At 43.4% G+C, this 64186-nt stretch overlaps 1 protein-coding gene across 2 annotated transcripts; it reads left to right on the forward strand.

Moving 5' to 3' along the window:
- The first annotated feature begins 32510 nt into the window (after positions 1–32510).
- LOC106599992 (one cut domain family member 2) lies at positions 32511–60583 on the forward strand. Of its 2 annotated transcripts, XM_014191325.1 has the most exons (3): positions 32511–33860; positions 42761–42885; positions 59902–59993. In XM_014191325.1, the coding sequence occupies exons 1-2, from the start codon at positions 32801–32803 to the stop codon at positions 42871–42873; spliced, it is 1173 nt and encodes a 390-aa protein (XP_014046800.1). In that variant the 5' UTR covers positions 32511–32800; the 3' UTR covers positions 42874–42885; positions 59902–59993. The 2 variants fall into 2 exon arrangements, with proteins under 2 accessions (XP_014046800.1, XP_014046799.1); XM_014191324.2 differs by lacking the exon at positions 42761–42885 and having other exon boundaries at positions 59902–60583.
- The last annotated feature ends 3603 nt before the right edge of the window (positions 60584–64186 follow it).

The raw sequence follows: 64186 nt of genomic DNA on the forward strand, positions 1-64186 counted from the left end.
GAGGCTTGCAAGCCGAAGAACACCATCCCAACCGTGAAGCACGGGGGTGGCAGCATCATGTTGTGGGGGTTCTTTGCTGCAGGAGGGCCTGGTGCACTTCACAAAATAGATGGCATCATGAGGTAGGAAAATTATGTGGATATATTGAAGCAACATCTCAAGACATCAGTCAGGACGTTAAAGCTTGGTCGCAAATGGGTCTTCCAAATGGACAATGACCCCAAGCATACTTCCAAAGTTGTGGCAAAATGGCTTAAGGACAATAAAGTCAAGGTATTGGAGTGGCCATCACAAAGCCCTGACCTCAATCCCATAGAATATTTGTGGGCAGAACTGAAAAAGCATGTGCGAGCAAGGAGGCCTAGAAACCTGACTCAGTTACACCAGCTCTGTCAGGAGGAATGGGCCAAAATTCACCCAACTTATTGTGGGAAGCTTGTGGAAGGCTACCCAAAAAGTTTGACCCAAGTTAACCTCTCTAGGGTAGGTGGCACCAAATCGTCCCACCTACGTAACAGCCAGTGTAATCCCGTGGGGCGTTATTCAAAAACCTCAAAAATGCAAAAACTTCAATTTTTCAAACATATGACTATTTTACACAATTTTAAAGACAAGACTCTCGTTAATCTAACCACACTGTCCGATTTCAAAAAGGCTTTACAACGAAAGCAAAACATTAGATTATGTCAGCAGAGTACCCAGCCAGAAATAATCAGACACCCATTTTTCAAGCTAGCATATAATGTCACATAAACCCAAACCACAGCTAAATGCAGCACTAACCTTTGATGATCTTCATCAGATGACAACCCTAGGACATTATGTTATACAATACATGCATGTTTTGTTCAATCAAGTTCATATTTATATCAAAAACCAGCTTTTTACATTAGCATGTGACTAGCATGTGACTAGCATTCCCACCGAACACTGCCGGTGAATTTACTAAATTACTCACGATAAACGTTCACAAAAAGTATAACAATTATTTTAAGAATTATAGATACAGAACTCCTCTATGCACTCGATATGTCCGATTTTAAAATAGCTTTTCGGTGAAAGCACATTTTGCAATATTCTCAGTAGATAGCCCGGCATCACAGGGCTAGCTATTTAGACACCCAGCAAGTTTAGCACTCACCAAAGTCAGATTTACTATAAGAAAAATGTTATTACCTTTGCTGTCTTCGTCAGAATGCACTCCCAGGACTTCTACTTCAATAACAAATGTTGGTTTGGTTCAAAATAATCCATAGTTATATCCAAACAGCGGCGTTTTGTTTGTGCGTTCAAGACACTATCCGAAAGGGTAAATAAGGGTGACGAGCATGGCGCAATTCGTGACAAACAATTTCTAAATATTCCATTACCGTACTTCGAAGCATGTCAACCGCTGTTTAAAATCAATTTTTATGCCATTTTTCTCATAAAAAAGCGATAATATCCGGGAATCTGCGTTTAGGTAAACAGACGAAAGAAAATAAAGCATGGGGTCGACTCGGGCACGCGCCTAAGCCCATAGTACTCTGATTGGCCACTTGCCAAAAGCGATAATGTGTTTCAGCCAGAGGCTGCCTCGATATCGTTCAGCTTTTTCCCGGGCTCTGAGAGCCTATGGGAGCCGTAGGAAGTGTCACGTTAGAGCAAAGATCCTCAGTCTTCAATAAAAAGAGCCAAGATGAAACACAACTTGTCAGACAGGCCACTTCCTGCATGGAATCTTCTCAGGTTTTGGCCTGCCATTTGAGTTCTGTTATACTCACAGACACCATTCAAACAGTTTTAGAAACTTTAGGGTGTTTTCTATCCAAAGCCAATAATTATATGCATATTCTATTTACTGGGCAGGAGTAGTAACCAGATTAAATTGGGTACGTTTTTTATCCGGCCGTGTCAATACTGCCCCCTAGCCCTAACAGGTTAAACAGAACAGCAATGCTACCGAATACTATTGAGTGTATGTAAACTATGTATGTAACGTAACAAAATGTGGAAAAAGAAAAGGGGTCTGAATACTTTCCGAATGCAGCTCTGGTGGCTGTTGGAAATCTGTTCCCAACTTTCTGAAGTTAGACCAATGTTCATGGCTATAGAGTAGTGCCTTTGCTGCCTTCACTTTGCCAATGCCATGCAGAGCACTCACTGTGTTAAAGCCGGAGAAGCAGTGGAGGCCAATCAGAGCATCACAGACTTCTTCACCCAAGTGCTTGTGTATCCTTTGGACATGTATAGTGCGTGTGTTTGCCCATTTCCCTGGGTGGAAGTACAGGTTTGCTCCAACCTCCTTGCTGAAAGAGACTGCCAGAACAAACACATCAGTGTCAGGACTCTTGATCACTACAAGTGTGCTTTACTGTAAGGCAGTGATAGCCGAGTGTCAGCCTCCTCTTGCGAATAGCGCCGGCAGTGGTAAGACCTCAAGATCCATGCCACTGCTGTTCATCCATGTCTAACTATTTTGGTGATGTCTTCAATCTGATCTTTCCTGGACTTGGACCATGTCTAAAAGAGAAAATGTTGCAGATGTTCTTTGTTATCTCCACACAACAAGAACTTTGACCATTGTTTGGGGGTTCTCTGGTAGTCCGAATATATTTCAAACACCTGACACGCTTTTGTTGCTTGACGACCTCGTTCAGCGTTCTTGATGCTCATTGTTCTGTTTGTATCTGGGACAAAATGCACCACCTTAGATCTGCTGGATTTGGCTGCAGTGATCATGACCTTTAGTGCACTGTTTGCAAACTTCCCAAATGTATCTTGGGGTTTCATGACTTGAACAAGTGTCATTGCATCCCACACTCAGGTTGAGCCATCAGGGATGTTTTCAACTGTGGCTGTTGGGTTCACTGATCCCTCTAGAAAATGCATCAGCTTCACATTATCAGTTTTCACAAGGGAGCCATTCATGTTTGCAATTGCTGCAGGCAAGGGCCCCAGACTATATACAAGTCTTTCACCTATGTCAATCTTTCTCACTTCGCCTACTACAATGAGCCTTGCAAAAAGACCTCGATCTGCTGTAAGGGCTATCTCTCTGCCTCTCACTTTGGTCACAGTTGTTGTTGTCTTTGAACGTCTTTAACTTACTTATTTTCGTTGGCTCATAAAATCCAACTTCATCTGTTTGTAGATGTCGTTCACAGATTTCAATTCAATTCTTTCTTTTACCTTTGACAGGTCAGCAATGACAGGCTCTGATGCTACCTGACCTGACATGATGGAGTATCCTTTTCAAATGTTGGACAAAGGGGTTTATCAAGTTTTGTATCAAGGTTTAGCAAGTTTTCGACAAAATGCTTTAAACATTTTCCATCCAGTTCGTTGCCTTGATATTGTGTTCTGTCCAGCCATGTCCTTGCACTCCATTGTGATGGCTGCTTGCTCATGCTGTGTCAGTGTCCACCTGTGTGCTGCACCTTTGTTCATTGACCACTGCGCCACCCGGGAGGCACTGTCAGGTATCTTGAGTAGTTGATCCTGTCATAAGAGAGGAACCATGGCAGCATGACCTGGATGCTGGAGAGATGGAGTCTCCAGTTGGCCTCCCGTGTTGGCCTAATGAAGAGTGGGAGGTCCTCTACCATGCCAATGTAGGAACTTTAAAACTGAACTCTAAAACTTACTTTGTGTCACTCTGTTGACGTTTTCATAGCCCTCCATGATTGTATAGAAGTCCTGTGACTGCATTAGGACATTAAAGTCATTATCAGGGAAGGCTCTCTATAGGTCAGTGGCAACTTTTAAGGCAGCTTCACGGCCCTCTGTAGGTAGGGTCTCGAGGTATACTAGCCGGCGTAACCTTTGTAGCTCCTCACACATCAACTTGTGTCCACGGATGCTCCGATTATACTGATGGCCTTTTAATACTCCCTCAACAGATCCATCAACAATTACTTCTGCCTCAATCAGGATATCCTGAAAGCCAGCATCCCCAAAGCGCTTTCCAACACATGAAAGAAAAGCAATGCATGTATGAAACTCCCCCATTCTTATGGTGTCGCTCATATGTCTCACTCCTCCAGAGTATCTCCTGTGCTTTAGCATAGATGGCTTGATCCATGACTAGAAGTATCTCCTGAAGTTCCAAATTGTCTGCTATTTCTGTTGACCGCTTTAGGATTGTTGTACTGTACCCTATTCTGTAGGGCTGGCATCGATGACTGGAAGGTACCCAATGTTGGACGGAGGTGGAATCAAACTTCTCGAAAGCAGTGTGTTGGTACCAGTACATCCAGGAAGGACAATGCAATGGACTTTTGAAGTCTTCATTAGGATGTAGGCGCCTTCCAACGCCCATACTACATTCTGGGTAAGAATATAGTTCTCTAGGCCTAGTTCCACCTCTGTTTCAAATGGTTCTGGGCCCGTCCTCTTTCCTCTCGTGTATGTCTCAAGGTTTGCAGTGGCTGGGTCAAGAGACCTTTTTCTTGTTCTCTGTAGAGACAGATTCTCAGGTGTACAGTAGATGTATCACAGGAAATCATCTTCTTAATTATTATGACATTCGTGTTGTGTGTAGTCCCCCTCCCAGACAGTGTTTCCTCCCCAAAATCATTATTGCCCCAAACAACAGTTGCTTGCACCTTCACTTGAATGTTTAGGGGGGATGTAATTATCACCTCATTGTATTTGCAGCCGTGTTAGAGCAAGGCTTGGGCTGTATCATTTTCTGCCATTCTGGGATTTACGGTATTACCGACATAGCACACAAGTGGGTGCTAAAAATACACAAAAAAAGGTCCATTAGGCCTCTATTACCAAAATGCTAACAAAATTAGCACAAGTAATAGCGAAATCACACAGACAATGTTAGCTAAATGCTAACGATCTGCTTTATCTCCTTGCACAAGTTGACTGCAGGTATTAAAACGTCTTAGGGCTAGGCCCCTTTTTTCTCCACTTCCTGCCTGAATGACATGCCCAAAGTAAACTGCCTGTAGCTCAGGCCCTGAACCCAGGATATGCATATAATTGGAACCATTGGAAAGAAAACAAGTTGAAGTTTGTAGAAATGTTAAAATAATGTTGGAGAATATAACACAATAGATATGGTGGGAGAAAATCCAAAGAAAAACCAACCAGAATTATTTTGGGGGAGAGACCATCCTCTTAGAAATTCAAGAGAAAGGTCATATTAAAAATTACTCCCTGGATGCAATTCCTATGGCTTCCACAGGGTGTCAGTAGTCTATGTTCAAGGTTTCAGGCTTGTAATTTCAAAAACGAATAAGAAATAACAGTTTTAGTTGAGGGACACAGTCTTGGAAATTTGTGTTTGCGCGCGCCATGAAGACATTACGCACCTGCTAAAATCGGTTTCCTATTGAACATACTTCTTTCCGAAAAATATTATAGTTTGATTACATTTTAGGGTATCTGAGGAGTAAATAGAAATGTATTTTGACCTGGTGAAACAAAGTTTAGGGGTAGATTTTCGGATTCCTTTCTCTGCAAGTTGAACGAGTGGATTACTCAAATCGATGGTGCCAACTAAACTGACATTTTGGGATATAAAAAAGTATTTTGTCTAACAAAACGACACTACATGTTATAGCTGGGACCCTTTGGATGACAAATCAGAGGAAGATTTTCAAAAAGTTAGTGAATATTTTATCATTATATGTGAATGTATGAAACCTGTGCCAGTGGAAAAATATTTTAATGTGGGCGCGCGCCATCCTCAAACAATCGCATAGCATGTTTTCACTGTAATTGCTACTGTAAATCGGACAGTGCAGTTAGATTAACAAGAATTTAAGCTTTCAGCCGATATAAGACACTTATATGTACATAAATGTTTAAAATCCATAATATTTATGATTATTTATTTGAATTGCACGCCCTCCAGTTTCACCGGAAGTTGTCCGGGACCCCTAGCCCTAATTAACTTAAAGGGGAATTTCATCCTGGCTCTGCCACGGCAGATGGTCAATTGTACAGTTGAAGTTGGAAGTTTACATACACTTAGATTGAAGTCATTAAAACTCATTTTTCAACCACTCCACAAATTTCTTGTTAACAAACTATAGTTTTGGCAAATCAGTTAGGACATCTACTTTGTGCATGACACAAGTCATTTTTCCAACAATTGTTTACAAACAGATTATTCACTGTATCCTGTGTATTCGTTTGCTCATAGTGAACCACAAAGTCCGGAATTCATAGCGAATGCAGATAGCGCCCGCTAAGGTAGATGGGGCGTGTCTACAAACTTGGATAATGGCATTGTGCACTTCGAACGAACAACACACATCAATCTGAGAACTTCTCATGGCAAGATTGTTTTTCACAATGTCAAAATGTTAATATCAGCTGTTAATATCAGCTTTAATATTGCAGATAGATTGTAGCTTCCATCAATGTAATTGTCTGCATTATTTCCAATCCCCCATATATTTTTGGGGAAATATATATATTTATATACAGTACCAGTCAAAAGTTTGGACACACCTACTCATTCAAGGATTTTCCTTTATTTTTACTATTTTGTACATTGTAGAATAGTAGTGAAGACATCAAAACTATGAAATAACACATGGAATTATGTAGTATCCAAAAAAAGTGTTAAACAAATGAAAATATATTTTACATTTGAGATTCTTAGCCACCCTTTGCCTTGATGACAGCTTTGCACCCTCTTGGCATTCTCTCAACCAGCTTCACCTGGAATGCTTCTCTAACAGTCTTGAAGGAGTTCCCACATATGCTGAGTACTTGTTGGCTGTTTTTCCTTCACTCTGCAGCCCAACTCATCCCAAACCATTTCAATTGGGTTGAGGTCGGGTGATTGGGGAGGCCAGGTCATCTGATGCAGCACTCCATCACTCTCCTTCTTGGTAAAATAGCCCTTGCGCAGGCTGGAGGTGTGTTGGGTCATTGTCCTGTTGAAAAACAAATGATTGTCCCACTACGCGCAAACCAGATGGGATGGTATATCGCTGCAGAATGCTGTGGTAGCCATGCTGGTTAAGTGTGCCATGAATTCTAAATGAATCACAGACAGTGTCACCAGCAAAGCACCCCCACACCATCACACCTCCTCCTCCATGCTTCACGGTGGGAACCGCACATGCAGAGATCATCCATTCACCTACTCTGCGTCTCACAAAGACACGGCGGTTGGAACCAAAAATCTCACATTTCAACTCATCAGACCAAAGTACAGATTTCCACCGGTCTAATGTCCATTGCTCGTGTTTCTTGGCCCAAACAAGTCTCTTCTTCTTATTGGTGTACTTTAGAAGTGGTTTCTTTGTAGCAATTCGACCATGAAGGCCTGATTTACGCAGTCTCCTCTGAACAGTTGATGTTGAGATGTGTCTGTTACTTGAACTCTGTGAAGCATTTATTTGGGCTTCAATTTATGAGGCTGGTAACTCTAATGAACTTATCCTCTGCAGCAGAGGTAACTCTGTCTCTTCCTTTCCTGTGGTGGTCCTCATGAGAGCCAGTTTCATCATAGTGCTTGATGTTTTTTTTTGATTGCACTCAACTTTTCCGGATTGACTGACCTTCATGTCTTAAAGTAATGATGGACTCTCGTTTCTCTTTGCTTATTTGAGCTGTTCTTGCCATAATTTGGACTTGGTCTTTTACCAAACTGGGCTATCTTCTGTATACCAACCCTACCTTTTCACAACACAACTGATTGGCTCAAATGCATTAAGAAGGAAAGAAATTCCACAAATTAACTTTTAACAAGGCACACCTGTTAGTTGAAATGCATTCCATGTGACTACCTCATGAAGCTGGTTGAGAGAATGCCAAGAGTGTGCAACGCACTCATCTACTTTGGCTACTTTGAAGAATCTGAAATATAAAATATACTTTCATTTGTTTAACACTTTTTTTGTTACTACATGATTCCATATGTTATTTTATGGTTTTGACGTCTTCACTATTATTCTACAATGTACACACTGATTATATTAGTGAGTGTTTAGAATCACAAGTTCATGTTAAAATATTTGTAAAAATGAAGGAAATGTTTTGCCTATGTTCAGCAGCATTGTTCAATGTGTCGTTAGAAACCACTAGATGGCGCAATTACATTATAATCAAAGTGTCTGCACCATAATGATTTCCGTCATAAACCTCCAGAAACATAACCAATTTCATCAAGCTCAGTAGCCTATAGAAGCCAAATAACTTCTTCTCATATTGTTAAATATCATGGTCAAAACCTCCATGTTGGAAACGAGCTGTTTTTGTTTTTCACCAAGCAAACTCTGAAGGCCAGGAGCTATAATGTGTTCACAATATATTATGTCCTTTGTGCCTTACTTCTTTATTATACAGTTTCATAATGCAATGTGATATGCTTATACAGTTTAAGTCGGAGGTTTACATACACCCTCGCCAAATACATTTCAACTCAGTTTTTAACAATTCCTGACATTTAATCCTAGTAAAAATTCCCTGTCTTTGATCAGTTAGGATCACCACTTTATTTCACAGAATGTGAAATGTCAGAAAAATAGTAGAGAGAATTATTTATTTCAGCTTTTATTTATTTCATCACATTCCCAGTGGGTCAGAAGTTTACATACACTCAATAGTATGTGGTAGCATTGCCTTTAAATTGTTTAACTTGGGTCAAATGTTTCGGGTAGCCTTCCACAAGCTTCCCACAATAAGTTGGGTGAATTTTGGCCCATTCCTCCTGACAGAGCTGGTGTAACTGAGTCAGGTTTGTAGGCCTCCTTGCTCACACACGCTTTTTCAGTTCTGCCCACAAATGTTCTATAGGATTGAGGTCAGGGCTTTGTGATGGCCACTCCAATACCTTGACTTTGTTGTCCTTTAGCCATTTTGCCATAACTTTGGAAGTATGCTTGGGGTCATTGTCCATTTGGAAGACCCATTTGCGACCAAGCCTTAACTTCCTGACTGATGTCTTGAGATGTTGCTTCAATATATCTACATAATTTTCCTACCTCATGATGCCATCTATTTTGTGAAGTGCACCAGTACCCCCTGCAGCAAAGCACCCCCACAACATGATGCTGCCACCTCCGTGCTTCCGTTTCCTCCAAACATAATGATGGTCATTATGGCCAAACAGTTCTATTTTTATTTCATCAGACCAGAGGACATTTCTCCAAAAAGTACGATCTTTGTCCCAATGTGCAGTTGCAAATCGTAGTCTGTCTTTTTTATGGCAGTTTTGGAGCAGTGGCTTCTTCCTTGCTGAGTGGCCTTTCAGGTTATGTCGATATAGGACTCGTTTTACTGTGAATATAGATACTTTTGTACCTGCTTCCTCCAGCATCTTCACAAGGTCCTTTGCTGTTGTTCTGGGATTGATTTGCACTTTTTGCACCAAAGTACGTTCATCTCTAGGAGACAGAACGCGTCTCCTTCCTGAGAGGTATGACGGCTGCGTGGTCCCATGGTGTTTATCCTTGCGTACTATTGTTTGTACAGATGAACAAGGTACCTTCAGGTGTTTGAAAATTGCTCCCAAGGATGAACCAGACTTCTGGAGGTCTACAAATGTATTTTCTGAGGTCATGGCTGATTTCTTTTGATTTTCCCATGATGTCAAGCAAAGAGGCACTGAATTTGAAGGTAGGCCTTGAAATACATCCACAGGTACACCTCCAATTGACTCAAATGATGTCAATTAGCCTACCAGAAGCTGCTAAAGCCATGACATCATTTTCTGGAATATTCCAAGCTGTATAAAGGCACAGTCAAGTTAGTGTATGTAAGCTTCTGACCCACTGGAATTGTGACACAGTGAATTCTAAGTGAAATAATCTGTCTGTAAACAATTGTTGGAAAAATTACTTGTGTCATGCACAAAGTAGATGTCCTAACCGCCTTGCCAAAACTATAGTGTGTTAACAAGAAATTTGTGGAGTGGTTGAAAAACGAGTTTTAATGACACCAATCTAAGTGTAAGTAAACTTCTGACTTTAACTGTATATGTTTATAACCTTTGGGGGGAGCTATAGTCCAGTCTAGTCCAGTTAGTCATCACTTGTTTCACATGGCAACCCACTGTAGGTCATTTCTCTCTATACCAATATACCCCCCTTCAATCCCTCAGTGGACAGGTGGGTAACCATGGCGACGGCACTCTGTTCGGCACCATAGCGATGCCCTTTGAGCCCTGGAGAGGTGACCTTTGGCCTGAGGGTCATCAGCAAAGTTCAGGGGGTCAGCACTGGCCAGAGGGGCGGTTAAAGCACTTCACTGATTGGCTATCATTTGCCCTGGCGATAGCCTCATCGATATAATTGCGGTATTGACCAATTGGCCACTCGTACACTGTCCATAACACCTTATCCACTTTACAGGGCTAAGGTGTAGTGGGTAAGGCGGCATGTGTAATGTTTATGGGATTGGTAAATTCAACAACTGCAGCACTTCTGTTGAACGTGTCTGTTTTGTGTCTGTGTGTCTTGCGAAAATATTTTTCTATTGTGATCATGCAAGGTTTTTATTCAATGATTACCTGGTGAATGAATAACCCACTATGGTTACAGGTGCAGGGTGGGCAACTCAGGTCCTAGAGGAATGCAGTGTGTGTGCACAGTTTTGTGATTCATTGATAATATTTCTCAATTCAGAAAACGTCTCTCGTTTGAATCATGTGTGTTACAGCTGAGCCAGAACAAAAAACCTGTACATCTAGCAGCCCAAGACATTCAGGTACGTGGTGGTACCGTAGTAGCCTACAGCCTAAAGGAAATCCTGTCTGACCATATAAAGCAGTGTGATCTCATCCCAGCCCCTCTTCCTTCCTTCTTCCTGATGATTTATGCCCCCCTGAGCAGATGGCTTGTCAATATCAACATTTTAATCTTACAGGCAGCATGGTGATGCAGACAGCCCCACGGGCGAGCTCCGAGCAGAGGCGTTACGAGCCTGAGGGGTGGATGTATGCAGGGAGAAGGGGGAGGAGATAGAGTTGTCGTTAGACAAGGACAGAGAAGGGGAAGAAGGCTGAAAGAGAAATGAAAGAAGGATGAGAGAGATTAAATGAAACAGGGAATATAATAAGAGGCTTGAGAGAGAGAGATGGAGGAAACACTGCAGGCTGTATTCACTTTTTTAACAGTTAAGATAAAAAGTACATTCATCTATTCTCTCTTCAATCCCATTCGTCAAGTATCAAATGGATGGTCTAAGAAACATACTCCCATTGTTAGGGATTCTGCTGAGTTCAGGCATTTCTCAAATGATAATGGCCAAGTGAACACTGGGCTAAAATGCATGTCAAATCCATCATTCTCAGCCATCAAATCTCCGGGCTTCTTCAGGGCGAGGATGTCGGAGAACAGTGATTTATTGGGGAGAAGTGCTTTCTTATTTTACTGCAGTAATACAACCATGTCCTCCACTGACCTTTTTGGGTACCAGGCTAGTAAAAACACTTCCGGTCCAGGGGGCCTGACATTAAACATGATGGGCTACTCGATAACCATCCCCTCCCCATCCCCTCCACATCCATCTCCAGGGCTCAGAGGTATTTTTTACAATACCCCCTGACCCTTAACCCCTCAACTCTGACCCCAACCACATGGTCTAGATTACACTGGGGAGCGACAAACCTTGCACCCCACCTCCTCTCTCTCCCCGGTGTCATCTTTGCTTCCCTGGGTTGATTGATTTATGATATAACTCCCCTCCTATCTGTTTGTTATTAATAGTTTTGTCTGATCTTCCTATCTATCTGTTTAGAATACCAAGAAACCACAGGAGGCTGGTGGCACCTTAATTGGGGAGAACCGGCTCGTGGTAATGGCTGGAGTGGACTTAGTGGAATGGTATCAAATACATCAAACACGTGTCTTCCATCTGTTTGATGCCATTCCATTTACTCCATTCCAGCCATTATTATGAGCCATCCTCCCCTCAGCAGCCTCCACTGTAAGAAACCTACTCTGGGCTCTCAAGGGTCTGGGCTGGTCAGGCTGGGCTGTGGGAGGGGGGTGGGACTATTGGCTTTTCATTGGAAAAGAGGAGAAATACTTGCACACAATGTAAATGGTCCCATAGTTTTATTATCAACATTAGTTGTTTTTTCTACATTCAATGTATCAACATAAACATTGCACCTGTATTCATATATAATTTCCACACCACCCTCATCTCCAGCCTGGTCTCATAGACTAGAAGTAACATAGTAAACGTAATTCCAGGACACTCAAATTAGTGTGATCTGTTGAGATTGCTATGGCTACATAAGTAACATTTGGTTACTTAAGGCAAAAATTAACGTAGGGTGGTTAGTCGGGGTGGATGGGTAGGCGTATAATGTGAATGTCTAGCAAACCAAAGGTTACGTGTTTGAATCTCATCATGGACAACATTAGCATTTTATATAATTAGTAAATTTTCTACTACTTTCTACTTTTTTGCTACTTTGCAACTACTTCCCCTAAACCTACCCTTAACCCTTTAACCTAACTCCTAATCCTAACCTTAACCTTAACCTCTAAGCTTAACCTCTAACCCCTAGCCTAGCTAACGTTAGCCACAACAAATTGGAATTTGTAACATATCATACATTTGGCAAATTCGTAACCTATTGTAAGAATTTCATTTCGTAACGTATCATATGAAATAGATGATGGACATCCAAAAATGAATACATTACATACCAAACGTAACATATCACACTAATTGGAGAGTCACAGATTTACATTTACTATGTTATGTCTACACCTGAGTCCAGGTTGTCTACTCATATACACTCTCTCCAGTCCCCAATACAAGCTAAATGCATACCCAAATACAGCCTTTCCTTTGGTCTCCTATTTCTTTCAAACTGATACACAATCTATCTTTCAATACCTCAGAGATGGACTCTGACAGACTTTGGAGTATTTGACCAGGTATTTGACAAGGTTTGGTCCAGTGAACATTAGGGTCTACAGGAATCCTGTGATGCTGTGCTTGGTTAAGCACCTGCTCTGCGTAGAATTCAATAGCTTTCCTCTCTCTTCACGGCAGAAATGATTTTAGCTATTGCATCTGCAAAGAGGGCAAAACACCTGTGCCACCAACTAACCATATTTTCCTCTCCAACAAACAAAGGCATATATCTCTCACTCTCTATCTCTCTCACACACACACTCTCTCTCTCTCTCTCTCTCTCTCTCTCTCTCTCTCTCTCTTTAAAATGATTTTATTCAGACCCATAGATACATGAAAAGTCTGGAAAGCACGTGATGTGTGTGTGTGTTTGCGCCTGCAGCATTCATGCATGCATTTGTGTGTGCCTTTATATGGGATTTCAGACAGAGTAGAAATATGAGCATTTCCCAGCTCCCTTCCAATTCAGAGGGTTATTTGTCATCGGCAGAGTAAAGGATTTTTAAAAGTCAACCCAGGGTCCACCCCCTCCCTATCCCCCTCTCTATCCCCCTCTCTTTCCCACTATCCCCCTGACACTCGCCAGCTGAGATCAATAGGTTATTGATCAACTCTCTCTATCGCCAGCCCACCAGACTAATCACCTTAACACCAGCCCAACTCTCTCTTTCTCCAACTCTCTGTATCTCTCTCCCCATCTCTGTCTATGTTCATCGCTCTCTCTGTCCACCTCCCTCTCCTTCTCCATTTCTCCCTCTCTTCTAACCCCCCCCCCCCTTAAAAGATTTAGATGCACTATTGTAAAGTGGTTGTTCCACTGGATATCATAAGGTGAATGCACCAATTTGTAAGTCGCTCTGGATAAGAGCGTCTGCTAAATGACTAATGTAAATGTAAATGTAAATAACACACAGTCAGAAATACCAACACAACCATAATCATTGTTATAAGCTCTCGGAGCAAATGCTGAGGGATTTTTGTGCATTGATATATGCCGAGTGTCAAAACCAACCTCATACTGAAGAGGAAGGCAGTATCTACAGTATGTATCCCTTCATAAGACTTACAGTACAGATATTGTATATGCCCAAAAAACATCTGGGGTCAACTGGCCATGCATTATCTAATAAAATAAAAAATGCAAGCATTCTCTATCCCCCTCCTCCCTCACTTCATACATCCCTCCCTCCGTTTCTCTCATTCTGTCTTTGTTCGTGGGAAAAATCGATAGGCGTATGAAACAGACATATTTTTCTGCCTCGTAGTAGCCGACCAGGGGAAATGGTTGGTGGAGGAGCAGACATGTTAGATTAGGGTGAGGAATTGGGTGGAAAAAAAACATACATTTTGCTTGTTTACATAATGTTATGTATTTACCTTTATAAATGTTGTAGAGGTTGTTTGGGGGTCTTGGAACTATTCAGCACTTTATAGAAATTCTACTGTATTCGTATGACACATGTATTTGCAGTAATTTCCTTAATATGCAGCACCGCACATAGTGTAGTCATCTTATTGTATCTTACTAGCCTAACCATTATCTCAGGTAGGCTATCTCAGTAGCATACCCTAGGCTTCCTCTCTTTTAATTGACCTGCACGGATGTGACGGAATGGTGAAAGTAAATTCCTGCCACAGAAAGCATCCACATTGTTTTCACCTTCCCTGTGACTATTGGGATGCACTGTATTTGACTCAACATATGTTCCAGTTGTGTCAACATTCCTCTCTCCTATTGGCCAGGGACTGTTCAATTATCTAATGTTAGGACTTTTTATTGGTCCGTGAGACTCAAGGGTATGAACAGGGTTATATTTTCAGGTGATGTTGGAGGATCAATGTATCCCGTTGGGCTGTGCAGTGCTGTGAGTGTAAAGATACTGTATATCTGACTGGTTAGGCCATGCCTCTGTATGGAGAAGATAAGATATTCCCATATTCCCTAAACTAGACACAGCTAATCAGATAAGCCTCTGGAGAGATGGAGGATGACCTGTGACCTATAGGAATAAAACGGCTTAGTCGATATCCCCATCGGGATCAAAGAATTGGTATGGTTGGGCATTTGAATGGGCATGTTGTGATCTGCCCAGTATATATCTATCTGTCTGGGAACAATATGGTTGGAGGAATAGAAGATCCTCCTTTTCTCACCCCATACCCCCATCCCAGTCCTTACTGTATATTCATATACACGTGCACACGTGTATGAGTGCATGCTCACAAGCCCGCACACACAAGCATGCGCACACAATCATAAGCGCACACACAAACCTCCCTGAAGAATCGATTGACTATTCCGTCTCAATCCATCTCTCCCTCTGTTACTTAGCAACCAGTGCCTCAGTGGAGCTAAAGGTTGTGGGAGTTTTATGCCAGTGTATTTTCAGTAAATAAAGTAGATATTATTCATATCAATGCCAGATACTTCATGTATGCTGTATTCTAAAGTGGGTGTATATATTTATTGATTGTTCGTGTGGACTGTTATTTACTCCATAGGATATATTTCCAAAAATATTTTTACAGAGAACCCTGTCCTCAACAGGATCTCAACTTTGAACAAAATTACAGAGCAACCTATTGAACCGGCAACCAATGACATACAAGTAAAATGAAAAGCGTTCCTCTATTCTAGGAGCTGATCAATCGTCAGTATTGTGGAATAATTGAATGGAGAAAGCTGATCCGAGAGCCGGGCTGCCTTTCTTTCGATCCTATCAGTAGCAACACATGCCTCAACGACGCACTTTCTCTCTGCATGGTGTTTTGGGAAACACATGTAACATCTTTGGCGGTTAGGAAAGACGCATCGTTACTCTCGTAAGCCTAAGTCCCATCGCTATCGGGAAACCGGGCCTAGATCAATAAATCATTTAATACAAAGATGGATGAAGGAAGGACAAAATAGGAAAAAAATATTTGATTCAATTTAATGGAGACAACAGGAAATTAGGATCATGACATTCAAGCAATACTGAAGTGCTGGTTCAAAGATATGAAGCCTCTCTTCTCATACTCCCTCCCTCCCTCCCCCAAAATCCTCATTCATTCAATATAATTGAAATCCTTCTGCCAAAATAGTTCAGATGCACATAGAGTTCTGAATTGTCCTATTGTTATCATTGTTGTCCTATTGTTCAAATATTTGGTCATTTGCTGAGGATGAGATAAAAGAATGATGGAAATTGTTTTAAGGTCATACTAAGGATAATTTTGCTATTTGATTTTGAATTTTAAGACCCCTTGAAGTATAAAAAAAAAGATTTAAAAAATATTTTGATGAAAAATTGTATTTGGCCTTACTGCTATTAGCCCATACAAATGCAATGAATAACAGATTCACTACATGGAACAACAGATAGTCCCCCCAAAAAATCTAAAGGGAGTTTGTTCTGAGAGATATAAGAAAGATCTGGAAACATTGTATTTAACCCCTTATTTTTGTGACTAAACAGTCTCCTTATATACACTATATATACAAATGTATGTTATTTCAGGCTACTTCAGCCACACCCATTGCTGAAAGGTATGTAAAATCAAGCACACAGCCATGCAATCTCCATAGCCAAACATTGGCAGTAGAATAACCTTACTGAAGAGCTCAGTGACTTTCAACGTGGCACCATCATAGGATGCCACCTTTCCAACAAGTCAGTTCGTCAAATTTCTGCTCTGCTATAGCTGCCCCGGTCAACTGTAAGTGCTGTTATTGTGAAGTCGTGAATTGGTAGGCCACACAAACTCACAGAATGAGACCACCGAGTGCTGAAGCGCTAAGTGCGTAGTGCGTAACAATCGTCTGTCCTCGGTTGCAACACTCACTACCGAGTTCCAAACTGGCTCACTGTCACAAAATCCTTCGTTGTGTTGCAGGGAAGACCAAAATGCAGCGGAGTTGTGGATACTCATATTTTAATTAACAAAAAAAGAGTAACGCATCCACTTGACAAAACAATAAATGATACCCACAACACTAAACAGTTTTGCAGGCTCACCAACGCAGTGCAAAAACAACTACCCACAAAACCAAGTGACAAACATACTCCTACATATATGACTCCCAATCAGGAACAACGATCCCCAGCTGTTCCTGAACAGGAGTCACAAGACCAACACAGAACAATCACACACAAGACTGCCACGTCCTGACCCCAAAACTACTACAACAGCTCCATCTGCTGGTCAGGACGTGACAGTACCCCCCTCCTCAAGGTGCAGACCCCGGAATGCACCTAACACAAAACACCAACAAACAAAATCCCCAACAAAACCCATAAACAATAACCCCTAAACAATAAGGGAGGGAAGGGAGGGTGGCTGCCGTCAACGACGGCACTGTGCTACACCCTCCCTCCCCACCTATCCTGGAGGTGGCTCCGGTGCAGGACGTGGACCTTGCTCCACCCTCGGCGTCGCCCACTTCGGTGGCGCCGATAGCTGCGCCAGGCAGATGGGCCCCTCGGGCTGGGCCGGAGGACAGGAGGGCCCCTCGGGCTGGGCCGGAGGACAGGAGGGCCCCTCGGGCTGGGCCGGAGGACAGGAGGGCCCCTCGGGCTGGGCCGGAGGACAGGAGGGCCACTCCGGCAGGGCCGGAGGACAGGAGGGCCACTCCGGCAGCTCGGGGCAGTCGGGCCACTCCGGCAGCTCGGGGCAGTCGGGCAGCTCCGACGACTGTTGACTGGCGGGCAGCTCCGACGACTGTTGACTGGCGGGCAGCTCCGACGACTGTTGACTGGCGGGCAGCTCCGACGACTGTTGACTGGCGGGCAGCTCCGACGACTGTTGACTGGCGGGCAGCTCTGGTGAAGTACGACTGGCGGTCAGCTCTGGCGACTGTTGACTGGCGAGGCTGGGCTGGCACTAGACTCCTGATGCGTGGGGCTGGTACTGGACGTGCCAGCCTGGAGACACGCACCTCCATGCTAGTGCGTCTAGCGGGAAACACCGGACCGAAAGGGCGCACTGGCGGTCTTGAGCGCAGGGTTGGCATCACCCCTTCCGGCTCGATGCCTACTTCGCCCTGGCACATGCGGGGCGCTGGTACCTTGCCTACCGGCCTGAAAATCCCAGGCTCACCACAGCCCCAAAGCACGGGACCTGTCCAGTCTGCCCTACAAGGGTACGGGGAGCTGGCCTGGGGCTGTAATCTCGCCCCGCCAAATAGCCCTTGTGCCCCCCTCTAAAAAATTATTGGGGCTGCCTCTCGGGTTCTACCTGCCTCCCAGGCAGGTTGTCACAGTGGACCCGCAACTGCTCCCATGTCCAGTCAATCCTCTCCGTCAACACCTCCAGCGACCAGGAATCCATCACCTCCCGAGCGCGCTGCTTCCAACATTTCTCCCTCACTTGCCTCTGTCCTCTTCTCCGCTGCTTGGTCCTTTGGTGGTGGGTAGTTCTGTCACAAAATCCTTCGTTGTGTTGCAGGGAAGACCAAAATGCAGCGGAGTTGTGGATACTCATATTTTAATTAACAAAAAAAGAGTAACGCATCCACTTGACAAAACAATAAATGATACCCACAACACTAAACAGTTTTGCAGGCTCACCAACGCAGTGCAAAAACAACTACCCACAAAACCAAGTGACAAACATACTCCTACATATATGACTCCCAATCAGGAACAACGATCCCCAGCTGTTCCTGAACAGGAGTCACAAGACCAACACAGAACAATCACACACACACAAGACTGCCACGTCCTGACCCCAAAACTACTACAACAGCTCCATCTGCTGGTCAGGACGTGACAGTCACACAAACTGTCAGCACACAAACTATTCGTCGGGAGCGTCATGAAATGGGTTTCCATGGCCAAGCAGCAGCACACAAGCCTAAGATCATAATGCGCAATGCCAAGAGTCGGTTGGAGTGGTGTTAAGCTCGCCACCATTGGACTGGAGCAGTGGAAATACGTTCTCTGGAGTGGTGAATCACACTTCACTATCTGGCAGTCCGACGGACGGATCTGGATTTGGTGGATGCCAGGAGAACACTGCCTGCCCCTATGCATAGTGCCAACTGTAAAGTTTGGTGGAGGAGGAATAATTGTCTGGGGCTGTTTTTCATGGTTCGGGCCCCTTAGTTCCATTGAAGGGAAATCTTAACGCTACAGAAGACAATGACATTCTAGATGATTCTGTGGTTCCAACTTTGTGGCAACAGTTTGGGGAAGGCTCTTTCCTGTTTCAGCATGACAAAGAGAGGTCCACACAGAAACGGTTTGTTGAGATTGGTGTGGAAGAACTTCACTGTTCTGCACAGACTGACCTCAACCTCCTCGAACACCTTTGGAATGAATTGTATTGCCGACGAGCCAGGCCTAATCGCCCAACATCAGTGCCCGACCTCACTAATGCACTTGTGGCTGAATGGAAGCAAGTCCCCGCAGCAATGTTCCAACATCTAGTGGAAAGCCTTCCCAGCAGAGTGGAGGCTGTTATAGCAGCAAAGGGGGGACCAACTCTATATTAATGCCCATGATTTTGGAATGCGATGTTCGACGAGCAGGTGTTTTCATACTTTTGGTCATGTAGTGTACTTCCATTAGTTTTTTTGGACTGGTACTGGGGGACCTTCAGACGAGTCTTGTGAGAACTGTGGGCGTCCTAGAGGAAAACAACTGACATGTACGTGTTCTTGAGAGTCTCACCTTAGCACAATTAGTGTGTAGCCCAACGGACATTACAGACAGAAGTTGGCAGATTGGCTGTACCGACTCCAGACAAGACCCAAAACGGAGAACACCATCTTGTTCTTGAGAGTCTCATCTTTCCAGATGGGTGTCATAATAGTTTGCAGGCCACTACAGACGATTGTTTGGTCTGACACCGCTCTAGCTCTGTCACCTAGTGTTACATAGGCGGATACAGTGAGGGAAAAAAGTATTTGATCCCCTGCTGACTTTGTACATTTGCCCACTGACAAAGAAATGATCAGTCTATAATTTTAATGGTAGGTTTATTTGAACAGTGAGAGACAGAATAACAACAAAAAAATCCAGAAAAACGCATGTCAAAAATGTTATAAATTGATTTGCATTTTAATGAGGGGAATAAGTATTTGACCCCCTCTCAGTCAGAAAGATTTCTGGCTCCCAGGTGTCTTTTATACAGGTAACGAGCTGAGATTAGGAGCACACTCTTAAAGGGAGTGCTCCTAATCTCGGCTTGTTACTTGTATAAAAGACACCTGTCCACAGAAGCAATCAATCAATTAGATTCTAAACTCTCCACCATGGCCAAGACCAAAGAGCTCTCCAAGGATGTCAGGGACAAGATTGTAGAGGCTGGAATGGGCTACAAGACCATTGCCAAACAGCTTGGTGAGCAGGTGACAACAGTTGGTACGATTATTCGCAAATTGAAGAAACACAAAATAACTGTCAATCTCCCTCGGCCTGGGGCTCCATGCAAGATCTCACCTCGTGGAGTTGCAATGATCATGAGAATGGTGAGGAATCAGCCCAGAACTACACGGGAGGATCTTGTCAATGATCTCAAGGCAGCTGGGACCATAATCACCAAGAAAACAATTGGTAACACACTATGCCGTGAAGGACTGAAATCCTGCAGTGCCCGCAAGGTCCCCCTGCTCAAGAAAGCACATATACATGCCCGTCTGAAGTTTGCCAATGAACATCTGAATGATTCAGAGGACAACTGGGTGAAAGTGTTGTGGTCAGATGAGACCAAAATGGAGCTCTTTGGCATCAACTCAACTCGCCGTGTTTGGAGGAGGAGGAAGGCTGCCCATGACCCCAAGAACACCATCCCCACCGTCAAACATGGAGGTGGAAACATTATGCTTTGGGGGTGTTTTTCTGCTAAGGGGACAGGACAACTTCACCGCATCAAAGGGACGATGGACGGGGCCATGTCAAATCTTGGGTGAGAACCTCCTTCCCTCAGCCAGGGCATTGAAAATGGGTCGTGGATGGGTATTCCAGCATGACAATGACCCAAAACACAACAAAGGAGTGGCTCAAGAAGAAGCACATTAAGGTCCTGGAGTGGCCTAGCCAGTCTCCAGACCTTAATCCCATTTAAAATCTGTGGAGGGAGCTAAAGGTTCGAGTTGCCAAACGTCAGCCTCGAAACCTTAATGACTTGGAAAAGATCTGCAAAGAGGAGTGGGACAAAATCCCTCCTGAGATGTGTGCAAACCTGGTGGTCAACTACAAGAAACGTCTGACCTCTGTGATTACCAACAAGGGTTTTGCCACCAAGTACTAAGTCATGTTTTGCAGTGGGGTCAAATACTTATTTCCCTCATAAAAATGCAAATCAGTTTATAACATTTTTGACATGCGTTCTTCTGGATTTTTTTGTTGTTATTCTGTCTCTCACTGTTCAAATAAACCTACCATTAAAATTATAGACTGATCATTGCATTTGTCAGTGGGCAAACGTACAAAATCAGCAGGGGATCAAATACTTTTTTCCCTCACTGTATGGTGGATTGAGACACATCCAATGCAAAAAAAAACATATCTCTTGTTTAAACTGATGGATTTTTATGGGGATTGCTTTCTTATACTAATTTGATTTCCGCGGGGGCGCGGACATCGACCTTATAACAACCTGTGGTTTAAACTTAAAACATGTACACTTGCGCTCAAAAGTTTGGGGTCACTTAGAAATGTCCTAGTTTTTTTAAAGAAAAACTATTTTTTGGTCCATTAAAATAACATCAAATTGATCCCAAATACAGTGTAGACACTGTTAATGTTGTAAATGACTATTGTAGCTTGAAACAGCAAATTGTTTTAGCCCATATCTACATAGGTGTACAGAGGCCCATTATCAGCAACCATCACTCCTGTGTTCTAATGGCACGCTGTGTTAGCTAATCCAAGTTTATCATTTTAAAACACTAATTGATCATTAGAAAACCCTTTTGCAATTATGTTAGCACAGCTGAAAACTGTTGTTCTGATAAAATAATAAATAAAACTGGCTTTCTTTAGACTAGTTGAGTATCTGGAGCATCAGCATTTGTGGGTTCGATTACACGCTCAAAATGGCCAGAAACAAAGAACTTTCTTCTGAAACTCGTCAGTCTATTCTTGTTCTGAGAAATGAAGGCTATTCCATGCGAGAAATTGCCAAGAAACTGAAGATCTCGTACATCACTGTGTACTACTACCTTCACAGAACAGTGCAAACTGGCTCTAACCAACTGAGCAACAGGACAAGTACATTGGAGTGTCTAGTTTGAGAAACAGACGCCTCACAAGTCCTCATTTAGCAGCTTCATTAATTAAGTAATACCCACAAAACAGTCTCAACGTCAAAAGTGAAGAGGCGACTCGGGGATGCTGGCCTTCTAGGCAGAGTTGCAAAGAAAAAGCCATATCTCAGACTGGCCAAAAAAAGAAACAATTAAAATGGGCACAGAACACAGACACTGGACAGGAACTTTGCCGAGAAGGCCAGCATCCCGGAGTCGCCTCTTCACTGTTGACGTTGAGACTGGTGTTTTGCAGGTTCTTTATATTTTACGAGTCCTTTATATTTAAAAACTTGAGTCTCAAGCTATTCTATATGATAACATTAATAATAGGCTAGTTGTAGCCCATTACTAGTGAGGCACATCGAAACATAAATTGAAATAACTTGCGAGTCGAAGTGAAGAAGGGTGTTTTATGATTTCTAAAAGTGTTGAATAAAACCAGGGTCTCTGAATGTACTTAAATAGTTTTTAAGGACCTCAATTAGATCAATGCAATCAGTGATTGATATAGAGGGGGACTGGAGGCCCTTATTGGGAAATCACTGATATCAAATAATTTGGCAAATGCTCCAACGTCTGTTTCTTGGAAGAATTTAACAGTGAGCTTTGTTTGGCCATTTTACTTGTTTTTGCTAGCCAAGTTGGTTCATGAGTCTTAGCTAGCTAGCTAACGGTGAGTATCCTACACAGTGTAGCCTAGCCTACACAGAGATAGCTACTGTTTACTGCAATGGTATCAGTGAGAAGTGACATGTGCCAGAACCCGGCCATTATTTTGAAATTGATCAGCTGATTGTTTTTGTTTTTCTCCAGTAAATAATCAAGCATAATTCAAATTCCAGTCATATCTCAGTCTGCTGTGCCTACATGCTTCAAGATGGCCACCATTGTGTTCCCAAGAAAGCTAAGGTAACTGAACTAAATGACTATCGCCCCATAGCACTCACTTCTGTCATCATGAAGTGCTTTGAGACTAGTCAAGGATCATATCACCACCACCCTACCTTATAACCTAGACCCACTCCAATTTGCTAACCACCCCAATAGGTCCACAGACGATGCAATCGCCATCACACTGCACACCGCCCTATCCCATCTGGACAAGAGGAATACCTATGTAAGAATGCTGTTCATTGACTACAGCTCAGCATTTAACACCATAGTACCCTCCAAACTCGCCATTAAGCTCGAGACCCTGGGTCTCGACCCCGCCCTGTGCAACTGGGTCCTGGACTTTCTGACGGGCCACCCCCAGGTGGTGAGGGTAGGAAACAACATCTCCACCACATTGATCCTCAACACTGGGGCCCCACAAGGGTGCATTCTCAGCCCTCTCCTGTACTCCCTGTTCACCCATGACTGCGTGGCCATGCACGCCTCCAACTCAATCATCAAGTTTGCAGATGACACAACAGTGGTAGGCTTGATTACCAACAACGAGGAGACGGCCTAAAGGAAGGAGGTGAGGGCCCTCAGAGTGTGGTGTCAGGAAAATAACCTCTTACTCAACGTCAACAAAACAAAGGAGATGATCGTGGACTTCAGGAAACAGCAGAGGGAGCACCCCCCAATCCACATCGATGGGACAGTAGTGGAGAAGGTGGAAAGTTTTAAGTTCCTCGGCGTTCACATCACGGACAAACTGAAATGGTCCACCCACACAGACAGAGTGGTGAAGAGGGTGCAACAGCGCCTCTATTTTTAATATATATTTTTTATTTAAACTTTATTTAACTGGGAAAGTCAACCTGTTGGGGCTAGGGGGCAGTATTTGCACGGCCGGATAAAAAACGTACCCGATTTAAACTGGTTACTACTCTTGCCCAGAAACTAGAATATGCATATAATTAGTAGATTTGGATAGAAAACACTCAAAAGTTTCTAAAACTGTTTGAATGGTGTCTGTGAGTATAACAGAACTCATATGGCAGGCCAAAACCTGAGAAGATTCCATACAGGAAGTGCTCTGTCTGACAATTTGTTGTCCTTCTGTTGCATCTCTATCAAAAATACAGCATCTGTGCTGTAACGTGACATTTTCTAAGGCTTCCATTGGCTCTCTAAAGCCGCCAGAAAGTGGAATGGGGTGTCTGCTGTCTCTGGGAAAAGAACAGCAGCAGAATTTGTAAGTGGTCAGCCTGGGGACAGTGAGACTGAGATGCGTGTTCACGAGACTACTCCATTTTTTCTTTCAGCCTTTGAATGAATACAACGTTGCCCGGTTGGAAAATTATCGCTATTTTACGAGAAAAATAGCATAAAAATTGATTTTAAACAGCGTTTGACATGCTTCTAAGTACGGTAATGGAATATTTTGAAATGTTTTGTCATGAAATGCACTCGCGCGTCACCCTTCGGATAGTGACCTGAACACACGAACAAAACGGAGCTATTTGAATATAACTATGGATTATTTGGAACCAAAACAACATTTCTTGTTGAAGTAGAAGTCCTGGGAGTGCATTCTGACGAAGAACAGCAAAGGTAATCCAATTTTTCTAATAGTAAATCTGAGTTTAGTTAGCCCCAAACTTGGTGGGTGTCAAAATAGCTAGCCGTGATGGCCGAGCTATGTACTAAGAATATTGCAATAAAGCTATTTTAAAATCTGACACCGCGATTGCATAAAGGAGTTCTGTATCTATAATTCTTAAAATAATTGTTATGTATTTTGTCAACGTTTATCATGAGTAATTTAGTATATTCACCGGAGGTTTTCGGGTGGGTATGCTAGTTCTGAACATCACATGCTAATGTAAAAAGCAGTTTTTTGATATAAATATGAACTTGATTGAACAAAACATGCATGTATTGTATAACATAATGTCCTAGGAGTGTCATCTGATGAAGATCATCAAAGGTTAGTGCTGCATTTAGCTGTGGTTTTGGTTTTTGTGACATATATGCTTGCTTTGAAAATGGCTGTGTGATTATTTTTGGCAGGGTACTCGCCTGACATAATTTAATGTTTTGCTTTCGCTGTAAAGCCTTTTTGAAATCGGACAATGTGGTTAGATTAACGAGAGTCTTGTCTTTAAAATGGTGTAAAATAGTTATATGTTTGAGAAATTGAAGTTATAGCATTTTTGAGGTATTTGTATTTCGCGCCACGCGATTCCACTGGCTGTTGACTATGGTGGGACGCAAGCGTCCCACCTAACCCAGAGAGGTTTTAAGAACAAATTCTTATTTACAATGACAGCCTAGGAACAGTGGGTTTACTCCCTTTTTCAGGGGCAGAACGACCAATTTTTAGCTTGTCAGCTCGGGGATTTGATCAAGCAACCTTTCGGTTACTGGACCAATGCTCTAACCACTAGGCTACCTGCCGCCCCAACCTCAGGAGGCTGAAGAAAATTGGCTTGTCACCTAAAACACTCACAAACTTTTACAGATGCACAATCGAGAGCATCCTGTCGGGCTGTATCACCGCCTGGTATGGCAACTGCTCCGTTCACAACCGCAAGGCTCTCCAGAGGGTAGTGCGGTCTGCACAACGCATCACTGGGGGCAAACTACCTGCCCTCCAGGACACCTACGGCATCCGATGTCACAGGAAGGCCAAAAAGATCATCAAGGACAACAACCACCCAAGCCACTGCCTGTTCACCCTGCTATCATCCAGAAGGCGAGGTCAGTACAGGTGCATCAAAGCTGGGACCGAGAGACTGCAAGAACAGCTTCTATCTCAATGCCATCAGACTGTTAAGCAGCCATCACTAAAATAGAGTCGCTGCTGTCAACATACAGACTCAAATCTCTGGCCACTTTAATAAATGTAATAAATTGATTTAATAAAGGTAGTCACTTTAAAGTCACTTTAAATAACGCCACTTTAATAATGTCTACATATCCTACATTACTCATCTCATACTGTAACGCCCTGGCCATAGAGAGGGGTTTTTTGTTCTTTATTTTGGTTAGGCCAGGGTGTTACATTGTTCCTTGTTTCTATGTTCCTTTTTCTATGTTTTGGTATTTCTTTGTTTTGGGCCGTGTGTGTGGCTCCCAATCAGGCACAGCTGAAGCTCGTTGTTGCTGATTGGGAGTCACACATAAGGAGCATGTTTTTCCTTTGGGTTTTGTGGGTAATTGTTTCTGTTTTGAGTATTTTCCTAACAGGACTGTTTGCTGTTGTTTTGTTCATTTTTGTAGTGTTCTCTTGTTTTTTTAAATTAAAATTCTAATGATGAACACATCCTCTGCTGCACCTTGGTTCCCTCTTCCAGACAGCCGTTACACATACGTATATACCGTTCTATACCATCTACTGCATCTTGCCTATGCCGCACGGCCATCGCTCATCCATATATTTATATGTACATATTCTCATTCACCCCTTTAGATTTGTGTGTATCAGGTAGTTGTTGGGGAATTGTTAGATTACTTGTTAGATATTACTGCACTGTCGGAACTAGAAGCACAAGCATTTCGCTACACTCGCATTAACATCTGCTAACCATGTGTATGTGACCAATAAAATGTTCTTTGATTTGAAATTCATTACATAGGTGTAAATGAAATTGATTTTATGTACAGCACTAGATTTTATGTAAGATGTCCTTGAGTGTCCTGAAAGGCATCTGCCAAATAAAATGTATTATTATTGTTATTATCATTATTGTTGTCAATATACACTTATTGGCCAGTTTATTAAAACACTAAAATGGTTTGCTCCTACAGACAGTGAGTCACATGGCCGTGGCTTGCTATATAAAGCAGGCAGACAGGCATTCAGTTACTGTTTGATTGAACATTAGAACGGGCAAAAACAAGTGACCTAAGCCACTCTGAGTGTGGTATGATCGTCAGTGCCAATCGCGCCGGTTCCAGTATCTCAGAAACGTCCGCCCTCCTGGGCTTTTCACGCACACAACAGTGTCTAGGGTTTACCAAGAATGGTGTGACAAACAAAACATCCAGTCAGCGGCAGTCCTGTGGGTGAAAACAGCTTGTTGATGAGAGAGGTCGAAGGAGAATGGCAAGAATTGTGCAAGCTAACAGGCTGGCCACAAACAGGCAAATAACGGCGCAGTACAACAGTGGTGTGCAGAACGGCCTCTCAGAAGCACAACTCGTCGGTCCTTGTCATGGATGGGCTATTGCAGCAGATGACCACCCTGGGTTGCACTCCTATCAGCTAAAAACAAGAAGAAGTGGCTCCAGTGGGCACGCGATCACCAACACTGGACAACTGAGGAGTGGGAAAAACATCGCCTGGTCTGATGAATTCCGGTTCCTGTTGCGTCATGCTGATGGCAGAGTCAGGATTTGTCTTAAGCAGCATGAGTCCATGGCCCCATTCTGCCTGGCTTCAACGGTTGAGGCTGGTGGCGGTGGTGTAATGGTGCGGGGAATGTTTTCATGGCACACGTAAGGTCCCTTGATACCAAATGAGCAACGTTTCCGTACCCTGAATAATTCAGGCTGTTCTAGAGGCAAAGGGGGTCTGACCCGATACCTAATAAACTGGCCAACTGAGTGTATATCTCGTTCATTTTTTCACCGCCTCCCTACTGCTTGCTATGAATTCTATCTGATGGTGTATGTTTAGGCCAGTGCTTGACTTGGACTGAAATCGGTGCCGGTACTCATGTTTGGTACCGGTACCTTTTATATTTCGGTGCAGGAACTCCTCAATACTTTTGAGATAATAATCTATAGGAGATGCAGGATCTCAAGCAGAAGAAAGTGTGAGGTGCTGGTACTCAATTCCGGTGAGCTCCTGCCCAAGTCAAGTACTGTGCTTAGGTAAAAAGACAAATAATGTCCCGTTTGGAGCACTGAAAAGTAGAGCATAATTATTCAAATGTTTTGCTCAATCTGATTGGTGGGCCTGGCTCCCTAGTGGGTGAACCTGCTCCCACCCATGCCAATCCATGCCTATGCCCCTGGAGAGAATGTTAGCTAAGTACATGTTAGACCATGTATCAATACTGGTGGCATCACAAGAAAAGCAGCGTTCTCTCGGATCAGCTTTCTCCATTCAAATTTGACCTTAACATTATAATTGTTCCACATACTGATGACAGATCAGATCCTAGAGAGATATTGAGACCTATGGCTACAAATAGGCTATTGAGGGAGCTTAATATGCTTACCCAATAATAATGCACTAAATCACAGATTCATTTGTCACACATCATGAAACATTGAGGCAAAAATGACAGACAGTAGCCTAGTTGTAAAATAGAACTCAGTTGATTGAACATAAAATAGATTGAAATATGATTGAAATAGCCTATATAGGGCCATGTAACCTATGTATATTAGAATTCAGTCATCTGGGTTTTCATTTTAAACATAATTTTAACCTTCACTTGTTTGTAACAATTGCAAATATTTTTGCAACTTCGTTCCGACGGTATCGGCAGTCACAATCAGACAGATCAGATCACAATCAGACATCTCGAAGCTATGTTTAGCAGATATCTTCTGTAAATAAAGTGACGCGGAATGGAAAAAAAGATCTAACTATGCACTTTGGCTCCTCTACAAGTGCTCTGGGTCACTCGTAGATGTACGAAGGCTATTAAGAGCCATATTACTAACAAAGGCTCTGGGAAACACCTTGACTACTGTACTAAAGATACTGTACATCGTAAGAAGCTTCTAACGATGATCTCATTATCGAAGGCTATTGGAGACGAGGCCATGGAACTATCTAAGTCAAAGCCGTTTGAACAAATAATTCGATTAAAAAAATGTAACTTTGTCGAGTTGGTTATTTGGAGAACCCCCCCCCCCCACACACACAAATAAATAGTTTTTTCGTTAACTATGTGAACGGTACAGGCCCCTTCTCACATCCACATACATATCTCAACGAATAATGAACACTGCACCTATCCAATGTCACAATAATTAAAAGTGTAGCCTAGGCCTAAATATTTATATTAAAATTTGACCAACAATTAGCCTATGGGTTACATAAAAAGCAACAATAAACCTATAGGCTATTTCATGAAATCAGCATTTTGTAATAACCAACTCAAAATTAATTTGACAATGATATTGTCACACAGCCAAACTTAGCCTACAGCAAATAACACTGCATTGTTTTAGGTAGACAACCTAAACATATTCTTCAACGAATCTAGCAACTTCAAATGAATCAACTTCAAATGAGTTGCTTACCTAAAACAGATCCATTTAACAACCTTTGGATTTCTATTCACTGGATATTGATTACCAATCGCATCGATAGGACGTAGGCCACGCTGTTCAGTATTCTGCCCACAGTCCGTCAGTCGTTGCACTCCAATAGCAATCCCCCTGTTATGACGAAAAGCAGAAACCGTAGCGTAAACATGTGGAAGTCCGTTTTTTATACTTCAGACACCACCGAGACCTAGAGCGCAATTATTGCTAATTTATTGTGTTATAACTATAGGCCTAAATATAATGTGTGAGAGGCAATATCTCGATATCATACGGATGTAGGCCTATCAAAATAAATCGAGCAACCAACCTAGTCCTCCTACACACCTACAGACAAATGTATTTTCCCGTTTCCGGGAAATAGACTATGAACAATAAAAATAAACTATGAACACAAAATGAATTTCATAGACGAGAGATTAGGCTTACTTACTGTTTTTTTAAAGGAAATAACCATGCCGAACATTGAGAAAGAAGTGTATGAATTTGGTCAATAAATCGAATGAGTAAATCAATTTAAAATAAATGTTAAATAATTAAGTACCAGTACTATCCATAAGGAGGAAGATTTGTGTGGTTAAAAAAATAACGGCTATTCAGTTTTATTTATTAGTATTATAATTACAAAACTAATAATGATTCCAAATGATGTTTAATACGATTTAATATGGATAACATTATAAATAGAATACTCTTTTTTTTTTACCTTTCAAAACAACAGGTTGACTCTCGTGGTTTCTAAAAGCACTGTATTATTCGCTAGAAGACGTATAAAAATATACATTAACCTAAATAAAATCTAAACTAAATATTTTCTACTAAAGCTGAAAAAACTTTTAGCAGAATATCTTTATAAATAAGGAGGCCTGTCATAATATTCATCAAAAGGAATTCAAATATATTTTAAGGCCCAAACATTCATGCGTTGCCTAGATAACACAGATGCTCAAACTTCTGGCTGACTTTTTCTATCTATTTTCCACACACAAGGGTTTTCCTGACATAACATTAAATTGGTTAGTTCCATCTTACCAGCCAGACAACACTGACAAAAGGTGCCCGTAAAACTCACAGCTGGAAAATCTGATGTCTTGATCTCCGGAAATCTTCGTTCAACGGCTACCACTTGTTGATATCAAAATGTGTGTTCTGTTCAACTGTATATATGAAGTGTTTATAACAAATTCCTTTGAGATTTACTGTTCAATTTTAACTTCATTTTACCCCATCTAAATTAAAGATTCAATATATTTTCAGAAGAAGGGCCATGGTCACATGAGAGACAAGTGTGCAGCCATCGTGCAATCAAAAGTGATCTAATTCATGAACAGGATTATTAAACTAAATTCATTTATTGTCGAAGAGACAATCGTACATAGTTGCATCCTTATTTGCGTATCATTTCTCTAAATTCTGCACAAAAAAAGTTATTTACAGCATTTGTGCCGTAGTCATATGCATTTTGTCTACTAGGGCATACGTAGTTCTTGTCACAACCAAAACATAAAATACGTACAAAATAAGTAAAGTCCATTGGAACTGACAGGCCTATCTGTATTTGGTTCAGTGTCCATCTGCCACACTTTAAATCACACATCACCTTTTACCGTAATTATTCAAAATGTAAAAAATGTTGCAATACTGTGAACATCAAAATAAAGAGTGGATTGGACATGTTTCCGTATCTCAGTGCTGTATTGTGGACAGGAAAGAAACATCAAGATTCGATAGCCTCTCAGTACATCAATGAACTAGCACATAAAACAGGGCCAGAAAACAACTTTCCCAAAAGTGAAGAAAGTGCAAACGAGCTGGGTCATATAGCTACAGGTCCATGGTCTAAAGCTGAATTTCAACTTCCACAAAGGGCGCGCACACACACGCAGTACCCTATAGCGCCACACACGCCTACACATACAGTACCCTATAGCGCCTCAGAGCCAATACCCAGGGTGAAGAAGCGCTGTGCATGCCGAGGTAACCGATTCTCTGGCTATCCAACGGGCATTTATTTCCGATAGCAGTGGGTCATCGATAGAGGGAGAGTAGGCTAACCCGGGGAGACACGTTCACACACTGCATGCTTTTTAGAAGCTGCAACAGTGTGACCAATGAAACTTCTACCTCTACCCACTTTATTCAGGATAAGGCCTATACGCTTCAATGTATGGTCTATTGCCTGGCATTTCCTTATACTGTATGATCAAATGGAAATGACATAATATTTACCAAATAAAAACAAATGTGTTTATTTCAGATTTAATGGAGAAACGACTGTGCTGAATTCTCTGAAATAAGTAACCAGAGAGTATGCCTTTGTAAATCATGAAAATACCATCTGAAACCGGACTGTTAAAATGAAGTTCCCAAATACAAGCAATTATAAAGCAATTGTTATGTTGCATTCGCATATGCTATAAACAAGTATTATGATTATTATTTGTATTATTATATAAATTGGGTTATTTTCCAGTCTGTCCTGATAAATTAAAGAAGGTTAGTAGGATGGAATCTTACGGTCACATGTTAAATAAATATCCGGAAACAATTTAAACGTGCTTTTTGCGCGAGATCAGAACTATAAAAGAGCATTTGATATAGAAGAACCAACTTGTTTTTTAAGTCTACGTTCACATGTCCATGCTGTGTTTTGTGACGAACAAATAGCTCTACGTACCAGCCGAGTGAACCTCAGAATGCTGGCTGGAGATTAGAGGGAAACGATTCAGAACAGAAGACCTTCCTCTCTTTTTCCTTACCATCGCCGTGGACGGCGTTAGGATCCTTACTTTGTGACCTCTCCCTCCCTCCACCCTCTATAACAGGGCCAGGCCACGTCATTAATCTCTGTCAATCAATACATTGATCAGGTTTATCACTAAGCGCATAAATGCCAAACCATTCACTCCGTGGGAAACACATTTTATTTAGAAGGGGCACTTGTGTGCCAAGGGAATAAAATGTAATTGTGCATATACTGCAATGAATTACTCAGATAGATATATTGTTACCTTTACATTTAAATCTCTCTCTCACACACACACACACACACACACACACACACACACACACACACACACACACACACACACACACACACACACACACACACAGGTGCATGCCTTGAAGTCCTTATATACTCCTCACACGCCACTACAGTGTGGTCTGTCTGTGAATTCCACACGACTATCATGCGCGTAACCGACACAGTTCTAAATACACAGGGGGCGCGCTCACATACACACTGACACGCGGCTCAGCCAGTTTTCAGTGGAAGCGCTGTTGGACAAGGGATGAGATATAGCCTACGAGCGCCTAACACAGGACACCAACACATGTAACGTGGACGAGGACTATACTCGGTATTTAACCACTTTGGATCAAGATAAATTATTTACAAAAAACATGTTGGATTGACTGGAGAAAAACTCGTTAGGTAATATTATCGCTCCAGGAAAGCGAGAGGGAGGAGAGTGAGCGCGCGCCTCTGTCTGTTTGTGTGTGTGTGTGAGTGAAAGGAGAGAGAGAGGGAGGGGAGGGAGGTGGGATCGGGAAAGATATATTCTTTCAGCGATGGAAGTCACAATGGAAAACCTTGGCAACCTTCACGGCATCTCGCACTCACAGGCGGGGGACCTGATGAGCTCCTCACACGCTCGGCATTCCTCCGCCCCTTCTCACCGGAACCTAGTTACTCACGCGCACGGCCGGTCGGCGATGGTGTCCAGCATGGCCTCGATACTGGATGGTACCGGGGACTACCGGACAGACCCCTCGTCGCTCTCCGGCCACCTTCACCCGGCCATGAGCATGTGCGAGTCCGGGATGAGCCTGAGCAACACCTACACCACCTTGACACCTCTCCAGCACCTACCTCCCATATCCACTGTCTCCGACAAGTTCCACCACCCACACCCCCACCACCACGCAGCCGCCCAACAGCGACTCTCCGCGGGGAATGTCAGCGGGAGCTTCACGTTGATGAGGGATGACCACCGGGGGCTGGCGTCTATGGGCAACCTATATTGCCACTACCCCAAAGATATGTCCGGCATGGGCCATGGGTCCCTCTCCCCGCTGTCCAACGGCCTCGGCTCTTTGCACAACTCCCAGCAGACGCTCTCAGCCTACGGTCCAAGTAATCACCTCTCCAATGATGCCAAGATGCTCTCCCCCGTGACAGGCTTCGAGTCCCACGCCGCGATGCTGTCTCGGAGCGAGGAGCACATTGCCAGGAGTTTAGGTGGCCATGGGCACGGCATGATCTCCAACCTCAACGGGATGCACCATACGCACAGCCACCTCCACTCCCAGGCCAATGGGGCAGCGATGCTGGCCGACCGGGAGAGGCACGGCGCTGGGGCCGGCCAGGGAGGAGGGTCAGGTGGGCAGGCGGAGGAGATCAACACTAAGGAGGTGGCTCAGCGGATAACAGCGGAGCTGAAGCGCTACTCCATCCCCCAGGCGATTTTCGCACAGAGGATCCTATGTCGGTCCCAAGGAACCCTCTCGGATCTTCTGCGGAACCCCAAGCCATGGAGTAAACTCAAGTCTGGCAGGGAGACGTTCAGGAGGATGTGGAAGTGGCTCCAGGAGCCCGAGTTTCAGCGGATGTCTGCCCTTCGGTTGGCTGGTAAGATGCATCTGGTCTCACTGCCTATTTCGCGTGGGCTTCGTATTGAACACTCAATCGTAAACAATTGACGGTTTGCGCTTATTAAAAGCATATGTTCTCGCTTTTGTCAAACTCGCTCTATTTAAATAGCTAGCTGTATAGGCTTATATAAACATTTGATATGCTATACAAAGCACTTGTTTTATGCTAAAGACTTAAACGAACTTTCTCAGACAAAACCTCAACTTCCAAACGATTCAGCACCGTGGACAGCGGTCAGTGTAAAACGGTTGCGAGCAAAGCTACTCACGAGACCAAGTAGCCTAAACGGGTTGTCAGGAGAACTTCAGAGCGAATCTTTCTCTCTTTAAATTGCAGTTTTAGATAAATATCTGCCGGTACAGTGAAAGTGATTACATGGTATCCATGTCACCATATGTTGGTGTGACACGTTGCAAGAGAAACCAGCTGCATACACTGTCTTACACCTCAGCCTAATGGGGTTTTTGTACCCATATAGCCAAATATAATCACTGAGAGGACCTGGGCATTGTCATATAAGGCTAATATGAGACTGGGTGTATTATGTCCACAAGGTCCTCGAGATAGGGAGAATGTGTGCTCTCTAACGCGCCAGGCCGGGTGTGTGTGTGTCTAAAACATGTCCCCCTGTCCATCGTGGGTCTCTCTAGTGAATCCCATATGTTCCAAACATGTAACTCACATAGTCACTCTCTCTCATGGGTCCCGTGCGCTCCACCAGCTTGAACATGGAGGCATATAAACTAGTCGCGCGGGAGGAGAGCGCGTCAGCGGCGCGTGACCTCTGGCTGCTGATCAATACGCGACGTCCCACTCTACCCTTTAAAATGTGGCACCCGAATCAATATTCGAATCCGACCTGAAAGACAACCAACCACACGGCCGCGCCGGCTTTTCATTTAGACCCTTAACGCTCTAAAATTAGACTACATATGGGTTGTCAGTCTACAACTGGCTTCCCTCTGCTTCGATGACGCAGATTTTAGTTCATGCCATATTTAAAATGCTATGGGGCCTATCCCTTGGGCATAGAAACACCTACTACTCAAGTAAAATACAAAGTATTTTCGTTCAAAGGACATTTCTTGCTTTTGGCAATACTAGTAGGCGTACAGGCCCTCCAGCCAACCCTAAATCATCGAAATAAAGACCACAAACGCGTCCATTTAATTTTTATTCGATTTTCTCTCTGCAGTTAATTGGTTTGATTAATTTATCAGATTATGGTTTTACATTTTAATCATTGTCCAATCAATAGTTTAAAAACAAGAGACATTCGAAATGAGTCTAAGAGAAAAATTACAATAATTGAATCAATAAATAATCCGCATTTATAGGGAGAGTTGTTTTTCCAAATGGTTATCGTATTTCTGAGAAGATGTACATTTTTTGTGTAAAACAGGAAGGGATAAACGGGCGTCCCCTATCGTCCTCATCCTATATAATTTCAGAATAGTGCAGACATTCTATTTAAGAAATAACTAGGAATTTCCGTTTATGGCCTATGCTTTAATATATTCGAATGTCTTTTCCAATTTACTCAAAAACATGCAGTTGAAACATCAAAATCACACAAAACGTATCGGCTATGTGATCACCTTACATCCGTGGCTTTTCACTGTTCTAATCTGTCAAATAAAAATCACTCTGACCAATGTGTAGGCGTGTGTAAATTCCCTTGTCAATAGCGGCCAGAGGGGTTGACTTTAGTGCCCCTCCCAGACCACAGTTTTCAATTAATTCAGGTACATCTGAATGGCTGGTGAGTTACTGACTCATGAAAAGTTGTGTGCGTAAGCCTTTGTGCGTGTGTATGTGTGTGTATGTGTCAGCAAGCATGTGTTGAGTGGAAATGCTGATCTCACCAATCTCGCTGTCATACCATACACATTTGTAAAGGCATTGAACCAACACAAAAACGTTTTGTAGCTCAGACTGAATCAGCAGGCTAGCCCAGGGGTCCGTAAGGACAGACTTTGGTAAGGTGTTGGAGCTTCTAGTAGGTTGTTGGAGATGGTGTTGACACCACCAGATCGTGTTCTTGTAGCGTATGATTTTACTAGGTGTTACAGTCAATAACTGATTCCTCTGCACTGTCACAATGTATACATGGTGTTGTGATCACAAGCTGCAGGCCAGACAGTGTTAGAGCTGTCTGAACTTGTACAGCAATAGACCGGATACAGGTGCAACCTTTTCCTTATAAGAAGCATATTTAATAAGTAGTGAAAAAGCAAGACAGATAGCTGTGGCCAGCAGCCATAATACTGTGGAGGGCCATTCATAGTGTAGCTCTGTCCTTTCCCTGTTTGCCTGGCTTCGCAGATAGAAGATCAATAAAGCTGCTTCCAATTCCCAACCCCCACTCTCGCTTTCCTCTCTCTCTCTCTCTCTCTCCCCCTGTCTCACTTTCTCCCCCTCTTTGTCTCTCTCTCTCTCTATTTCTCTCTCTCCCCTTTTGTCTCTCCCTCCTTCTCTGCAGTACATCACAAAAATGCAACCTATAATCCATTATGATTGCCATTGCCACTGGCTGCTTCAGTGGATTGGAAACCCACACACTGCAGGACAAAGAGTTGAGGGATAAAGCTGGAGGATAGAAGGAGAACCGTCTGATAAAATATGACAAAATGGGCAAATAATTGCGAGTAGGAATAGTTGCAAATCCATCTAGCAGGATTCTGTCTGTACATGTGAATTTGACGTTTTCCCACTGATATTAAGTTAAGATTCGGCCAATGGTGTACCGCAGTTGCCTTTGTGGTTCATTCTTTCTCTGCGACTGGGTCAGTTAGTGGTCACAAATCATGGTTCTAGAGAGCTACAGGGTTGGCATGCTTTTGCTCCAGCCTAGTCCCAACTCATATAATTGAGCAAAAAGGAGACCCGACCAAGAAGGCACATCTACATAGAAATAGCCCTCGCAAGACAAAGGCAGTGGTTCTTTAGGTATATAGAGCCAGTTAGGCAGCTATCCTTGGTCCTGATGATTCAGACTACTGTGGGCCTGAACGGACAGCGGGGAACATTTATTCAGAAGCTGGCCCCAGGTTTCTGTTTTGTGACAGTGGATGTAGACTTGGATAGAGTGAACAACCTCATCGTACTTCAGATGTTGCTTGATTATATTAATAGGGGTTCAATGCTCAGAATTGTGTTGTTGTTATTATTAGAAATGTGATCTACAGAATGGATTGATAGCGATACGTTTTTTTGGAATAACACTATGTATACCCTTTTGTCTCTGTGTTGTCGGGGCGCCCATACCCTAACACTGCCAGCTGGGAGAGCAGGCGTTGATTGAGGGTCGGTGAGTTTGGGCTTTGTGTCAACAGGCAGATAGAGGTAGGGTAGAGAAAGGATCAATAGAGACTTTAATAATTGATAAGAATGAGGGAGAGGGAGATGGAGGGGAGTGGGAAGAAAAAGGGGAAGAGAAGAGAGAGGGAAGGATGAGAGTGGTGTAGCCCTTGTAACAGATTCCCTTCTGGGTAAGCAAAGTCAAATGTGTGGTTAACAACACCCAGCGTCAACCACAACCCAACATATGTGTGGTAGCTACAAACAGAAGTGTGTACAACATGCTGTTTTTACACCTGTAGGAAAATAACAAAAATAACTGGGTTACTTAAGAATGCACTGTTTAAATGTGTGGTTAATTCTGACGGCATACTAATATCCAAACACTTTCTAATTAAACTTTTATTGAAACCTGAAGGTCCTTTTATGATAAAGAATCTCTTGTAGAAAGGCTGCCTGGCCAAGAAGGCAGATCTACATAGACATAGTCCTCGCAAGACAAAGGCAGTGCTTTTTAACAGGGGGATTCTAGTGTATGTAGTCTACCATAGTAATGATCTGTTTCTGCTTATGTCAGCAAATCCACCTCAATGCAATCCAAGGTTGTGATGTCATTAGATTTTTAAAGGTTGTTATGGTTTATGGGGTATGTAATGCATCTTCATGTGGGCATGCAAGCACATTTCACTGTGTGTGTGCTTGTGCTTGTGTGTGGTGTGTACGTGTGTGATTGGGTTATAGAGTGTGTCTGCACTATACATTGTTCAGGCTTATCTGACTCCCTCTGAATCAGAATCGATTTCCTCCCTCCCTCCCTCCCTCCCTCCCTCCCTCCCTCCCTCCCTCCCTCCCTCCCTCCCTCCCTCCCTCCCTCCCTCCCTCCCTCCCTCCCTCCCTCCCTCCCTCCCTCCCTCCCTCCCTCCCTCCCTCCCTCCCTCCCTCCATCTCTGGCACTGCACAAGCAGCGCCAACCTAGCAGATCTGTCCAACTCCTCCTCATCCCCTGTCCTCCCCCTCCTCCCCCTCTGCATCACAGGCTCTCCCATCAATGGTCTTCCCTGCTACTACAGAACAAACACAACATGTTTAGTAACACCCTGCATGCACTGGACCACAGAGCATATCACACTACATCAATGCAGTAACCTCCATACAGTAGGCTAAAACAATGCATGTAGCCTATTTAAAGGCCAATACGTCAATATTTGCATGACATATACACGCCTCATACTCACATTTGGGGTTTAATAGAGGAATTAATTTTAGAATTTTAGATTAAAAACATAAAATAAAGGCTAAATGCTGTCCAATTATGTAACCTAATAAAATGTTGTGAAAGACCGGGTAGGATCAGTTCTATGCAGAAAAAAACGTGGACAAACACAGAATATGAAGAGGTTGAGAAGTAAAGTCAACCTGAGTAGATTAGGTCAATAATGTTCTGATGGAGGTCGAATGACACGCTCAGCTGTGAGGGTTCGGCTGGGAAGGCGCTGTCCAGGGTCCTTCTGTACATAGTTCCTCGGCAAGTGGGTCGCTGTCTGGGTTTCTGAATAGTATTCGGCATGCTTATGAGGCGCTGTCCGTGGTACGGAAGAGTGTTCAGAGTGCCTATGCGCGCTGTTTGTGGAGCCTCATTTATTAACCATGAGTACATTTCTCACTAAATTCTGGCATACATGGAGATTCTAGAATTTGGGTTTGGTGCTCAACAAATTCTTGGGATTTATCAAACTGTCCCACGTTACATAAATCAGAGCCATACTACACACTGAGTCTACCAAACATTACGAACACCTTCCTAATATTGAGTTGCACCATTTTCAAACTAAAAAGGCATTCCGCCTCTAGCAAGTGCCAAACACTGGCCGCGCATACTACACACTTCTAAGGAAAATATGAAATGTGGTTCAATATTTTGTTTATCCTGCCATGGTATATATGGTCGCTGAATTGAAATAGTCTATGATATCGCGCTCCTATCGCACAGCAATACTATAGCCTACGAATACCAAATATTTTAAATGGGCTACCAGTCTATTTACTTTCGAGCATGTTTGGCTATTAAATGAGCTATGGGTAAGAGCATCTGCTAAACGACTAAAATGTAGGCCTAAATGTAGAAGAAACACATTAGGCTACATGCTGCTATGTGATCTCCTTACCAACGGCAAATGCACCTGTTTTATCATTAGGCCTACGTTTGAATGTTTTTATTAACCTCCCAATTATTATATTTCCCGTACATCAATCACCTCCATTTCCCTCAAAATAATAATATTTGCTTGCAATAAAATTGATGGACCACTAGAAGTTGTACAAGCATACACATGGCATGAGAAACGCACACTCTTGCGTCAAGTTCACATTTTATAAATACCAATCTTTATGCGAAACTGGCGCACGCAAGGTTTAGAGTATTTTTTGTGCGCTCGCACCTTTGAGCGTTGTCCATATTTCTGGGGAAAAGTTCTGTCGGCTGGCGTGGCGTTGTTTGTGGTTCTGAACAGAGTTAGCATCAAAGGACAACAGCATTCGTATTTGCATTCTCACTGGGGTATAACGTTTGGTGGCAACATTGTGGCAACATAAAAAAAACTGGCAAGCTGACTTAGCCAGTCCATATTCCCCAAATTCCCCATTTCAGTTTTGTAAACCCTGCAGTGCAATCACTAGGCTACTTGAAACCTGTGTATGTGTGTGTGTGTGTGTGTGTGTGTGTGTGTGTGTGTGTGTGTGTGTGTGTGTGCGTGTGCGTGTGTGTGTGTGTGTGTGTGTGTGTGTGTGTTAATATCTTCAGTGGGGTTGACACCTAGAATGTACAATCATAACACTTAGTTCACACAACTTCAATTAAATGCAATCGAAGACGAAAACAAAATACAACGGCAACAGCAACATTGCTTTCGCATAATACAACGGTTTTAAGGATTCAATTATTCGACTAAAATGTACAAAAAGAAATGGAGCAACTATAACGTAAATGCTTCAATCCCGCATGATGTGATTAATCCATACAATTTCTAAGTGTATTTTTAAAGACACGAATCCGCATAGTCACGTCAGTTACTTTTCCCTCTTTTCATGAACAATTGTATGACTAAATACGCATCACCGATTTCTCTGTTTCACTAGTTTTATTAATTTATGAAATTTTAACTTTTTTGCTCCAAATTATTATTATTTAAATGTTTTCCATAATTTGGAGGAAAATCGAAATAATTTTCGGAGCTCTAAAGGCCCTTATTTTAACCCTATAGCCAAATGAATTTTGCATTAAGAGCCCGTGACCTATATGCAATATATTTAGGCATATCCTTTTCAAACCCATAGCTTATAAACACCATATAAACACTATACGAATAAACTGCTTTGAACAAATCTCGTGTGCACAATAGGATAGCTTTTAAATTACATAACAAACTAATAAACAGCACACCAAACTATTCAAAAACGGTATTGTCCTATCGAATAAACAGCAGAAGTGTCTCTTTTCATTTATAAGCAGGGAATACTATGCCTATACCAAATGGCTACAGGAAGTAGGCTCTTTAAATTGTGATTATATTTAGAATTATTGTGAATTATTTTTCAAACCATGCATTATTACAGTTTGCAAAAACATCTGCAATGAATACAGTGAGGGAAAAAAGTATTTGATCCCCTGCTGATTTTGTACGTTTGCCCACTGACAAAGAAAAGATCAGTCTATAATTTTAATGGTAGGTTTATTTGAACAGTGAGAGACAGAGTAACAACAAAAAAATCCAGAAAAACGCATGCCAAAAATGTTATAAACTGATTTGCATTTTAATGAGGGAAATGAGTATTTGACCCCCTCTCAATCAGAAAGATTTCTGGCTCCCAGGTGTCTTTTATACAGGTAACGAGCTGAGATTAGGAGCTCTTAAAGGGAGTGCTCCTAATCTCAGTTTGTTACCTGCATAAAAGACACCTGTCCACAGAAGCAATCAATCAATCAGATTCCAAACTCTCCACCATGGCCAAGACCAAAGAGCTCTCCAAGGATGTCAGGGACAAGATTGTAGACCTACACAAGGCTGGAATGGGCTACAAGACCATTGCCAAGCAGCTTGGTGAGAAGGTGACAACAGTTGGTGCGATTATTCGCAAATGGAAGAAACACAAAAGAACTGTCAATCTCCCTCGGCCTGGGGCTCCATGCAAGATCTCACCTTGTGGAGTTGCAATGATCATGAGAACGGTGAGGAATCAGCCCAGAACTACACGGGAGGATTTTGTCAATGATTTCAAGGCAGCTGGGACCATAGTCACCAAGAAAACAATTGGTAACGCACTACGCTGTGAAGGACTGAAATCCTGCAGTGCCCGCAAGGTCCCCCTGCTCAAGAAAGCACAAATACATGCCCGTCTGAAGTTTGCCAATGAACATCTGAATGATTCAAAGGACAACTGGGTGAAAGTGTTGTGCTCAGATGAGACCAAAATGGAGCTCTTTGGCATCAACTCAACTCGCCGTGTTTGGAGGAGGAGGAAGGCTGCCTATGACCCCAATAACCCCATCCCCACCGTCAAACATGGAGGTGGAAACATTATGCTTTGGGGGTGTTTTTCTGCTAAGGGGACAGGACAACTTCACCGCATCAAAGGGACGATGGATGGGGCCATGTACCGTCAAATCTTGGGTGAGAACCTCCTTCCCTCAGCCAGGGCATTGAAAATAGGTCGTGGATGGGTATTCCAGCATGACAATGACCCAAAACACACGACCAAGGCAACAAAGGAGTGGCTCAAGAAGAAGCACATTAAGGTCCTGGAGTGGCCTTGCCAGTCTCCAGACCTTAATCCCATAGAAAATCTGTGGAGGGAGCTGAAGGTTCGAGTTGCCAAACGTCAGCCTCGAAACCTTAATGACTTGGAGAAGATCTGCAAAGAGGAGTGGGACAAAATCCCTTCTGAGATGTGTGCAAACCTGGTGGCCAACTACAAGAAATGTCTGACCTCTGTGATTGCCAACAAGGGTTTTGCCACCAAGTACTAAATCATGTTTTGCAGAGGGGTCAAATATTTATTTCCCTCATTAAAATGCAAATCATTTTATAACATTTTTTACATGCGTTTTTATGGATTTTTTTGTTGTTATTCTGTCTCTCACTGTTCAAATAAATGTACCATTAAAATTATAGATTGATCATTTCTTTGTCTGTGGGCAAACGTACAAAATCAGCAGGGGATCAAATACTTTTTTCCCTCCCTGTAGCTAATGTTGGCTAAAATGTGAACGCATGTTGGTGTAGCAAGTACAAGATAATTCAACTGCAATAATGCTTGGCTTGTAGACTTCATTAGAAAGCACAGGATTTCATCAAAATTAATGAAATGATTCATCGAAATCAAACAATTTTCTCTTAATTACGGCAGCTTCTAATGTAACAGTTTTTGACGGCTGTACAGTTGCTGGTGCATGTCTTTGTGGGAATCCAACCGTTGACTTTACAGCAATATATGGGCTCTAATCAAGACAACCAATGAGCGTAGATCCCAGAGGTGTGACCGACAGTGATTGATTGACATAAACTGTTTCTCGCCTGCAGTAGTCCGGCCGGTAAGGGAGAGGGCTCGTCTCACCGCACGCAAAACGCGATCACGTCATTCCGCCCCTGCCGCGGTCCCAGGCACGCCCAGGCTCAGGGGCACACCACTATAGCAGCATGGTGCGGTCAGTTATGAAACACACACACACACACACACACACACACACACACACACACACACACACACACACACACACACACACACACACACACACACACACACGCCTCTTACACACACGCCTCTTACACACACGCCACACGCCTCTTACACACATGCCTCTTACACACACGCCACACACACACACACACACACACACACACACACACACACACACACACACACACACACACACACACACACACACACACACACACACACACAGAGCGAGAGAGAGAGAGAGAGACACACACACTTACTGTAAAGGGCGACTGAACTTCCTGATTTGGCCTTGTTTTAGAGTTGGTTCATTATGAAATGCTAGTGGCTATGACTGAATTCAATCTAGAAAAAAGAAACGCACACCTTTAAAGGCGAGGTGCTGGCTAGCGGAGAAGAACACTAGAAAATAAAGGAAAGCCGCACACTCTAAGAGCTCAGATGCAAAAATTTTAATCACCAACGTTTCGACAGCGAAGCTGTCTTCATCAGGGTATCATCAAACACTGCGAGATGAGTCATTTATATAGTGTCAAGAGACACACAGGTGTTTGTAATCATGGCCAAGTATGGCCTAATATCATTGGTTAACTCAAATATTTACAAAAATGGCATACAAAGAACATACAAAAAGACAAACAAATGGATAGTATGACTGAATTCAAACCTAGGTTGGTTTCAGGGTGTGGTTTGATGTGGGTGTCTCCAATTAGCTTCAGCTGGCTGGTGTGTGACAGTGACAAACATATATAAATATATATTTTCAATTGCATTTATTAAAACAACAACAATACAATACAATACAAAGACTATACAAATGGCCGCTCCCATGAGCGGGTGCTCTGGTCAGTGGGTGCGCTTGCTCCCACCCACCCCGAGAAGCCTGCAGAGCGAAGCCCCTGACCCCGGCCCAAAGGGATTTTCCAAGGGCGGGAAGGACCAAGCTCTGCCTGACTCCTGGGTGGGCATGGAAGTGAGCGCACCAATAATCACCAGGACCAGCACACACACCAGTCACAGCGTGAAACCAAAACACAAAACATACATAACTAAACACATCCCCACCCTCACCCCTGATTGGAGGACCTCAAACATTTATACTGTGCCTTTGTGTATGTATTTATTCCAACACTCGTTCATTCCAGCCACAGATCACCCCATCTTTCCCAGTAAATCGGCATTCTACCATTTCCTCTTGCAATTCTACCACGGTGTCTCACAAGGGACGTGAACCTCCCCATCTGCAACATTTCTGCCGAAATTGCCCCCAAAATAAATGTTACCAAAGAGCACAATGATATGTCCTATTGACTGACTGTTGGGGGATTTGATCAAATCCCCCAACAATACAGTTTCAAATCCCCCAACAATACAGGTTGCAGGTTCATTCACGCCCTGATATTATGACCGAACAACCATTCCTGGACCTGACTCCAAAAACAAGCCATAGATGGGCAGTACCAAAAGAGATGCTCTATTGATTCTGTTTCCATGTTGCAGAGTCTGCACCGGTCTACTATTTAATGCCCCATATACTGACCACTCTTTTTGTAGTGAGAATTTCATCAAATGGCTTAAATTGAAAAGAACAGTGGCAAAGTTGGTTTGACTTTTGGATAGCCTATCTCCGGGGCTAGTTAGGACCCTTCAACAAATTGCACAACATACAGTGCCTTCAGAAAGTATTCACATCCCATGACTTTTTACACGTTTTGTTGTGTTATAAGTTCAGGAGTAAAAATGTGCTTAACACATCACATAATAAGTTGCATGGACTCACTCTGTGGGCAATAATAGTGCTTAACTTGATTTTTAAAAGACTACGTCATCTCTGAACCCCACACATACATCCTGTTTGCAACAAGGCACTACAGTAATACTGCAAACAAATTGTCAAAGCAATTCACTTTTATTCCTTAATACAAAGTGTTATGTTTAGGGCTAATCCAATAAAACCCATTACTGAGTACCACTCTCTATATGTTCAAGCATGGGGGTGGCTGCATCACGTCATGGGTATGCTTGTAATAGTTAAGAACTGGGGAGGTTTTCAGTATAAAAAAATAAACGGAATGGAGCTAAGCACAGGCAAAATCCAAGAGGAAAACCTGGTTCAGTCTGCTTTCCACCAGACACTGGGAGATGAACCTACTTAGGAACTACTACTACTTAGGAAGAAATCTGCTTACGAAGAAGACAGTGAATGTTCCTGAGTGGCCGAGTTACAGTTTTGACTTAAATCTGCTTGAAAATCTTTGGCAAGACCTGAACATTTTGCTTTAACAATGATCAACATCCATTTTGACAGAGCTTGAAGAATTTTGAAAAGAATATGGGGCAAATGTGTAACGTCCGTCGTCAAGAATGGACCAAGGCGCAGCAAGTATGTGGATACTCATGTTTTTTAATTAAAAAAAAGGAGTAAAGTATCCACTGGACAAAAAACAATAAAGACAACAGCAACAGTCTTGCAGGCACATACAACGCAGTGCAAGGACAACTACCCACAAAACCAAGTGACAAACATACTCCTACATATATGACTCCCAATCAGGAACAACGATCCCCAGCTGTTCCTGATCAGGAGTCACAAGACCAACACAGAACATTCACACACACAAGACTGCCACGTCCTGACCCCAAAACTACTACAACAGCTCCATCTGCTGGTCAGGACGTGACAGTACCACCCCTCAAGGTGCAGACCCCGGAATGCACCTGACAACAGAAAACACCAACAAACAAAATCCCCAACAAAATCCATAAACAATAACCCCTAAACAATAAGGGAGGGAAGGGAGGGTGGCTGCTGTCACCGACGACACTGTGCTACACCCTCCCTCTCCAACCCACCTATCCTGGAGGTGGCTCAGGTGCAGGATGTGGACCTCGCTCCACCTTCGGCGTCGCCCACTTTGGTGGCGCCGATAGCTGCGCCGGGCAGACGGGCCACTCGGGCTGACCCTGGCAGACGGACCACTCTGGCTGGGTCGGAAGACATGCGGGCCACTCGGGCTGGGCCGGAGGACAGGCGGGCCACTCGGGCTGGGCCGGCGGACAGGCGGGCCACTCGGGCTGGGCCGGCGGACAGGCGGGCCACTCGGGCTGGGCCGGAGGACAGGCGGGCCACTCGGGCTGGGCCGGAGGACCGGAGGGCCACTCGGGCTGGGCCGGAGGACCGGAGGGCCACTCGGGCTGGGCGGGAGGACCGGAGGGCCACTCGGGCTGGGCCGGAGGACCGGAGGGCCACTCGGGCTGGGCCGGAGGACAGGAGGGCCGCTCGGGCTGGGCCGGAGGACAGGAGGGCCACTCGGGCTGGGCCGGAGGGCAGTCGGGCCACTCTGGCAGCTCCGGGCAGTCGGGCCACTCTGGCAGCTCCGGGCAGGCGGGCCACTCTGGCAGCTCCGGGCAGGCGGGCCACTCTGGCAGCTCCGGGCAGGCGGGCCACTCTGGCAGCTCCGGGCAGGCGGGCCACTCTGGCAGTTCCGGGCAGGCGGGCGGCTCTGGCGGCTCCTGACTAGCGGGCGGCTCTGGCGGCTCCTGACTAGCGGGCGGCTCTGGCGGCTCCTGACTGGCGGGCGGCTCTGGCGACTTACGACTGGCGGGCGGCTCTGGCGACTTACGACTGGCGGGCGGCTCTGGCGACTTACGACTGGCGGGCGGCTCTGGCGACTTACGACTGGCGGGCGGCTCTGGCGACTTACGACTGGCGGGCGGCTCTGGCGACTTACGACTGGCGGGCGGCTCTGGCGACTTACGACTGGCGGGCGGCTCTGGCGACTTACGACTGGCGGGCAGCTCTGGCGACTTACGACTGGCGGGCAGCTCTGGCGACTTACGACTGGCGGGCAGCTCTGGCGACTTACGACTGGCGGGCAGCTCTGGCGACTCTTGACTTGCGGGCAGCTCTGGCGACTCTTGACTGGCGGGCAGCTCTGGTGACTCTTGACTGGCGGGCAGCTCTGGTGACTCTTGACTGGCGGGCAGCTCTGGTGACTCTTGACTGGCGGGCAGCTCTGGTGACTCTTGACTGGCGGGCAGCTCTGGTGACTCTTGACTGGCGGGCAGCTCTGGTGACTGTTGACTGGCGAGGCTGGGCTAGACTCCTGATGCGTGGGGCTGGTACTGGATGTGCTAGCCTGGAGACACGCACCTCCATGCTAGTGCGTCTAGCGGGAAACACCGGACCGAAAGGGCGCACTGGCGGTCTTGAGTGCAGGGTTGGCATCACCCCTTCTGGCTCAATGCTCACCTTGCCCTGGCACCTGTGGGGCGCTGGTACCGGGCGGACTGGGCTGTGTGTCCGTATAGGCGAGATGGTGCGTACCTCAGCGTAACATGGCGCCCTCCACCTCATACACACCTCCCTGTAGTCACGGGTAGCTGGCTTACAGCTCTTCCTTGGCCTGGCCAAACTACCCGTGTGCCCCCCCCAAAAAAAATTATTGGGGGTGCCTCTCCGGCTTCCTCGCCTGCCGTGTTCCAGCATAACGTTCGCGTTGGTTCCTCTGTCCAGCTGCCTCCACTCTCCTGAGTGCCTCCACCTGTTCCCATGGGAGGCCATCCCTTCCGGCCAGGATCTCCTCCCAGGTGTAGGCTCCCTTGCCGTCCAGGACGTCCTCCCATGTCCATTCCTCCATTTTGTTCTCCTGTGGCTTCCTCCTCTTCTGCTGCTTGGTCCTTTGGTGGTGGGTAGTTCTGTAATGTCTGTAATCAAGAATGGACCAAGGCGCAGCAGGTATGTGGATACTCATGTTTTTTAATTAAAAAAAAAGGAGTAAAGTATCCACTGGACAAAAAACAATAAAGACAACAGCAACAGTCTTGCAGGCACATACAACGCAGTGCAAGGACAACTACCCACAAAACCAAGTGACAAACATACTCCTACATATATGACTCCCAATCAGGAACAACAATCCCCAGCTGTTCCTGATCAGGAGTCACAAGACCAACACAGAACATTCACACACACAAGACTGTCACGTCCTGACCCCAAAACTACTACAACAGCTCCATCTGCTGGTCAGGACGTGACAAAATGTTGCAGAATCCAGGTGTGGAAAGCTTTTAGAGACAATCCCAGAAAGACTCACAGCTGTAATCGCTGCCAAAGCTGCTTCTACAAAGTATTGACTCAGGGGTGCGAATACTTATTTAAATGAGCTATTTCTGTATTTCCTTTTGAATACATTTGCAAAAATGTCATTATGGGGTATTGTGTGTAGATGGGTGAGAATTATTATGTTTTTAATACATTTTGAATTCAGGTTGTAACACATCAAAATGTGAAATAAGTCAAGGGTATGAATAGTTTCTATTCCAAATTTAGCACAGGCATTACGATGAGGTCATGTGCATCTGCACTTTGAATTAATTATGACTTGTGTGCTGCCAGCTGTGGGCATGTGGGCGGCATTGAAACAAACCCAACCTTTACTTACGTTGTGATGCAGTCAGGACCACAAGTCTCACATAGCTCAGTTTTGGATGAGACTGACTTTATAACCAAAATGATCCTATTTAAACTTTGTAGTCAATTTTGACAGTAGAATAAATGTTTCTGAATGGATGCCACATAGGCTGTTCTCTAAATGAGAAGTAGTTTTTTAGGGGCAGTTGCTATTTAAAGCAGAAAGGCCAAATATACAACAAGCTCTCACAGTTTCACCTCATAATTAGATGTTCATCCATGTTTCTCAAATGTCAAATTTCAACGTTGTTGGATATCATGGCCGGTTGTGATAGAGCCTGGATTTGAACCAGGGTGTCTGTAGTGACGCCTCCAGCACTGAGATGCAGTGCCTTAGACCGCTGCACCACTCGGGAGCCCCACATTTTAAAGGTTAGGGTTAAGTTTAGGCATTAACTCCTAAATCTTAAGGTTAGGCATTAACTGCGAATGGTTAAGGTTTAGGATAGGCGTTACATTTTTTTCTCAAAACCAACTTTTTATTGTTGGATTCCAACATGCAACCTTGGGCACCAACGTTTGGCAACAGAGGCAAATGCTTACGCCCATCCGCCATGCCCATCCACAACGCCCAAGCAAAACTGAAACCGACTTGAAGTTAACAGCGCTAATTGTTGCCCCTAGTGGCCAGTTTCCACGTCATCTCCAGACGTCTTCAGACATTGATGGACGTTGAATACTGACTTGAATCATGGGTGACCTGGCTGAGATATAAGGCACCCTTCAAAAGTAGGCAAACAGTCATTTTAATCAAATACATATTTCAACAATCACACCTAAAATAATAAATATGCCTGGACCTGTTTATCAGTGGTGTAAAGTATTTAAGTACAAATACTTTAAAGTACAACTAAAGTAATTTTATGGGGTATCTGTACTTTACTTTACTATTTATATTTTTGACAAGTTTTACTTTTACTTCACTACATTAAGAAAATGTTGTACTTTTTACTCCATACATTTACATTGACACACAGAAGTACTCTGTACATTTTGAATGCATAAACAGAACAGGAAAATAGTCCAGTTCATGCACTTATCAACAGAACATCCTTGGTCATCCCTACTGCCTCTGATCTGGCGGACTCACTAAACACACATGCTTCGTTTGTAAATGATGTCTGAATGAGTGTGCCCCTGGCTATCTGTAATTTTAAAAACAAGAAAATGGTGGTGTCTGGTTTGCTTAGTATAAGGACTTTGATATGATTTATACTTTTACTTTTACTTTTGATACTTAAGTACATTTTAGCAATTACATTTACTGTAATATTTTAAACCAAATACTTTTAGACTTTTACTGAAGTATAATTTTACTGGGTGACGTTGACTTTTACTTGACTTTTTCTAATAAGGTATCTTTACTTTTACTCAAGTATGACAGTTGGGGGGGCCTCCCGGGTGGCGCAGTGGTCTAAGGCACTGCATCGCACTGCATTCTTGTTTTTAAAATTACAGATAGCCAGGGGCACACTCATTCAGACATCATTTACAAACAAAGCATGTGTGTTTAGTGAGTCCGCAAGATCATTGCAGTGCTAGCTGTGCCACCAGTGATTCTGGGTTTGAGCCCAGGCTCTGCCGCAGCCGGCCGCGACCGGGAGGCTCATGGGGTGACGCACAATTGGCCCAGCGTAGTCCGGGTTAGGGAGGGTTTGGCCGGCAGGGATATCCTTGTCTCATCGCACACTAGCAACTCCTCTGGCGGACCGGGAGCAGTGCATGCTGATCAGGTCGCTAGGTGTACGGTATTTTCTCCGACACATTGGTGCGGCTGGCTTCCGGGTTGGATGTGCGTTGTGTCAAAAAGCAGTGCGGCTTGGTTGGGTTGTGTTCGACCTTCGCCTCTCCCGAGTCCGTACGGGAGTCGCAGCGATGAGACAAGATAGGAACTACTACCAATTGGATACCATGGAAAAGGGGGTAAAAAAAAAGTATGACAGTTGGGTATTTTTTCCACCACTGCTGCTTATACATAATCACTTGCTCACCAACGTTTCGGGTCAACATTTTTGCAGTTTGCACATGCCTTTTTGGATCTTCTTTCAGGCCTATTACGCAAATGTTTAAGATAAGCTTTTGCTATTGTATAAACCTATACAAATCTAGTTACTCTCTCCAAAACTGTGCTCGGAACATGGAGGGTTTTTATTTCACAAACACATCGATATTTGCATGTTTTTTATGTAGGCCTACCCTTGGGCCTCCTGCAGCCTAAATTACAGTATGTCCCTCAAATGATGCCAAGCCCAAGGGAAATCCCTATAAGGTAACCATCTCTCAATGTCCTAAGCCCTATGTTACTATCTTACACTCTGAGCCCTGGAAAACTAGGCCCCATCTACCTCTCACATCGCTGTCATGTTCTGCACACTCTCAAGAGTTATAGCTCACAGTAAGGAAGTACAATTCGACCAACTACCTGCTACCCTTTTCATCTTTAAAGGGTAAGAAACCTGAGTTTTTACTCACCAATTTAACAACACAGTGTGGTCAAAGACTTAGTAACTTAGGTGTAGTCACGATCTGGTTACATATAAGTACAAACACACTAATGTTTTTTGGTTGTTACATATTTATTCACTTATTTCCGTATAACTTCTAAACTACCGACAATGCACTATTTCTCAACTACATATGGAGGATCTATTTTGCGCTACCGAGTTCGTATGCTAGCCTGGAAGCTAGCTCAAGCCGGTTAATGTTAGCCACACCTCATGCTATTCCGGACTTTGTGGATGTGTTATCTAGTGGAAACCCATTGGCATGGCAGGCTCTGATGCTTTCTTGCCTTGAGCCCAAAACGAAAGAGAAAATCATATCTGCTTGATCTAATTGTGTAGTACCTCGTCTGTTCTCCTTTTTTTTCTTTTGTCAACTTTTTGGCATGTTTTCTGTGAAGTAGGCTGTGGGAGTTTTGTAACTTTTCCCACCTTGGCTCAGTGCTAGCGTGCTAGCTAACTGATATCTGGAATCTATCTATGTTGGATTTTGGCCCAGTGAAGCGCCCACCTCCCCCTTGCTTTGGGAGCTAACTCAGCCTGCACTCTTTTGAATGTTTTACCATCGGATGGTCTCTGCTTGCTCTTTGCTTTTAATCTGTGGTTATGTTTTAGTTATGTTAGTTGTGTTCTAGCAGGTTTCCAGTAGTTGGGCTCTATGTTGCCAACCATAACCATGGTGGTTGGCTAGGGTGGCAAGGCTAATAGCTAGTTGGCTAAGTAGCTAACATGAGCTTGCTAGCCAGTTTGCTGGCTAAGATAACTGCATATAGCTAACAATCTTTGATAACTGGTTGGATAGCGTAATGTATTTCCAAAACTTTGGTTTACTTTAATGTATCTGTGAGCTAGATGTTGATAGCAGCTGGCTGACTCATTCAGTGCTAATGTAACATTAGCAGGCTGGTAGGGCTAACATTAGCAGGCTAGTAGGGCTAACATTAGCAGGCTAGTTGGATCGCAACCTTGCATGTTGATTTGTAACAATAATACATTCATAAAATATTTGCTTGTAAATTGGCTGAAAATTCAATTGAAACCAGTAATCATGAGTGCAAACGAGTTTGTTTCATTAGAAGTTTTGCATTTGAAGTTATTTCTGCTGGAGTTTACATTAACAGGGAATAGGCTGGCTTGCAGGGTCCTCCATATTACATTACACCCCGGAAAAACATTTTCCGACATGACCTCTGTATTTTTTGGAATTCTGATTAGTTTTATGTAATAACTCAAAAAATAGAAAAGTGAGGTATAACTTTGCATTGGGATTTATGATGTGTATACTAATGCAAATCCATATGTTACATGTGGTTACGTTTATGTTACCTACCCTTTAAGTATGTGACATCACGTGTAAAGGTGATGATTATGATGAGTAAAGGGAGGCCAAACATTCTTTCTTTTGCTATTTAACCTTTCACAAACAAATTATAATATATTGGAAGGGAAGAGTAGGTCTTCAGTGTGGGTCTTCATGGATATATAAAATGCTCTGGTAACTGCACAAACAACCCTGGAGTTTAGTTTTCGGGCTGGTTAGAACAGATTCTAATAACCCAGTGGCAGTCATACCAAAACTAAAAGCAGAGTAAGCACCTTTGACCAGAATTGAAAGTTACAGATTGTGGTTTGAATGGTGCATGATTAAGCTGGGTTGATTAGAATTAGGCCTAACCCGAGAGATGTAAGTATCTGTGGATAATATAGCTTGCATCTGTAGGGCCAATATAATAATATGTAATCCTCCCAGTCCTTTGTTCGTTTTAGTAATATTAACATGATATAGTAATATTGAATTCAAACATAATATATTATATTGACCATTATAAGTATGTGTTAACTTATTCTACAGAAGATTTCCAATGTAGGCCTACACTGCACCCTGGGGTCTGCCGCCCAAGTGTTTGCGATGTTATTGGTTGAGCTAATGGGAGAGAAAGGAAGGGGAGAGTGGTGTTGGCATTGTAAAATGGCCGGTAGCAGCAGTTGTTTGAAAACATGCGTTACGTATTGAAGTATCAGTATATTAGCACTAGTATTCAGTCATTACATTAGTCAGTATTGAGTTGGGTTGGAACGTCACTTAGAAAGCCTGGGGAGAGCTTGGCATGGCCGAGCCTGAACGAATTGAATAAACGTTCCATGGAATGGTTTTGAAACGTAGATCAATCAATATGGGGACTATCAATCTGAGGACAAATGAAAACAATTGAGAACAACAAGGGGAGCTAACAGACGAAGAGTGGAGTGGAAGGACTTCTGCTGCTTTGCTTTTAGCCCAAAATAGGGAGGAAAGGGGAACACTATAGAGTTAAAGTGTGAAGTGTGACGTGTATGTGTGTGTCCGTCAGTAGTTGTTAATGCCAAACTGAAGACTTGGAGAGACACAATTAGTTAAGTAATTACTAACCTATAGGGCTGCGGAGAACAAACAAACCTGAGAGATATCATACAGTGCATTCAGAAAGTATTCAGACCCCTTCCCTTTTTCCACATTTTGTTGTGTTACAGCATTATTCTAAAATAGATTTTTTTATTATTCTCTCATCAATCTACACACAATACCTGATGATGACAAATTGAAAACAGGATTTTTTAAATCTTTTTTTATTTTATTTTTACAAATGTATTAAAAATAAAAAATATAAATACCTTATTTACATAAGTATTCAGACCCTATGCTATGAGATTCGAAATTGAGCTCGGGTGGATCCTGTTTCCACCTGTGGTAAATTCAGTTGATTGGACATGATTTGGAAAGTTACACACCTGTCTATTTAAGGTCCCACAGTTGATAGTGCATGTCAGAGCAAAAACCAAGCCATGAGGTTGAAGGAGTTGTCTGTAGAGCTCCGAGACAGGATTGTGTCGAGGCACAGATCTGGGGAAGGGTTACCAAAAAATGTCTGCAGCATTGAAGGTCCCCATGAACACAGTGGCCTCCATCATTCTTAAATGGAAGAAGTTTGGAACCACCAAGACTCTTCCTACTGCTGGCCGCCCAGCCAAACTGAGCAATCAGGGGAGAAGGGCCTTGGAAGTGACCAAGAACCCGATGGTCACTGACAGAGCTCCAGAGTTCCTCTGTGGAGATGGGAGAACTTTCCAGCAGGACAAACATCTATGCAGCACCACCAATCAGGCCTTTATGTTAGAGTGGCCAGACGGAAGCCATTCCTAAGTAAAAGGCACATGACAGGACGCTTGGAGTTTGCCAAAAGGCACCTAAAGGACTCTCAGACCATGAGAAACAGATTCTCTGGTCTGATGAAACTAAGATTGAACTCTTTGGCCTGAATGCCAATCGTCACGTCTGGAGGAAACCTGTCACCATCCCTAAAGTGTCTGAATACTTATGTAAATGGGATATTTATTTTTTAAATAAAAAATAAATAAAAAATTGCTAAAATGCCTAAGAAACAGTTTTTGCTTTGTCATTATGGGGTGTGTAGATTGTGTGTAGATTGATGAGGGGGAAAATCTATTTAATCAATTTTAGAATAAGTCTGTAATGTAACAAAATGTGAAACAAGTAAAGGGGTCTGAATACCCCGAATGCACTGGATATGAGATTGAATGGAAAATACATTTCAGAAAATAAATTGCCAGACATTTGGAGTAATGGTGATGTATGAGGGTTAACATGCTTTGCTTTCAGAGACAAAAACACAGACCACACACACTCACATTGCTCCCCCACAAACATAGCCTACAGTATCAGTCAGGTTGCTCAAGATCCAAGGCAATTGACTTCCGTCCAGATACCCAGGACGTTGCCACTAGGGACCCTGCCACTAGGGAAAATGGTGAGCACTATTACCATCAAGTAGTTCACGAGCTCCGGGCCCGAGGGTCGGATGTTAAATTCCAGTGCAAGCCACGCGTTTATATTTTTTTAAATAAAAGTATTACCCTATCCCAAACCATAACCCTTACCTTAACCATTCGGAATGAATGCCTAAACTTAACCGTCAAGTTTCTTCTGTTGTAACCCTTTTTTATTTATTTTTATTTCACCTTTATTTAACCAGGTAGGCCAGTTGAGAACAAGTTCTCATGTACAATTGCGACCTGGTCAAGATAAAGCAAAGCAGTGCGACACAAACAACAACACAGAGTTACACATGAAATAAACAAACGTACAGTAAATAACACAACAGAAACCGTAACCGTTGAAATGTAACGTTTGGGAAATCTTCAGAATTTTACATATTGGAGAAACTTGGACAAACGTCGGAATCTGAAGTCAAATTGGTTAAACCGTGAGATGTTGACAGTATAAGGCTATACACACATCAACCGCATTAACAAATCAGTCAACTCATTCACAAACACAGACACAGACACACGCGCGCGCACACATACACACACACACGAACATGCAGCTTTCACTGCCGACCAACCAAAGAAAGTCTGCTGCCACACCCGTTACTTTACCTGTATACACCTCAATGATTATGTTAAAAGGAAAAGCCATATAAAGTGCTCTGAATCGTGATTTTTAAATTAAAAGTGTTGAGATTTGTCTTCTTTTATGATCTGCAATTCATGCCACTGTTTCAACACACACGCACGCACGTACACGTACGTACACACACGTACACACACACACACACACACACACACACACACACACACACACACACACATTGATCACCTCCACACAGTCATATTTGTTTACTGGTGTTGTCTAAATTTGCCGTTCAGTCATCCATCATTTTCATACAGCACCTCAACATTGCAGAGAACATTACGAGTAATGCACACACACTCGTGCACGCACGCGCACACACACACATTGTGAGAGGAGGAAAGGCATTCCTTTGTGTTGTTCCACAGCTTTGGTAGTATTTTCACAAGAATGTGGTTAATTTTCAAAACTCTTACAAAACTCCAAACCCTTGTAATGCAACCATTCTTACATTCATAACCTTTCATTGTGCATTCATTTTGTTTGTATACATCCAATTGGCGACAGATTTTCATGCGAATATTCTAAAATCTGCATAAAAACAATATGCGCATTTTCCCACCAGAAATGTTTCTATCAGATTGACTTGTTAGGGATAAAAGACTGCGTGATGACCCTTGATATTAATTACCAGAATAAAACCCTGGATATTCATTGGAAAGGAGCATCAAGCTCATCACCATGCACTTTCACCAGCCTGTAAAGTTCATCATTTATGTAATATATAGGCTGATAAACTGCATGCTTTCCCTACGAGTTGAAGTGGGAGGACCACACAACATGTCATCGTGTGACTGACTCCAAATTTATTTAGATATGATGGTTATTATATCAATAGTCTATTTGGCCATAAAAGCGTTTCCGCAAACATTTCTCGCATAATGAATTTTACTGAAACAAAAATATCACACCTTCTCTAGCTTATTTTGTTTTGACGTTTGGAAAGTTTCGCGACAAATGTTCTGTTTCCATCAGCCCTGTCATTAAATGTTTTATACGACATGTACCTACTTTACTCGCATAAGAAGGTTGGATGGAAACCTGGTTACTGATCCAAAATATAAGTTTACTGTGAAATATAATGAGTACATTGAGTACTTAATGAGCACCAAAACACAACACAATTATATCAATCAGTTATTCCAACAACATTTTAGATACATGTTTTACATGCTAGAGTACTCTAAATTACAGTACATTACACGATATTCACATTAGGCAATACACATGCATTACCCATTAAAATGAACCGAACATCACATTTCTATATGTGTGATAAAATGTGTGATCATTGAAGACATCTTTCACAATGTAATCAAATGAAAGAAACATAATGTTTCTTGAGCATTTGGCAATAGGTTCTCGTAGGAAATATCGCAGGAAATATCCTCATTGTTCATGCACCTGGAGAAAAACCTTTTGGCATGGTGAATTCAAACCTGCCATAGGTCTGGATTTAAATCATTGCATGCCTCATCCATGGCCTTGAAGGAAGGGTGGTACGCTCATGGGGATGGCAATCATACACCGTCCACTTTTATTGTAATCATGTATTCTATTTTACAGTATTGTATTTTACTTATGTATTGTAGTGGTTCTGACAGTCTGTCCACAACTGCTTTTCCTCCAGAGATAAACCATTTATTATCTGGCTGTCTGTCACATGCTCGCTCATGTTCTCTCCCCCGCCGTGAGTGGACGCGCGCGCACAAGCCCACACACGGGTGCACATGCGCGCGCACACATACACACCGCGGGCTCGCAGATCAATACGGATCAATTGGGTGGGGAAGGGAGCCCTGATTACTGAACCACGTGTTCAGGAGAAAACCGCGGAAAATCGATCATTGCAGCTTTTAGACCAGCAGCACAGAACGGCTCAGAAACCCTAGGCCTAGTATTGCACCCGACAAAGCAAGAAAATACTCTCCACTCCACCGCTCCAAAAGCTACCAATGCAGCTTAAAGATGAACAAAAGGCCGACCACAGCAAAGGCAAACAGTATGGTCCAGTTCCAACATCTCGTGGTGTAGGCGAAACTACAGTGATTACCAATAGAAATAAACTAAAAATGCAATTATCAATGACATGCAGCTTTCACTGCCAACCAACCCTTTGTAGGCTAAGTCGCGAAGAAAGTCTGATGCTACACCCGTTACTTTACCTGCATACCTCAGTGATAATGCGAAAAGGAAAAGCTGTATAGATTACTCTGATTCGTGATAATTCAATTAAAAGTGTTGAGATTTGTTGTCTTTCACGATCTTCAATGTATACCTCACACACGTCCTTGTGGGGACCAAACAATTGATTCTCATTCAAAATCCGATTTTCCCTAACCCATAACCGTAAACCTTAACCTAACCCTAAACAAAAACACACACACACACATTAGTTAGTTCAGGTTAAGCTGAAGAATCAGTTGCCTCACCCCCTTCACATCCTACTCATGTCTCTCTCAACATCACATCATGTCTACATTGGGTAATTAACTCTACAACCCTCCCATCGCCAGTTTATTTTCATCTGTCTGTCCACCCATAGTGATGCGCAGGTTGACTCATAACCCACGATTATATCTGTGGGGCGGGCGGGTTTAGGCGGGTTGAATAAAGAGAAAACAATACATAACACAATCCATAAATGTATCATTCTTGTCCTTTTTGGACCTAACAGTATGCGTGCCAAATTGCCTACACGCCAATTGCCAAATGCTTTTGGTAACGGACAGAAAAAGTTCATGTATATCCACTGAGGCAAAAATGACATTGTCAGAGTTTATTTCAATAAGAGAAACGCTGCGAAATGAGAATTCAAAATAAAGAGAAGGGAGGGCCTTATAAGGCGCCTTAATTATAAGGCGCTTTACAAATTTTACAGTCACACAAGATGGGGACTTCAAATAGGCCTAAGGCACGTCAAGGGAACTGTAGCCTACAGTTCAGATTGTTTAAATGGAAACTGAAATCTGGACACTGATTGTAGTTCTATAACCTCTTACATAGCCTTAATATTAACTCCTGCCAAATTAAGTATTACTTGCAGTAAAATGATACACTAAATGTACATTTTGACACTGGGAACAGGAGTGGACAAATATTATTTATTTATTTCAGGATCTTCAGAGAATGCAAATTCACAGTTAGGGACCATCTGCTGAGGCTCTATCTTTATCAGCATCATAAAAGCTGATAGTATTTCAACCACATGAAATATGCATCCAAGCCTATCTAAAATATTATCCGAAACATGTTGGGTCTTTTTCACAGCTTTCTATTTCTTTTAATACAACTGGTGAAAATGATGTCATTTTGAAATGTTGCACAGAAAATCATTCCCATTTTTTTTTGTTATTGCATTTTCTCCCCGGTGCCTAAAGGCCTTTACTCCGCGAAAGAAGCGTGGATGACAGAGAAAACTTCACGGATGTCAACTAGATTGAAGTGTTGATTCTATCGACTTATGCCATTATTGTGGTGAGCAAGGGTTTATTTAGTCTTCTAGGGCAACATATAATCACAGAAGAGATGCTGCATGTATCGAGTTATAGACAGATTAACAAATGGAGAGCTTGGGACTTATAAGGTTCCATCCGCAAAAAGATGATTCTGAAATAACTGGCTTTAAAATTACAAGGGTTTGAATGGTGTCAGCAATTTTTATATTGTATTCTTTTTAACTTATCAACATGCATTTGGGTATTTAGAGTACTATATAGGTAGAAACCATTGAGCATTACAAGACAATGTCAATAACTACATTTTGACAAAAATGCAGAAAGAACCTTATAGTCTCAAGCTTTTTTGAAATAGCCAATAAAAAATAAGAAATTATAAGCAGAAACATATCTAAATTAGGCAACAACAAAAAATCCTGCACTCCCTGTCAACAAAACGTTCTGCTGTCTCTGACTGTAGCCTACAGTGCATTTTCTATATTTGCGGGTTAGGGTCAGATTTTCCCTTTATCACATATAGTTGGACATTTGCGGATAGGTTATTAGCAATTGCGAGCAGGTGCAGGTGAACAAACAGCTGAACCTCACACCGCTATCCTCCCACTCTATCACTCTCACCTCTCCATCACCTAAACACCCTGTCCCTTCACTACATCAGTCCTTCATTGTATCCCTACATGCCTCTATTTCGCCATTATTCCACCTGACAATCTATGTATTTCCATCCATCCATCCATCCAGCCATCCATCCATCCATCCATCCATCCATCCATCCATCCATCCATCCATTGAATCTCACTTTACTTTATCATCCACCCCATTCTTTACACTGCCTGCATCCCTCCTTCAATATTGACTATTTTATGTAGTAGGTTCCTGTTTGAAATAGACTTTTGTATTATCAATATTACCAGTAAAATCAGGGTCAAATTCAACAGTATAGGGGGAAATACACTTGGAAAGAGCAGGAAAGACAGGAGGAAACTAAACTCTCCCCCTCTCTTCTCCCCCTCTCTTCTCTCCCTCTCTTCTCCTCCTCTCTTCTCTCCCTCTCTTTTCCCCCTGTCTTCCCCTTCTCCAGCCTGTAAGCGGAAGGAGCAGGACCAGGGTCGTGAAAGGAACCTGGTCCCCAAGAAACAACGTCTGGTGTTCACCGACCTGCAGCGCCGCACGCTGGCGGCTATCTTTAGGGAGAACCGCCGGCCCTCCAAGGAGATGCAGATCACCATCAGCCAGCAGCTGGGCTTGGAGCTCTCCACCGTCTCAAATTTCTTCATGAATGCACGGCGACGCTGCCACGACCGCTGGGGGTCCACCGGAGGCGCTGAGGGGAACGAGCACGGGGGTGTGCATGGGAACGTGCATGGGCACGGTCACATGCACGCTCATGGGAACAACGCCGGTTCATCCACGGCGCAACCGGGTACCTCCTCTGCTACCACCTTCTCCAAGGAATGAGAGAGAAAGGAAGGGGGTGGGAGAGGATGGAGGGGTTTGGATCTAAAGCAGTGGTCACTGACCCTGGTGTGCAGGCTTTTTGTCCAGCTCAGCTGATTCAACTCCTGGTCTTGATGAATTGAATCAGGTGTCTATGACCATTGGCCTGAAGGTGTTCTCTTTTTGTGTTGGATCTCACCCTTTACTCCATTTTGTTTTGTCCATCAGAAACCAAAGAGAAACCAACAGGTCTGAGAGCGGAAGGGTGTATTGGTGTCCCAAATTATCCTCAGACCCTTAAGTTTGAGCAAATCTGTCTCTACCCCCCCCCCCGAAAAAAATAAGACCAGGAGTCTAAAATAGCTAAGATAAGGTGGTCCCACAGAATAGCTTTGTCTCCCTTTTTTGGGATTGATAAATCCACAATCTCAAGTCTTTGACTAATGGGCCAAGCAAATACACAAAAGACAACCCCATGGCAATAGACCTGACTGCACAGCACCAGTGGCCATGTGTGGAAAACAGGCAAGGATAAACAGTCAGACATGTCCTCTCTTCTTCTGCTGAGTCAGAAAAACACACATTTCACTGTGTGTTTGTGTGTATGCTATGTACTTGCATGTGTGTGTGTGTGTGTGTGTGTGTGCAATGTGTGTAATGTGTTTGTACAATCACACTCTAGGAGTGTGGTTTCTCTGCAGCATTCTGGTCAGCTATGCAAGTGCAACAGTGCCACCTGCTGGTCGTTTCAGCACACTGTTGCGAGTGAGGAGGTATCTGACTCCATGCACGCATCTCAACAGTCCAACTGTCTCCTTTCCTTCATCTGCACTGATATAAAATACCTAGAAAGGTGAAAGCCAAACACCAGGAGAACAATCATTACACTGCTTTCACCTATTTTGCACTTTCAGGTCAGCGCAGATGAAGAAGAGGTGACACGGAGACAGACACACACACACGCACACACATATGCACATGTGCATACACACACACACAGCCTGAGCTGCTTTGTTTTGGGAACAGAGGACATGTCCAAAGACTATCATCCATAGTCATATGTTGATGTTGATTTGACTAAGATTCCATATTATGTATGGCTGTTAACTATGTAGCTACTGGAGGGTGTGTTTAGTTACCAAAGAGTTCCAATCAAATTGGACAAATCTGGACCTTATTGAGGGTTCTATCGAGGTAACAGGAGGGGACTGCCCTGCTCTAGTGGCCAAACGCAAGGGTCAAACGTCACAATATAATTTGAGTGCCAATGACATTTACCCTTTTATGATAATCAGAGAGAGCAGGTGCAACTACTTCCCTTACCATGCCCCCTAGTGGGCGGCCAGTGCCATAGCAACCAACAAATCATTCTAGATCCTCCCATAGAGAACGAGCTCTATGGGGAGATGTGGTCATTCCATATCTCACAAGAATGGATTAATAGATCTTATCAATACTAACCAAAGCATACTGAAAATTAACTGTAAATAAACTATGGCTTTCGAGCTTTAGCTCTCTGTCCTCCCTCCCTCCCTCCCTTCCTCCCTCCCTCCCTCCCTCCCTCCCTCCCTCCCTCCCTCCCTCCCTCCCTCCCTCCCTCCCTCCCTCCCTCCCTCCCTCCCTCCCTCTCTTTCTTCTCTTTCTTTCTTTCTATAATATTGATGCGGGTAAAAAGTAGTACTATAGACACAAAGTTTCTCTTTCTTGTGACTATTGTGCTCTGTAGTGCTGGAAATACATGTAAAGAAGCACCTTGTTAATAAAACCTAAAAAATAATAATTAAAATAAAAAAAATCTACATGGAAGACTGATCATTCACAAATGAAACAACAGAACACAACAGAATGACTGTGCATATTTGTTAATACTTGTGTGATGAAGTAGATGGACTCCTAGCTGGACTTACCGAAGGACCTCTTTATGACCTCTGAACTTTTACCCCTGAACTGGACTGCCCCCTGCATTCCTCTCTGCTGAAAGCTCCAATGAGGGGGCACTGAATTGGGCGGAGGAAGGAATGACAATGTCACTTCCTCTTTAACCTCTTGTTTCCTGTTGGAGAGGTCTAGTGGGGGACATACTGTAAAAGGCAGGAATCAGGAAGACATATTTTTTCCAGGTTACCATGGAAACCGATGTGTACCTTTTCCTTCCACTTGTGTAGCATCTTCTAGCGGGCGATAATCATATTTAAGGTGTAGATGCAAACAGGGACTACGGGGGGTGTAGAGCACAGGAGGTTGGTGGTACCTTAATTGGGGAGGACAGGCTCGTGGAAATAGCTGGAGCAGAATTAGTAGAATGGTATGAAATACATCAAACACGTGGTTTCCATGTGTTTGATGCCATTCTTCCATCCGTTCCCGGCCATTATTATGAGCCGTCCTTCACTCAGCAGCCTCCTGTGATATAGATGGGTCTCACTTAGAGGCAGAGAAGAGACCTATAGGTGTCCAGGGAGAGATTTGTAGGTTTGTAGCGAGGATGTTCAAAGCATTATGTTCAAATCCAAAGTGAGGCTGAGACATGATAGAGACACAGTGTGGCTACCTCACAGAACAGAGTGGACTGTGACACAGCCACGGATACCAAAGATACTTCAGCTGCCGGTCTGATGCTAGACCCAGGACTCCATCCTAACACACACACATATACATATATGCACTCAAACACACACACACACACACACACACACACACACACACACACACACACACACACACACACACACACACACACACACACACACACACACACATATACATATATGCACGCAAATACACAGACACACAGACACACACACACACACACACACACACACACACACACACACACACACACACACACACACACACACACACACACACACACACACACACACACACACACACACACACACACACACACACACACACACACACACACACACACACACACACACACACACACACACACACACACACACACACTGTAAATCATAAACCCGCACACAGAGCAGTTGCACTGTATATTGACCACAGGGAGGTGGTAGCTATGCAGACAGAGTTGAGTGCCTTTTTCCTTCAACCACGGGTTGGACTGCTCTGAACACACACATGCACAAACAGACATGCACAGAAGTACAAATGTGCACAGACACACACCTCATTAAACGCATGCCAAGGTGTAGGGGGCACATACAGGATGGAACGGTATACACAAGCTTAGAATCAACTCCCATTGGAATTCAAAAAGCACTTTGTTTTGTACATTTTATTACTCCTATTATTTATTAATTCTTACCTTAACCAAATGATCACATGGGTCATTGAATGAGACACATTTGACATATTTGACATGGGTGGTGTTGGTTTGATCAACAGAGAGCCTGTGTTTGTGCACGTGTTTGTGTGTGTGTGTGTGTGAGTGCCAGTGCGTGCAAGTGTGTATGTGTGCTTGCAGTCGGATGTTAATGTGCCCCAGGTATTGAGGTGTGTCTGTATTTTGTCACACACACACTCCTACCAGAGATATTTTTATGTAATTTATAGCGGGAGTGTGAGTGTGCCACGTGATGGGTCTGCACTTTCTGTGATTCAAAACCACACCCTCAGATATCTCTCTTTAACTGGCTAGCATTGGGGTAAATCAATGGCCAATCAGCTATCCCCAAAAACATACAGTGTTCCACCGCACTCCACTCTAACCCTCTTCACCTATCCCCTGTCCCGGCTCTAACCCTCTTCACATATCCCCTGTCCCGGCTCTAACCCTCTTCACATTCCCCTGTCCCGGCTCTAACCCTCTTCACCTATCCCCTGTCCCGGCTCTAACCCTCTTCACCTATCCCCTGTCCCGGCTCTAACCCTCTTCACCTATCCCCTGTCCCGGCTCTAACCCTCTTCACATATCCCCTGTCCCGGCTCTAACCCTCTTCACCTATACCCTG

The sequence above is a fragment of the Salmo salar genome, chromosome ssa03, assembly GCF_905237065.1.
Source record: "Salmo salar chromosome ssa03, Ssal_v3.1, whole genome shotgun sequence".
Classification (NCBI taxonomy): domain Eukaryota; kingdom Metazoa; phylum Chordata; class Actinopteri; order Salmoniformes; family Salmonidae; genus Salmo; species Salmo salar.

Bases quoted from the DNA above. Each gene is read 5' to 3' on its own strand.
- LOC106599992 (XM_014191324.2), top strand. From the start codon at position 32,801: ATGGAAGTCACAATGGAAAACCTTGGCAACCTTCACGGCATCTCGCAC. The intron at 33,861-59,901 runs GTAAGATGCATC...CCCCTTCTCCAG, and splicing joins GTCTGCCCTTCGGTTGGCTG to CCTGTAAGCGGAAGGAGCAG.